This window comes from Nicotiana attenuata, chromosome 6 (genome assembly GCF_001879085.1).
Source record: "Nicotiana attenuata strain UT chromosome 6, NIATTr2, whole genome shotgun sequence".
Classification (NCBI taxonomy): Eukaryota; Viridiplantae; Streptophyta; class Magnoliopsida; order Solanales; family Solanaceae; genus Nicotiana; species Nicotiana attenuata.
Window position 1 is genome coordinate 40,453,445 of NC_031994.1, and position 70,842 is coordinate 40,524,286.

General features: G+C 36.9%; 3 protein-coding genes across 9 annotated transcripts; all 3 read right to left on the reverse strand.

Annotated features, from left to right (window-relative positions):
* Positions 8,842 to 13,072, reverse strand: LOC109226869 (2-oxoglutarate-Fe(II) type oxidoreductase-like). 4 transcript variants are annotated; one of them, XM_019391763.1, is made up of 11 exons: positions 12,913 to 13,072; positions 12,199 to 12,391; positions 11,724 to 11,804; positions 11,513 to 11,564; positions 11,116 to 11,237; positions 10,743 to 10,849; positions 10,586 to 10,644; positions 10,352 to 10,454; positions 9,790 to 9,869; positions 9,585 to 9,663; positions 8,842 to 9,106 (listed from the first exon to the last, which is right to left on the reverse strand). In XM_019391763.1, the coding sequence occupies exons 1-10, from the start codon at positions 12,988 to 12,990 to the stop codon at positions 9,618 to 9,620; spliced, it is 921 nt and encodes a 306-aa protein (XP_019247308.1). In that variant the 5' UTR covers positions 12,991 to 13,072; the 3' UTR covers positions 8,842 to 9,106; positions 9,585 to 9,617. The 4 variants fall into 4 exon arrangements, with proteins under 4 accessions (XP_019247308.1, XP_019247309.1, XP_019247306.1 ...); XM_019391764.1 differs by having other exon boundaries at positions 9,585 to 9,649; positions 12,250 to 12,391; positions 12,913 to 13,070; XM_019391761.1 differs by having other exon boundaries at positions 9,585 to 9,649; positions 10,743 to 10,843; positions 12,913 to 13,070.
* LOC109226870 (E3 ubiquitin-protein ligase HOS1) lies at positions 14,388 to 28,821 on the reverse strand. Its single transcript, XM_019391765.1, has 10 exons — positions 28,479 to 28,821; positions 25,127 to 25,517; positions 24,732 to 24,866; positions 24,477 to 24,652; positions 23,733 to 24,143; positions 23,450 to 23,608; positions 22,206 to 22,700; positions 16,838 to 16,975; positions 15,198 to 15,892; positions 14,388 to 15,083 (listed from the first exon to the last, which is right to left on the reverse strand). The coding sequence occupies exons 1-10, from the start codon at positions 28,593 to 28,595 to the stop codon at positions 14,909 to 14,911; spliced, it is 2,892 nt and encodes a 963-aa protein (XP_019247310.1). The 5' UTR covers positions 28,596 to 28,821; the 3' UTR covers positions 14,388 to 14,908.
* LOC109226871 lies at positions 58,948 to 63,198 on the reverse strand. 4 transcript variants are annotated; one of them, XR_002068174.1, is made up of 6 exons: positions 62,443 to 63,198; positions 62,278 to 62,343; positions 61,880 to 61,931; positions 61,704 to 61,779; positions 61,341 to 61,411; positions 58,948 to 59,511 (listed from the first exon to the last, which is right to left on the reverse strand). XR_002068174.1 is itself a non-coding variant. In XM_019391766.1 (4 exons), exons 1-3 carry the CDS (start codon positions 63,004 to 63,006, stop codon positions 61,926 to 61,928), a joined length of 636 nt encoding a protein of 211 aa, XP_019247311.1. In that variant the 5' UTR covers positions 63,007 to 63,198; the 3' UTR covers positions 61,519 to 61,779; positions 61,880 to 61,925. The 4 variants fall into 4 exon arrangements, 1 of the variants encoding a protein (XP_019247311.1); XR_002068172.1 differs by lacking the exon at positions 58,948 to 59,511 and having other exon boundaries at positions 61,081 to 61,411; XR_002068173.1 differs by lacking the exon at positions 58,948 to 59,511 and having other exon boundaries at positions 61,081 to 61,481.

Here is a 70,842-nt window from a genome sequence, read left to right on the forward strand (position 1 = left end):
CGGCATCTATCGGGTTTTCGAGCCCGGGCATTCCATTGTTTCCTGTCTGCTGTTCAAGTTCGTTGTTGATTGATTGTGCCATTCTATGAGTTGGTAATTTGAATGTAAGATGGACTCTTTTACAAAGAACCAGTGTACTGTGATGCGTCAAGAAAGAGTATCAAAGAGCTCACTAATATCCTTAGCCCCACGGTGGGCGCCAAACTGTTTACCCTGGAATCCGGATAACAATTGAATTTATATGGGGTTTTAAGGATCCGTGAACTAAAAGATACAAAAGGTTTGGATTGAGGAAAATAAAAGATAAAGACTCAACAATTGCTGTTAAAGTAAATAATCGCAGAATATAATATTGCTTAGAACAATTGTGCTTGATAGCGTACAAGAATAGAGAGAGATGGTACTCTAGTGTAATGGTTTCCGATCCCCTCTTTATGGGGTCTTCTCCCCTTTTATACATTCTGATTAAGGGTAAAAATAAGGTAGGTAAATTAATTACATCGTGGATCCCTGTAATTACGCCTTAATGGCCTGAAGTGGTTGAGAAAATCACGTTTGGGCGAGATATCCGGCGACGCTTGGTTATCCGTTACGAGTCCGGCTTCCGACCTTGTGTGTTTCTCCATCCGGTGGTGACTCATATCGAGCTCTGCAACGGTCTCGAAATGACTCGACCTCGGTTGTTGACGTGGCCGTCGTTCTACCTTGCATCCAGGACGGGTTCGATGGCCCCGACTTGCCCCGGACCGGACCCAACCCGGTCGGGCTCAAGCAAAAAGGGTATCACCCAATACAAATATACGCGAAGAAAATCATTTTTTGCGCTTTTAGTGGAAAAAATCTTTTTGATGTTTGGCTGCCATGCAGGAATGACTGGTTTTCTAGAAAATGTTCCTCTGTTCCTCATACCAAATCCCCTCTTATGTCATGTTCGGTACGAAGGAAAATACTTTCCGGAAAAAAAAATCTCGAAAAATTATCTGAAAAAAATTAAAATAAGCGAAGAAAGTCGTTTTCCCTTTCTAATGAAAAAAGATTTTCAAGAAATTTTTTTTAAAAAAATTTGTGATTGTCATGAAGAAAATGACTTGTTTTGTGGATAATATAATGGGTTTTTACATACCAAACACACCCACATTATATCTATAATTTTTGGCAGCAGCTTATGGATCTTCATATTTAGTGTCGGTACCACAGACTTCAATATATTATTAATTTTTCTTTTGTTCGTGATGAAAAAGTCAGACTGTGGTACATAACAAAAGTTCTAGCTTCTGATTGAATAACTTTGTTAAAGGGTAGATACACTATTCATTCAACGGAAAAATCTGGATTTAGGATCTAAAAAAAGAAAGCCATCTTAAATCGATATTGCAAATGCTATATATGTTAGCTTTTATTAATTATAGACTAGTTTCTCGGCACGTGCGTTGCACTTATATGCCTAGCTATATATATATAATTTTATAAAATACTATAAATATTATTATAATAATCAAATTTCTGTGAAAAATTCAATGTAAATCATCATATGAAAAATTTCCTTGTCGAGGTTAAGATGATTAGTTAGCGTCTGAAATATACATAGATATATATATGATAACTTTTACTTATTTTAATTTTATGAGGTCCAACCTAATTAACTGTATCACAACTAAGTGGTAATTTTATATAGTACATCAAAATATTTCATGTGTGTAATTTTAGTTTACCTTAATTAATGTACTCTCTTCTCCGGGTCCATCCTTCTCAAGGAGTATTTTTCGTGTTACAACATGCAAATTACATCTAAAAAGAATGAGATTAAGAAATTAGTGATAAGTATCAATTAATTAAGTATAAAAATAATTCATAAATTCATATAAATTATTAATTATCAAAGATTGTGTCATCACTAAATTATGTTGCCTCTTCCAAGGATACAAAATCATTTGAAATATTTTTGGTTGAGAATGTCATTATGATTCCTTTACTATGGTATTATTAGTAAAAACTATTTTAACTTCCTTGTGCACTGAAGTTTGTAGGGAATAAAATAATTTAATAGTCATTAATAATATATTAGCTCTTATTTGGCTCAAAGAAGTCCTTCAACTTTTTCACATGATTATTGATAGGAGATGTTCTTTCTCTCCTATTAAAGACTTAACCAGTAAATAATAGAACAAATTACTCTTATTATCAGTTGGCCCAACATTCTAACAGAATGGGGCCTATATTTTTCCTTCTTACCCGGTATGGCCCAGTTTCTATAATGTTGAAAAATTATTTTCACCGACTAGCCACATCACTGTCCCCACTCTTTTTCTTTATGCGGAGGAATTTTTTCCATTCCCAAATCAGTTTTCCCTTTCAGATTTTCTCCCCACCCTACTTTCTCTTTCATTTTCAATTTTCAATTTTCAATTTTCAGTTCTCTCTCTCTCTCTGGCAAAATAGTAGAGTTCTTCTTTAGATTTTCTTGCTCCGTTCATCTTTATCTTCCTCTTCCACAAAATAACACTGTTGAACAATCCACACCAGATCTATCTTTTGTAGTCTTTTTCTTTTCGATTCAGTGCTCGCCAAAGCCTATTTCGACTTTCACATTAGAGGATCCTTTTATTCCCATTCGAAGAAAAAGAAAATATTGAGTGATTATTTCTTTTAATTATTGTCTCTTATTCTAAGTTATGAAATCTCCTTTTTTTTGGTAATCTTTCCTCCTCCTTCTTCTTTTTCTTCTTCTCACTTTTAATGACTTCCGAAGGGAGGAAGTATGATGTATATGTTGTATATAACTATATATACTTTGTATAATCATGTATAACTATGTATATTTGTGTGTATTCTCATAGTTATACAGAATTATACATGATTATACACAAGTATACATAATTATACAACATAGAAAATTATAAAAAATTGCTTTCAGATAGTGTTTAATAATGGAAATTTTTATTTTTTCCAGTGAAATAAGAATTTCCCTTACAAAACTTTGAATTTTGCAAAAAAAAAATAAAAAAAAAATTATAGACTTTAAGGATGAATATATTTTTTACTTCAATTTCCTGATATTGTGAATTTTAGGAAATACTATACAGAGGAAGTAAAAAATAAATAAGAATGAAAATGAACAAAGGGAAAAGATAAAAATGAAAGAAAAAGGCGAAATCTGATTTAGGAGTGATTATGGGTGTAGTTGACTAAGTTCGACGAAATTTGTGAGTTTGACTTGTTTTCNTAAAATTGATTAATGTTTGTGGGCTACCGGATGAAAACCGTATTTGTGGGTTAGGCGGGTGAAAAGTGTTTTCTCCAAGTGTATTTTCATGTAAATTTTCCATTTTAAAACAAAAAACTTAACGAAAAAAGATATAACAAAAATTGAGAAACACTACCAATTTGATTCCTTATAGCATATCACTTTTTCTTACGTGATAAATACTATCTTCTCCAAAATCGATTCTTATTTCAATTATTGCTCTACTTCTTCATGATTAAATCTCTATCCTATTACAATTCTTAATCGCAATGGACAGTATTTCCAATTGTATCATTTTCTTATGACTTCTCGTGAAAATTAATATAAATAATTAAGGGTATAAAATTCAATCAATATTTCAAGGATATTTTGGTCTACCAACATTTAGCATGAAACATTCATGCTTTTATAATAATATAGATAGATAGATATAGATATTGATAAACAAACTAAGAATTGCAAATCAAAACCTGTAGAACTTGGCAGGCCATACATCCTGCAAACCCTGCAAGGCCCCATGCACGTACATAACAAGTATCAAACTGACGATTTCTAATTATTTGGCCATGAAAGTGTCATGAATTTCCAAAAGAGGGTCGTCATAATTGTGAAGCAAGATAATTAACCAGTAGTATTTTTAGCAAACGTAGCGTCTTTTCGTTTGGGCTGCTGGAAAGAGTTGTTTTATGAAGCGTAAGGTTTTTTTTTTAAACTAATATTTATTAGGTAATTAGGTTTTTAGAGGGGTAATTTTGGTAATTTTGACTTTTAATTAAGGAGCTTCCTGTTTTTAATATATTATTTGTTACGAAACATAGCTCAAAGTAATAATATAAAACAAGAAGATAGACAACAATGCAGAGAGAAAGAGAGGAGAGAATCTATTTCTTCCATGTATTCAAGTGTATTACAAAATGAGTTCTCATCCTCTATTTATAGTACAACATAGAGGTATACCAAAAGAATTCCATAAGTATGCCATTAAGCATTTGAGATCATGGAGGAAGATCATGGGTAAGTTATGAAGGTGAGGGAGTTACAACAATAATGGTGAGAAGTAGTGGGGGTTATCTACATAATGGAGAAGAGTAGTGGGAATTATATTTGATTAGTGGACATCCATATAAATATGTATTTCATAACACTCCCCCTTGGATGTCCATAGATAATGTGTCTCGTTAAAACCTTACTAAGAAAAAACCATGGAGGAAAAAATCTTAGTGAAGGAAAAAGAGTACACATATCTTGTAATACGCATTACTTGCTGCCTCATTAAAAACCTTGTCAAGAAAACCCAGTGGGATAAAACCTTAGCTAAGGGAAAAAGAGTACAGCGCGTATTTTCCTTCCCCTGATGAAAATATCACTTATTTCTCGGAGACGCCGAATTCCAAGCTTGTATAACAACTTCTCTAATATTGAGATCGGCAATGCCTTCGTGAATTATTCCGCCAAATTATCACTTGAAGGAATTTCTTGAACATCTATTTCATCATTTTATTGAAGATCGTCTCTGCAAAGAAACTTTGGCTAAATGTGCTTTATTTTGTCTTCTTCAATATATCGTTCTTTTAATTGAGTTGTGCAAGCATCATCGTCTTCAATATTATTGGAATCGTCTCTTCAAAGAAAAGTCACACGTCCTCACATGGAAATAGATTGTTTGAACAACGAACTATGTCCTGCATTTGTATAACCAACAAAACCTTGACAATATTTGTTAGAATAAACAAATCTATATCAAGGATTCCTTTTGCAATATAATATTAATCATATTTCAATATCTCCATATAGCCTTTATACTTTCAGTTGTTGGGACTATTCGTCCAACTTCATATTTTTTAGATGAAGTCAATTTTCATTGCATATTTTTCATTTGGCCAGTCATTTATCTGTCCAAATTCCGTGACAGATTTGAGCTCAAGATCCTCGTCAATATTAATAATATTGAGCGCTACATTATATTAACAACATCGTCGACGATCATTTTACATCGGTTCTATCATTACCCACTAAAGACATAACTTATTGAGATCTCTTTATCTCATTATTTTCAGGTACCTGAGCCTCCCCATGAGGTCTTATAAAGTGTTATGTCATGGTGCTCTTATAAAGCACTTGCCTCCTTATATGTGACCATCTTGAACATTTGCTCCTCTCCTTCTTAAGGAGTTTATCTTTGGAACCGATTAGTCTATTTACACTTCATGCGTGTCATAAACTCTGTCCATCATGGACTTTATTCTATTTTGGTGCATTAACAGCTGAAAATGACATTTAGCCTTGGGTCAGCAAATGTCCTGGCAATATTTTAGAAATGAATTATCACTTGAACTTCAAGTTCACATTTGTTCACATTTCTTGTACGAGGATCTAGATGTATTCATAATAATTCATTCCACGTATCATTGTTTCAGCTGCCCATTTTCTCCCGTAATGTTAGGATCACCAACACATTTCTCAACCTTTATTGGGAACACTCTTTGTGCATGTGGGTGGTCACAATTAAATCATATAAGCACATCTATATTCAATATGGAAATTATTTGGTTCCTGACCCTGAACCAATTCTGACGGGGAGAATTTATCATAACTGGCTAGATGCGTACAAGTGCTGCCTCTATATTAAATAATACATCTCATACCAAATTTCCTTTGGTAATTTTGTTCTCCATACCAATGGTTTAAGCTCTAATTGGAGGCATACAATCTCTACTAAACCAACTTGGATTTAAACCAGCCATTATCAAAGAAAATTTATATTCTGTGACTCCTCTAATATTTGAGCATCAATCTGCAAAAATCCAAACTGCACAGTTTGGACAACAAACGCAAATATGACCATATAAATAATAGCATCTATTAAAATCAATATAATAGTAAACGGTTCCACTGATGGTAGTCGTATTGGGCCATATATATATATTAGTATATATATAATATATATATATTATACTATATATATACTAGTATATATATATATAATATATATAGTATATATATATTATACTATATATCACCCTTTTATTCGATCTAGATCTTAAAGGATTCATATCCCAACCTTAACGGTATATCATGAGAATAAGCAAGCACAAGAGAATTCTTGAAAGAATCTTCTATATTTCTTCAATATTGCGCAATGTGAATTCTCAATTAATGTCTTTGCATCATAATTGGAACCGGGGCGATGCCAACCCGTTCATGCAACTATAAATTTGTTTGAGTAAACCTCTAGTTTACTTTGTTGGCATGTGATTTCCATCATCATTAGCTTATATTGTGTAGTACAAATTAAAAGAAAAACGGGTAACCTTTTATCCTCTTACCCCCAGTCATGACCGTCTAATAGCTAATATGAAATATTCAATCTTCCTATTCATTTATAGATCTCAATATGCCCAAACCATTTTAGGCTAATATAATTTGAAACTCAATAATTCCGTTTGAGACTTACTACAATATCAATGTCATGAACAATTTCATTCATCTGGGTAGTGACAAATTAGCTCTTCCGGAGCTCTTAATTGATTTTTGTACTATAATATCTTTTGTCACACCATCCATATGGTGAATGTCTCATTCACGGAGAAAATCATATCATAATAATTGTCATGGTCAAAATCATCATAAGCAAAATCATTTCTTGCTTTACTTTTGCCTTTAATAACTTTTTATAAGGCATGTCAAATTATTTTTAGCGTACCACATGTACGCGACCAATGACATATTCATGTAACCACATTGTAATATTCATTATCTTTATTTCTCTCAAACCTCCCTTAGAGGTGAGTTGTTGTATTTATCCAACCATGCATAAGCACATTCTTATGCGTAATTCTTATCACATATGTATTTCAACATTTACTTTCAGGAATGAACCTGCATTTACAATGCTTATCACAAGTCACATTTTCAACGAATGGACTATAATCATGTGAACGTGTCTCGTATTAATAGACCACATTGATACATATTCCTTCACCTTTGAAGGATCATTTTGAGAACCCTTGTCGTTCTCCTTTTTACAATTATCATAATGATGACTGTTATTATTTGATCTTTGACATGCCCACGTTCATTGGTCAACCACTTGTTTTTATTTAGACTTATTATGCACCATTATCACATTCACTTCAAGAATGGAGCAAATCAAGTGGGACAAACTTTATGCTTTTTCATGAAAAATACATTATTTTTCTTTAGTCATCATATATCATCAATATGGTGCATTGGGACTCAAACCGAATGCCTTATCCATATAAAGGCATGTTAGGCCATAATGAGTTGGGACTCGAACCCAACTTTTACAATCATGGATCATCAGGACTCAAAACCCGATGTCTTACCCTCATGGTGCGTTGGGACTTGAACCCACCGTCTTATCCTTAATTAATGGCATAATATGCCAAAGTAGACTCACCCTTGAGACTTTCATGGTATACTACTTTTAATAGTAATAAAAGTAAACTCATATATGTGTTACACAATAAGTATCTATTTACTGGTAACAAAGGAATCAAAGTTCTTCAAATCACTTTGCAAAAGCTGGCGTAGCTCCTTAATTTATGTACATCTTTGGTCTCTGGTTTAGTATGTAACATTTACTTGCATCATTATATGCTTCTGATTCTCATATAACATCTAACCTGAACATTAGGTGAAAGAGATTAGACTAAACTTACAATAAATATTAGAAAGAAAAACGTAGAGTAGAAATTAATTTACATCTAAGTATTTTTAACTTTACAAAGTAATACTTAGTATTGGAAACTTTTCGAACAAATAAAGAACCTTTGAGAAAAACTAACAAGAAAATGAATTAATTAAAAAAAAAATTAGAAAACGTATCTTAGCATTATATGCCTTTTCACGATGTACTAGTCTCCTCAACCTTGTTATTCCTTTTATTATATTTCATACCATTATTTGAAATTGCTAAATGAAAAAGAAAAACTCATCTCTTCCAGAGGAATATCAGGCACAGCAGACATATGCTTTTTCTGATGTAAGACAATTTTGTAGATGTAGTAACTCAATTGGATAGAGACTCGTGCTGATAACGTGTTACGAAACATAGCTCAAAGTAATAATATAAAACAAGAAGATAGACAACAATGTAGAGAGAAAGAGAGGAGAGAATCTATTTCTTCCATGTATTCAAGTGTATTACAAAATGAGCTCTCATCCTCTATTTATAGTACAACATAGAGGTATACCAAAAGAATTCCATAAGTATGTCATTAAGCATTTGAGATCATGAAGGAAGATCATGGGTAGGTTATGAAGGTGAGGGAGTTACAACAATAATGGTGAGAAGTAGTGGGGGTTATCTACATAATGGAGAAGAGTAGTGGGAGTTATATTTGATTAGTGGACATCCATATAAATATGTATTTCATAACATTATTATTATTATTATTATTATTATTATTATTATTATTATTATTATTATTATTATAGATATAGATTATAGATTATAAATATAGATATAGATTAGTTCTAATTAACAACATCTAACAAATTCCTAATGACAATATATGAAAATAGAAGGGGCGAGGCGTGATTTCCTGGCTTTTGAAAATATCAGATAATAATAATAATAATAAACATGTCGTAAGTAGTTCATATAGTGAATGTATATATTTAATTTAGACTGAACTTGTAAAGTTTCAGAATAGATGGAAAGATACTTTTACAATCACGCTCTCAATTCTTGATGTCTCATTATTTTCACAATATTACAGAACAATACAACTAGTACATTTTTTACACATAAAGCTCCTGAATATTGAGAAAACTGATGAATAAATCAGTCCTTATCTCTTCCCCTAGTGCCACTTTTGTTGCCAATTCAACATATTTCTGCAGCAAAACAAATAAATGTTAATCATGGCCGATCATCTATGTGTTCCAACATTTATACTAAGAAAACATTAAGTAATTTATATTAAGTTGAATGACAAAATGATCAACTGGATCACATCTAATATATTCATATAAAACTTCTGCTGTCAGTCAAGAAGCTTTTTTCTTGTTACTAATCTTTTTGAAATATAGAAGCTTTTTCACTTAAGCATATATTGCTACATAGTGATCCTCCAAGGTAACCAAACAATAAGGTAAATTGAATGTTTATCACTATTGAGTGGTGTAGCGGGATGATTGAATCCTTTCACCCGTTATAACTAGGGATCTCGGGTTCGAGTCCTGGAATGGAGAACCTTTCGGTAAAGAGCATTTTTTACCACTTTTAGCGAACCCTAGCGGATGCGAATCCGGACTAGTCGGACCAATGAAAAATTGATTATTTATCTCATCAACTAGAGCAGCATAAACTTACATTGGTCGCCATAAGTAACTTTGTAGGTCTCCTTCAGGTAGTCTGCAGCACGAACTGGAGGAAACCTGCTGGCACATCACTATAATAATACTTCCAAAATAAAGGAAACTGAAGAAAAGATGCTAAAGGAATTTAGAATTTCAAAAGAGGAACACTTAACTATTAGTGAGAAACCTACACATTAGTACAAAAATGTGGTAAATACCTAGGAGGAGAAGACTCAGTACAGCAACTCTTCAAGCATTCCACAACACAATCTGGACTTGGATCAAAAAACATAGCCACCTGATTTTTTGTAAGAAGAATTTTTAAGTTTATGCAGATCACTCATTCTTAAGAAACCAACATATATATTAATAAGAAAACCTCAACAAAATCTGCAAAAATAACTCCTGGAATGTTTCATTTAGTATGTAGCTATGAATAGTCATGCAAAACCACATACAATATCCTGCGGCGAAACCAGGTGGTGACCTAAATTGTTTTATAATCCTTTTTCCCCATTATACTAGAATCTTCTTGTATCAAGATGAAAGTTTTTGTTATTGCCCTATTTGCATGGTATAATTTTCCGACGGAGGGAATTTAAATGATCAATTGAGCCCTCTTCCCTTCACCTAGCTTTGTCCTTGACTATATATCAAGAAACTACTAATTTCAGTTCTTCTTTGGCATTTCACAGTCTTCAAAGAACATTATGACATGAGTAGGATGAAGAACATTTCAGTGAGATAAAGAAATTAACATGTTAAGAAGATGTAGAATACCGAGTATCGTTCATGTGTTGGTTGTGTCACTCTGTGCAATGTTGACTTAAACAAGCAATTCGTCCACCTTTCCATCATATCTCCAATATTAACAATGAGAGCCCTGCAAATTGACAATTTTCATGTTAAAGTTATGTACTAGTTACACTGCTAAGGTTCAGAAACACTGATCATGCAAGTTATGATGTTTCACACCACACCACAATTCTAGTAAAGTGTAACTAATTTAAGTACCCTTTCAGATGATGCACGTCCTCCCAAATCTGTGGTTTCTTTAACTTATCCCTACAAACCTGATAAACAGAGAAGCCAATCCAAAACGAAACTATCAATTCTGTACAAAATTGCCGCTTTGTCGATTCATGATCCTTTCTATCTAACATACATATACCTGAAGTCCAGGAACACCATCAGTCACTAGGATAGTAATAATTCCATAATCTGTATGAGCCCCAGCGCCATGCATATGTTTATCAGAAGAGTCTATCTCACCTGCAACTGATAAGAGGGAAATAATTTGCCTGAATCATATGTTCATGTAAATATTATGTGGTCATGGTTTATGCATAATAATCTCTTACATTAGAGGCAAATCTCTTACAATTTGCCTGAACGGGGAGCATTAATTATGTTATTACTGTGGCTCCATAGATCCACACAACACACATATAATTTTCTCTTCTATTAACCTATCTCAAAGACATTATACAGGAAGTGAAGAAAATAAGTACACACTCCAACCTTGTAACTTAACAAAAAAATACCCGGATAACGCAGGGGGCGAAGAAGAGCGGCTGGTGGATCGAATGCACCAACTTTCTCAAAGAAATCTTCATCCACATTCAGCGCTACAGCCATGAGTGAAACTACTCTTTTACCAACACACCTGAGCATCAAATCCGAAATAGGCTAGTCAATTAAAAAAAAAACTTAGCTAGCTAGGCAACTTAATAAAGTATGTGACAAGTCTATGTTGAGCTTTAATCTATTTCTGTTCGAATTTAACTTTTATATACTGATAGTACTGCAGTATCAAGTCATTTAAAAGATAATTTAATGCAGCTATCCATAAAAGTGAGATTAGTAGCTCGCAAAATAAGGCAAAAATTCTTTACAACAGCTTACAATATGCAAGTAACTCACAGAGAGTAGAAAACTTACAGAATTTTTCTGTAGTATTCTTCCATTGTAGATCTCCAACATGGCAGAACATCTAGAAGCCCCAAACATAAATGTGACATATTAAGTGAATCAATACATATGCTTCTTAAATCAATAAACTGGGATTTTTTCAAAATTCAGAAAATCTAGAAAAAAAGCTACATTAAAATTTTGTCATTAAACAAGGGAGCAGGAAAATTTATGGATATACCTTGGGGAGGCCACTGATTTAGATTACCATATGGTGATATGTCTTCAGGTGCTCCAAAATAGATGCTTTCTTTTGGCTCACCTGCATTCCAATAAAATAATATTGCGTGTATTACCACGAAAATAAAAAATAAAAATTTATAGAACAAGTTATATCAGGATTATAAATAATGATGGGATTATTTATTGAATATACTTTTATTGGTAAATATTTAATTCATTGAATTAAAAATGGGATATATAAGGTATAATATAAAACATATGTTTGGTTTTACGCTAGCTTAATTGGGATAAACTTTTATTTCCATTTTTAGCCTTGACTTTTTTTTAAATGACTCTTTGAGAAGAGCTTCGATTAAGAAATGATTTGATTGTGTAAATATTTTTTTAAACCATTAGTGCATAGAACTTAAACTCAATGATTAGTATAAAGATTATCAAGTAAAAAGTGAAGGATGAAAGTAGAAATAATTTACCTTTGGGATTATCAGTAGAATTAAGCATCTCAGAGTAAAGGGGGGAGTAACCTCTATGATTCTTACGAAGTAGCTTCATCTTTTCTTCAAGTGAGAGACCAAAAAACCTTCTGCTCCCTTCGAAAACTTGTTGAATCAATTCTTCTTCTATCCCATGATTTATCAAGCAAAAGAATCCATCCTCAACGCATGCCTGCAAAACACATGCTCAAAAAGTTCCCAACTTCCCATTATTTAGCGTTCAAACTTTTACTACACTTATACCAGAGTTGTAGCCTAGTGGTCAATGAAGTGCGTTGAAAATCACGAGGTCTTGGGTTCAAACATAGTGGAGGCATAAACACTAAGTGATTTCTTCCGATTTGTCCCAGCTTTGATGGACAAAGTTACCTGGTATCCGATATCTATGCTGGTGCTAGCATGCAGGTCCGAAGCTAGGTGGGCAGAAGAGTTCAGCCGACCCCCTTTGTCGAAAATTATATTGTATACACCTATACATAAGGTTATTTTTCGTTTTATATATATATATATATATATATATATATATATATATATATATATATATTAAATGTTGAATTCTTTTGGTAAAGATGCTACTTCAAGTACTCTAAATTAAAATTAGTGGAGGTGTGCGCAAAACTGACACCATGATTGTTAAGAAAAAGGTTTTACTACTTATGTGAAACTATTTGTATTATAGAAAGTGAAGTGTACCTTGCGGAGCGAATCAGCGAGTAAAGTTCCATCTGTAGAGCTAAGATCAATTATCGGAAGTTGCAGAGCTCCCTCCATTTTCTTATTTTGGAAAAATCACTAAAACAAATTCGTACAAAGCTGAAGCAGTGCCCTTAAGACTAGTACTATCAAATTTATAGTGACTACTTAACCAACTGGTGATTTTGTATTACCTAATAAATTGTATTTCGTGCAAGGAAAAAGAGTGAGCATACTTCACGTGGGTGCTCGGCAGGGGCGGATGCAGCATACTGAACCCAGTACTTTCGATGTGGAGCATAAATTTATATATTAAAATTATTAAATTTATAATAAATAATAGATATAAATGCATAACTTTAAAATTAAATGTGTTTAATATTAAAAACTTTAAATATTAAACCCATAGAATTAAAATCTTAGATCCGCTCTGGTGTTTAGGAATTATGACTTTGAATCAATAAACAGCACTCCTTTAAATTAAAAAGAATACAGAAGTTGACACTTCAACAACTACAAGTATTATATGATTCACTTATGCTACTAAGGGGTCGTTTGGTAGGGATGCATTAGATAAAATAATGCATGAATTATCTTTGTATATTAATAATGCCTTGTTTGATACACATTTGAATTTATGCATTAGTTATGCAAGCATTAGTTATACACTCTATTTGGTATTATCATATGCATAACTAATGCATAGACAAGATTGGTATTAATAATGCAATAGGTTTTAATGTATGCATTAGCTTAATTATAGACAAAATTGTCCTTCACAATTTATGCTTAATTAAAATATGCTATTATATTAATGCAATATTGAAATAATCCAAATAGTGAGAATAAAATTATATCCCTAGTAAATAGATAAATACTTAGTATATTTTCTTTTTTATAAATTCAGTTCTATACAACAATATAGGTAGACAAATCAAATAATTTTTTTAAAAACTTTTTTCATATGAAAATATTCCTCAACATATGTTTCTTTTAAAAAGATAGAGTGGTGGAATGGTTTTGGGGGCATTTTGTAAACAAACAATTCTTTTAGAAATTGTGCAATGCTTTAATACATCAAACCTAACAATAGATAAGAAATATGTCAACATAACTAATGCAAGCATAACTAATACCAGCATTACTAATACACCATATTCAGCATTATTCCTATGTACCCTACCAAACAACCCCTAAGCTCCATGGATGTGCGCTTTTGCATATCAGGTTCTTATACCAAATTAAAAGAAAGGTTTATTAGATCGAAAGCTAGCATAATTAATAAGTTATGATGGAATTTTGCTCAATTGATAACTAATTTAGAATGGAAATAAGCTGATCTATTGACAGATACATTTTAATCTCTGATGTAGAAACGTTTTTCAGTTCCGAGTCCACTAACCCACTTTACTCCTGTAAACAAAAGTGGAAAAAAAAATGGTTTCGCCTGATCTGGACTTCAATTCTCGAGATTTAAAATGGACTTAAGAGTTCAATTAGTGCTCTAAAGTCAGATATCAATTGCATATGGGTGGCAAAAGACCTAACTGCTCGACAACAAAATGGAAACAAAAAGCCGAAGGTAAGCCTATTACAGAATATCAAGGTCAGTTTACGCATCTATCTACATGCTTTTCAAAGAATTTCCGTAATATGGGCACGACTTCAGAAGGAAACAATAAATATGTTACAACCAAGCCTCAAATCGCTAATCTCACATACAAAAATTGTTAACCCAGACATTGGCTGCTCTTTGAAAGTATGCGGTGCATCCAAGTGAAAACCATGCAAGGGTCGAAAGAGGAAACGTCGAGGGGCCGAGCTTCAAAAATCAGTTCCGACCCAAGTTTACCATTGCCAAGAGGAGAAATTCAAGCAGCAACCTGTTAACAAAAACTTCAATGCCTCTCAACTCTGGTCTCCAACGAAAAGCCACATCCAGCAAAAGGGATACATATGTTAGTCACATTCTCAGATTCTACAACACCAAGGTCCATCATCTCCTCGCAATCCTGCTTCTTCTGACTCCCCTTGAGATGCGTGCAGGAGAGGCAACTCCAGCGAGTCCATCCGGTGATAAATAATCCTCGTCTTCACTGGTGGCATCGGACCTCCACCTTGGTCCACCATTAGTTTCTAGACGCACTGTGGGAGAACCTTCTTCTTCATGACTTTTAAGTTGACAATCAGCGAAATAACAAAATTAGATTAAAGCTTGGTGATCAAACCTAAGACAACAAAATGTGCTGATAGATATAGAAGGATTTACAAAAATTAAGGTTTACCTCCAGGTTATATCCATCGAATCATTTAATGGTAACATCCGAGGTCTATCAGCAGCATCTGACAGTAGACGTTTACCAGGATAATTCATGTATGAATCTTCAACTGAATCTTTTAATATGCCTCTGTTGCTGGTAAGAGAATTTACATGGTTACCAGAAAACTGGTGAAAAATATAAGATTCCTTCGGAAACCCATTTTGAGACTTCTCTGGTGAAACTCTATATGTTTGAGAATTGCGAAGGCGGCTAATAGAAGAGTCCCTTAATGAATTCCTGGAGATCTTCATCTCAGGAGGGGGAGGATCAATACGACGACTTGCAGGGGTCGCAATCTCATCAAATCTCAATTTTTTGCCAAGGATACTTTCAGGTTTTAATACTCTTTGAGCATCATTAAAGAAATTAGATGGGGAACTGGGAGAACCATAATGCCCAACTTTAAAGCTAGATAGATTTAATGATCCCCCAAGTGCAGGTGGAGCATCAAGAACAGAATGTTTAACAATATCAACTCGCTGAACGAGGGTAGAATCAGTGGGAGGATTAGCCAATAAACTGGTCAAGATAGGTTCATGAGCTTCAGCATTGGGCTTCAAAGAAATGTCAACTGTGTCCTTACAAGTAACAACTTCAGGCAACTTCCCTGTCCTCACTTGTTGTTGTAAGATATTTGGTAACAACTCTACTCCCTTGTCCTAAAACATAGGAAAAAAATTCAAAATATTACAACCCATACATTTCTACACATTAAAATAAGTAAGACTATGACAATTGTTTAAGTCACTGTCATCATAAAAGCTGAAAAGTGATCAAAGAGAACAACAGGAAAGGAAGATGAGAAGTCAGCTCATTATTACATCGAAGCAATACAATGACCTTAAGTAGTAAAGGACTCAATGATCACTGACCTACACTGCTATGCGTCACAATTTAACTAGTTAATCCCTATCTTTTTTGCAGTTTCCCTTTCTTACCATAACTTCAAATTTTTTTTTTTTTTTTTGATTTGCACCGGGCGTCCGAGTCTCTAAGAGCCCCGACTAATCCCGGGGGTGCACAGGCCCTCGGCAAGGAGTTTCCTGCAAGTGCACCACGGTTAATTCAAGTTTTATCCAGTCCGATGGCCCTCAGAAATTGTTTGCACCCAGTGGGTTTCATAGATTACCTCTTAATAGTTTGTCGAGAAAGCCAGGTAGGGAAGACGGGAAGTACCATATCAAAACAACCATTGCAACCTTGATATGATCTCATGCTCAGTCAACTAGGTAACATAAAATAAAAAGGGGATACTGCTTGTATCTTATGGTAACCATACATACTGGTCCTGGCTGCTAGCGAGATACAATCAGTAAAGGAACAATTAAGATTTAGGACATGGAAACAAATGATTTTTTGTATAACAATCCAGATAATCTGTTTGAATGACAACAAGATCAGTGTGTTTAGGCAGACGTGTGTTCCTAACCAGAGTAGGATCTGGGTAAAAAAAATTAAAAAAAAGGTTCATGTTTCACAGAGCAAACAAGTACTATTCACTCTTAACAATTTCCAATTCAAACACCAAAACTTGACACTAGTAAATATTCAAATCCTATATATGCATAGAGAACAACAAATCCAAAAAGATCAAGTTCACTTACAACCAAACAAGTTCTCCAATGATTTGTTGATTTTATCCTGTCTAAGACTTCTTCTGTGGCGGAATTTTGAGAAATGTAGTTTTCCTCCATGCTCTGAAGCTTCTGATCAACTTGGTATGCTTCAACATATCTTTGACGCTGTACGAAAAGACAGTACTACAATCGTTAGGAACCATATGAAATCCCCATCCAGATGGACAGATTACAGACAAAAGAGTACCAAAACTAATCCTGAAATCAACTCCTGCCAGTGATTATATACATATAACACAAACATTCCTAGTTTTTTTTGTTTTTTTTTAATAAAGATGGTGTCCAATCAGCTAGTTTGCAGGTTGACTATTCCACTTGGCACCAGCTACCTCCCAACATCAGAGATACCGGTTAATACATATACGCATAGATATGATCCACAGGCTCAAGTAGAAGTATCTTCGGTATGGTAAACTATATGATTCTCATCATTAATGGTTTCACATGCTTTATCATCAGTAATATAATTCAATAACTCAATTTTGCTTACCAACAAGATAATCCCATTCCACATTTTTCTTAATTGTTCATGTCTTCATAATAATCCTATTCTATTTGTGATGATACTAACTCAAAACTCCAAAGAGAAATGTCTGACCAAAGTGACCGGGATAATAGGTGGAGCTTCATTCCATAAATTTAACACTTGAAGTGAGAGACAAATTTTTTTTTTTTTTTGACAAGGGATGTGAGTCACAAATTAGACACGAAAAACTTAGGAATCCATCCAACATCAAGCTCGTTATTCCTTCATTGCTTGAAATACACACACAGGGAGAAAGAGAATGCAGCTGTACACAACGAAGTAGTAGCATTTTTAGCAAATATGTTATATTAAGAGCATGTTTGGCCAAGCTGCCTTACTTTTTTGAGAAGTGTTTTTCAAAAAGTACATTTGGAAAAAAGTAGTTTGTGTTAGACCAATTCATTTGAGAAGTGTTTTTTGCAATATTAGATAAGAATATTGTGTTTGGCCATCATCAACATACTCAATGTGATCCCACAAGTGGGATCTAGGGAGGGTGGGATGTACGCAAAATAATCTTTCCAAAAAGTACTTTTGAGCGTCAAATTATAAATAAATAAAAAAAAAAGGTAAAGGTACAATTTACAACTATTATTATTTAAAAGAGAATTGAATTTATAAACCATAAAGTAAAAATATATACATCAAAGATTTTAATACATAAAATATAGTTATCCAAGAAATAATATTGGATATATGATATTACTTATTGTTTACATGATTGATTCAAATATATCAATATACATCATTCAGTATAAACTAAAAATGGAAAAATTTCACATAAGAACAATTGTGCTCCCTACTTTTCAATTTCATAGCCCATATTTCAATTTACAACCAACTAGCCCAAAAATAATAGGCTAAGATTCAACACCCAACTCCAATAAGTTCTCGAAATTACTATTTAATTTTTGAAACAGATTGCTCAAGCTTTTAAGTTAATTTTTGAATAAGTAACTGTGACTCATATATTAGTTCAACGGACCAAATCCATTTAGGTGGTGAAAATTAGATTTTTAACAAGCCTAAATATGTGGGTTTAAATTCCAAATTTGATTTTGTGAGAAATTTGGAGTGGGTGTTATTTAGACTTGTTAGAAATAGTATAAGGAGGTTGTATACAAAATTTGAAGTTATTTAACGGAGATTTAGACTGGTTTTGAACAAGAATTGCAACTGAAAATCGTGGAATAAGTTCGTCCACAGACGCTTGTATAAAGGTGTATAAAAGTGTATATAATAGTGTATAAGATGTGTTTATACATTCATATACACTATTATACAAGATTATACATAATTATACAAAGAACTGACTTCGTCTTCTTCCTTGCGTCTTTTCTGAAATTTAACTCAAATCTTGCTCAAATCTACTCAAAACCACTTCAAATTTAAATTTTGAACTCCTTTTGATATTTTCAATCAATTGGAACAACACTCAATCCGAACAACTAACAAACTCAAAAAATCCTATTTTCGAAAGCAAAGCTTTGAAAGGCCTTCAATGGTGGACTTCTACTTTTTAATTTTCTTACATTACAACCAAGTGACACATGAGGGGAAGCAGAAAATACAAGGCCCCTTGAAGCATATGTAGAAGATGTGAGAAGAAGAGAGCGTGAAAACAATGGTTGTGAGAATATAGATTTAACTCCATGGCTTTTAGAATGGTAGTAAGAATACAGATTTTGAATTTGTTAGTACTTTCAAAATATGTACAATATGGGCTAAATCAAGTAAAACCTAAACATGGCAATTTTTTGTTATGGTGTGAAGTCACGTGTATTTTCTTGTAATTCTTTCATTAAAAATCTACTCCATAAATCTTATTATAAAAGAAGAGATCTTTTTACAGTAAAGAGACTATTCCAAAGAATCGGAGAAGGAGAATAAAAAGCAATGAAGAAAGCGATGGCAAAAACAAAAATTAAAAAGGTTAAATTAATGAGGGTTAGTTTGGGGAATGGAAATTTATGGTAGGGATATTTCTGTCTTGAAAAGTTGATTTTCTACTTGCCTTTGCTTCTTGGAAGAAGCTAGAACTTGTAGCTTTTTCCTTAAAAAACAGCTTCTGCTACTGCTCAAATGCACTTATGTGTCTTGGCCAAACACTTCAAATTTCAAAAAAAAAAAATATGCACATAAAAAAAGTGCTTTCGGCCTCCTAGAAGCTTTGACCAAACAGCCTCTAAGTTGCATGTTTGAGGTACTAGATGATGAAAAATAATCAGGGTGAATAGAGCAAAATAGTACAATCATAACGCTTAAGGTCAAAGACTTATCTGTATAATAGTATAATAAACATGTTTACTGCAAATGGCTATCATAACTTGTACCAAAGAGTTTGTTGTAGTTGTCGGGATGTCCCCTTGACATACACTTATTCTTTTCTTCGATATAACAACAACAAAAAAAAAAAAATCGGTATAATCCCACAAGTAGAGCCCCTACCTTGTGAAGGTAGAGAGGTTGTTTCCGATAGACCCTCGGCTCAACGAACAATGACAAGCAACCAACCATAACAACAACAAGAAAAAGAAAAGAAAAAAATCAAAAACTCATGTATACTAACAAATATCTAGAGATAAGAAACACAAGAATAGTACTAATACTATCCGTAAGAAAGACACAACATATAATAAAAGGTCTAGGAACAGGAAATAAGAATATTACTAATACTATTGGTAATACTAGGAGACATCCTCGACTACCTATCAACCTTCGACCCTAATCCTCGACTTCCACACCTCCTATCTAGGGCCATGTCCTCGGTAAGCTGAAGCAATGTCATGTCCTTCCTAATCACCTCTTCCCAGTACTTCTTAGGCGTACCTCTACCCTTCCTCAGAAGTCATACCCGTCATGGTCAACCTCTCACGCTTCCTAACCGGCACGTCTATGTCTCTCTTCATCACATGTCTGAACCATCTCAGCCTCGATTCCCGCAGTTTGTCTTTCAAAGGGGTCACTCCCACCTTGTCCCTAATAACTTCATTCCTAATCTTATGTTTCCTGGTACGCCCACACATCCATCTCAACATCCTCATTTTTGCTACTTTTATCTTCTGACATGGGATTTCTTGACTGGTCAGCACTCGGCACCATACAACATACTTGGTCTAACTACCACTCTGTAGAACTTGCCCTTAAATATTGGTGGCACCTTCTTATCACACAAAACACCTGATGCGAGCCTCCATTTCATCCACCCCGCTCCAATACGATGTGTAACATCCTCGTCAATCTCCCCGTTGCCTTGGATAACAGACCCAAAATATTTGAAACTATCACTCTTGGGATGACTTATGTATCAAGCTTCACGTCCAGTTCTGCTTCATGTGTCCCATCGCTGAACTTGCACTCCAAATACTCAGTTTTCGTTCAACTCAACTTAAAACCTTTAGACTCTAGGGTCAGTCTCCAAAGTTCCGGCCTAGCGTTGACCCCGCTACACGTCTCGTCCATCGGCACTATGTCATCTGCAAATAATATACACCATGGCACCTCCCCTTGGATGTGTCGCGTCAGCACATCCATTGCCAGAGTAAATAAAAATGGGCTAAGAGCCGAACTTTGATGTAACCCCATCATCACCGAAAAATGTTCTGAGTCTCCTCCCACAGTCCTCATCCGAATTTTAGCACCATCGTACATATCGCTAATCACCCTGATGTATGCTACTGGAATACCACTAACCTCCAAACATCTCCACAGAACCTCCCTCGAGACTTTGTTGTAGGATTTTTCTAGATCAATGAACACCATATGCAAGTCCTTCCTCTCCCTATATTGCTCCACCAATCTCCTCACAAGATGGATGGCTTCTGTAGTCGACCGCCCCGACATGAATCGGAACTGGTTCTCAGAAATAGACACAGTTCTCATGACCCTCCCTCTCCACCACCCTCTCCCAAACTTTCATAGTGTGATTCAGCAGCTTGATACCCCTATAGTTGTTGCAATTCTTGATATCACCTTTATTCTTGTACAACGACACCATCAAACTCCACCTCCATACGTCGGGCATCTTCTTCGTCCTAAAAATGACATTAAGGTTGAGGAGGTTGAGGGGGCGATGCGGAAGATGAGCAGAGGTAAAGCAACCGGACCAGACGAGATCTAATACTCTATATACCATCCAGAGGTCCATCACTGATAGTGTTGAATCAGTATAATTAGATAAGTGCAAGTAGGGAAGGAAAACGATCCAATACTTGTCTGGTATGGCATCCAAAATAGTTTAAAGAATCACAACTAGGGTTAATGTCCCCCTCCTTTATGTTTTCTTATTTTGGTTATTGATCTACCTGGTAGGGGTCGATGCCAAACCCCCCGCCACTACAAGGTGGCTTTAATAAATAAATAAAAAAGTTAAGTGCAAGTAGATTTGGGTGAAAAGTCAACCAATCCAAAATGATCTACATTTCGCAATGTTTCTAACTGACACTCAGTTTCTAACTGACACTCATCTGGATGAAATAGTTAAGACTGCCTACTTCAATGGATCTTACGCAGCTTTAAAAAAACTTTCAGAAGGAACAACATTCAAAGTCAATCCTCCAGTTACTGCCAGTACGTTGCCATGAAAAATCAAGTGCAATCTGACAAAAGTCTAGTCACCAGTGGCCAACACCAAAAGGATAATTGCATAATACTTGTTTAATTTTCTTACAGGTAGTAACTAGTAAATGAATTCAAGTGAAAGAGAAAAACACGTATGTGTGTAAATGGCTGCCAAAATAAAAGAAATGAGTGCAACAGCAAGCTGAGAAAACTGCAGAATAGAACATGCCTGGATATAAAAAGAAGTACCTGTAAATAGAAAACTACAAGAAGACTTCCTGTGGCCGTGGAAGGATCCTCCGCAGCAAAATCCAGCAGGCATTTATGAAGATGTTTCTCCTCATCAGCATTCCATGACAGTTCTATCATACGGTCAACCAAGCTTCTCCGAATGCAAAGACAACAAATTTCAGTGACAAGAGTCTCCACCCAGAGACCCCACGACCAGCATTGATCATCTACTTCAACAGAAGCACTCTGAAATTGTTCACCCCTCAACTTCTTTTCCTTGATCTTAGCACAGACCAGCCTCTGATACGTGAATGCTTCAGTCAAAAGTCCACACTCCACCCGCACACGAACAGCAGTCACAGCCTCCCGAAGTGAAACTAGCTGTGTCCCGTCTTGTCCAGACCACCTCAGAACCATGAGAGCTGCATCAGGGTTTTCCCGCTCCAAGAGAACCTGAGCAACCTTCGGGTGTACTGTGGGACTTGATATTTCTGGGAGAAGTTGACAGGCTTCCTGGGATACAAGTAACTGATATTCAGCATCCGCACCAGTCCAAAGACCACATGCTTAAGAAGGCTCACAGTGATGATTTCTTTATTTTAAAAAGGAAAAATTGAAGAGACAATAATCAAGTCTACTCAGGTTGTGGAAATGACAAAAGGTAAAACAGTTCATAAGATGCCCAAGATAGAAACATAAAGCGGAATTGCGTTCATCACATAAACTCTGGCCGCAGAGGAATAAAATGTGTCAAAACCCTACAAGTCTGTAAACACTCTAGCTGCTAGCCAAGTCTGATAATGGAACGTTGCAATGTGCACCTGAAGCACAACGTGAATATCTCTCAACTTTAGAAAGGCAATCGTAGGGCAGTACTGTCTGTAAGAAGAGCATCATCTCTGATGGTCTTCCCCCAAATAGATGCCCCGCTCCCGCCGACAAAACCCCGGAAAGAATAAAAGTAAATCCAAATATTTAGTCTACTCTCCTGGAAGGAAAAGATACATTTTAACATTGAGTATCCTCGTCCTTTTCCAATCACTAATTTCATTTCCGTTCAATAGCATTTGATTACATCATAAAATCAGGCAGAGAAAGACAATGCAAATGCACAAGTTACAACTCATTAGGAGCACAGTTGACAATAAAAAAATTGATTTTTGATGACGACATTAAGAAAAATTGATATGAGATTATTACAAGATAACGAAGCCTACAAAATACTCTCAGCAGCTATTATTGAATAGAACTTCCATCCTTACCTTCAGAGCCAGAGCACCTTCATCATCTAAAAGGAAAAATGTAAAGGATTCCAATAGCGAGTGTCTGGTCACATCAAAAGTGGCAGCAAAATCATCAATGATATGTCTCCACTCCTCATCAGGTACTGTCCATTGCCGGTCAAACATATAATACAAGAACTTTGAAGGATCAAGGAAAAGAGAAAGGGAACAGTTCTCATAAAAAAACACTACAAATGAACTACTTATCCAAAAAAGAAAACAAAAACACAAAAAATATTAAATATTAATTACAAAAGGATACAGTTGCTTGTTTTGCGACGACCAAGTCTGAACTTCCTCGTAAAAAGAGAATGTCAACAGCAGCTCGCAAATTCTCAAATGGATAGCATCCAGCCATTCCCTCTATTTTTGACCGCGAATATAAAGAACCCCCATCCTTCTGCAAATAGGCAAGTGCTAACTCTTCTTCATGATCATCTACGTCTCCCCGCTCTGCTGCTTCAATATTCGAAAGAGCATCTTCAATAAAGAGAGTGGAACGATATTGTCCATTGGATTCCTCAGAATGATTTATTGAATCGGGCCATGCACGTTTAATTGCAGCTGATTTCCTTCCACTGACCAGAGCTCGCCACGATGCAAAATCTCTATGCCTAGACCTCACATTCTCCAAGAACTCATGCCTTATACACCAAATCATAATATCCATGTGCTGCAGATTTGCACAGCAGTAATAATCTCATTGAGTGTTATCAAGAAGTTGTCAGACCGGCAAGATACAAAATTCAAATTGTGTAACATAATAGATACAGAAAGCACCAGTGCAGACAAAAGCTGAATAGTGATAATCACTAGCTCATCACACCATCCAGAATCTCTAGTTAATGCAAGTAGCGTAAAAAAATAGTGAACCTGTGCAATTTCTTTTTGTGCTCATACATGTGTTTCTAAAAAAAAAAAAGCAACCAATAAATGAAACAGGCAAAACTACGAAATGAGGAATAGGTGGCTTGGGTCCACTTGCAAGAATCTCTGGAAAGCTTACCTGTTTTGTCTTTAAGATGCTCTCTTGAAGGTGGTGTAGATCATGAAGCTTTGCAGAAAGAGAACCTTTGAATGATGATTCCAAGACATCAATGACGTTAGAGATACCACCTAACTTGACAGAGAACTTGAGAAATAAACTCAAGCTCTCTTTCAGTGCATTCATGGATAGCTTATCTATAACAAAATCAAGGAATGCTATTTCCCCTTTGATAAGGAATTAGAAGTACACTACAAGCTTTAATTATTAGGATACATATCACTTGAATCTCGGTCAAAATATTGTTGAACGTCCTCTTGCACCAATCTTTGACCACCACCTCATCAAGCAAGAAAGCAATGATGGGATCACTGGAAACAGCACTTTCATCCATACAAACATCCGTCACATCTGTTTGCAGCCGTTAAGACAACATAATAAAATATATAACCAACTACTAAGAAGTTAAGAGGTTCTACTCTCCTAAGTAAGAAAAGAACCATACAATCAACCACCAATTTATTCCTTTTATGGTTCTCTCCTTTCACAAAGAATTAACAGAACAATAAAGAAAAAGATTAACAGCTTTTTAACTAATTTCCTTGCAAGAAAACTATTTGAAACTCAAAAGATGCTAGTCGACCACTGGTACTAATAGTATGAAAGGATACAGTGGCATATTAGAGAAACCAGATTGTTTTCCAGTGCCACATCAAACAAAGTGTAAAGCCGCTGGATATCAGCAACCAGTTGTTTATCACTGTCCTCTTTCTCTTGTAATCTATCATCACACCTCTTGGAGATGAGACCTGCTTCTATGCACTCGTAATATAGGCGCAGTCGAAGTCTATCGGCATCTTTTGGTAAAGGGATCCTACATATAGGGCAAACATCACATCTCTGGCTGCATTCCTCACATAAAGAGGCATGACCACATGAATTCAACACACTCTGTACATGTCGTCCACAACTTCTTAGATCTCTAGTTGCCCGGCAGTGCTCTACTTTGGCTTCATCACATAATTCCAATGGATCAATTGATGCCAAGTGCTTCAATGCTCCCTGCAGTGAGATCCAGTTATGAAATAATTCTATAAAACTGGAAGGCCATCCACCCTTGCTCCTACCAACACTTGGACATTATTAGCATTAGCAATCCATAATTTACCGACATCATTATCAATATTTAATAAATAGTTTTCAGAAATAATTTTCCACTAACTAACTAAACACGGAAAAGAAGTGTGAAACCTACTTATTTTTCAAGAAAACATTTTTCCTCATGCACAACACACGAAGGGAAAGTCAGAAAGAATAACAGCAAAACCTTAGCTTGCTTAGTTGCTCCTGGGTCTCCGTCTAAGAAAAGTCACCAACTCGGAGACTAAATTAAATAACCAACTAACCAAGTAAGATCCTTCGGGGTGCCTAGTTATTTTCCTAGTTTTAACCCTTGATTCAAAATACGATGGTGATTCAATGATTCAATTTTGCATGCAGATTGATGCAATATACATTTGCAGATGACATAGTATCGACTGACGAGACATGCGGCAGGGTTAACGCTAGATTGGAGGTTTGGAGACAGACCCTAGAGTCTAAAGATGTCAAATTGAGCGAGACAAAAACTTGGAGTGCAAATTCAGTGACGCGACACATGAGGCGGATATGAAAGTGAAGATTGATACACAAGCCATCCCAAGAGAGAAAGCTCCAAGTATCTTGGATCAATAATCTAAGGAAATGGGGAGATTGATGATGATGTCACACATCGTATTAGAGTGGGGTGGATGAAATCGAGGCTCGTATCCGGTGTCCTATGTGATAAGAAGGTGCCACTAAGATTAAAAGGTAAGCTCTATAGAGTGATTATTAGACCAACTATGTTGTATGGGGCAGAGTATTGGCCACTCAAGAAATCACACGTTCAGAAGATAAAAGTAGAGGAAATGAGGATGCTTAAATGGATGTGTGAGCATACTAGGAGAGATAACATTGGGATCGGAGATATATGGGGCAAGGTGGGAGTGGCATCCGTGGTGAACAAGATGAGGGAAGCGAGGTTGAGGTGCTTCGGGTATGTGAAGAGGTTCATAGATGCCCCAGTGAGGAGGTGCAAGAGGTTAACATTGATAGGTCTAAGGAGAAGAAGAGGTAGACCGAAGAATAATTGGGGAGAGGTTGATTAGATAGGACATGGCACATCTCAGCTTACTGAGGACATGACCCTAGATAGGTGAGCATGGAGGTCAAGGATTAGGATAAAAGATTAATAGGTAGTCAAGCGATTTCTCTCTTTTCTATGGGAGGACATGATTCTAGTTTAGAGCACCTTATTTTTTCCCTCTTCTCCTTATTAGTATTATTATTGTTATATTATTTTTCAATTTTATTACTACAGTTGTTGCCTTTGCTTTGGTTATCTTACTATTTTTGCTACCAATACTTTACTTTTCTTGGTATTTTCATCATAGCGTCTTTACTCTTGTATTTTTTTAAACGTATTTTGAAAACGTTTTTCTTGAGCCGAGGGCCTATCAGAAATAGTCTCTCTACTTCACCCAAGGTAAGGGTAAGGTCTGCGTACACTCTGCCCTCCCTATACCCCACCCATGGGATCACACTGGATACGTTGTGGTTGTGATGATGCAATTCACGAAAGAAAATTGAAATAAGATAGAGTAGCTATTTGTAACAAATAATAAGTTCTAAGTACCAATATATCTTCTCGAAAAAGAGTCGTCATATTCTTTTTAGTACAACCAGGCGCTGCCCACAACTGACATATAAATAGATCCAAAATTACCCAAACTATGAAAAGCTACCATCATTCTCAAAGATAACAAATTTAGACTTTTGGAATTGCTACAGGTTTCCCCACATCAACCCAAATAGCTTTACATGCAGAAAACCACAAAGATGCTTAACCAAGGACGTTTCTTCATCAAACGGTCAGCCATAAAAAGACTTGCCTGCACGGCTATAGAGAGGCCAATATGTAAAGAGAGAAAAGAACTCCATGACTATAAGATACTGTCAGTATCGTAATTGGCTCTTTACCACATAAACCCCATGTCAATATGAAATCTTAATGGAAAAAAGCGTATTCCTAATAAATCTCCAATTTTATTTCGTAAAGCCGTATCCCTGCGGTGTCCTCTTTCAGCATACACACTATCCATCGTTAAGGTTCTGACGAGAGCGCTCTTAATGAGAAACCCTCCCAATCCCACTAGAACACCCAACTGCATCACAACAGACCTAACTCACCACAGAGTTTGACCTTGACAAAGATCGTATGTGAAAAACAGAGATTCTATTCCCTTGGAGTTGGTTTATAAGCAAAGCATATGCAAACAGCAATGCCACTAAAAATACATGCTCACACTAAGGAGTAACATCACAAAATAACGAATATTATGAATACTATTCCAAATTGGACATACAACAACAAAAACAATAACTACACTTTCGGATCCGGAATCATCTATGTTCATTCAACTCTAACATTTTCTAAAGACCGAGATGCCTGTCTGGGCCAACTTAGGATCAACAGCAGCCTACAAAACTCGGGGGTAATGGGCCGCTCTAACCCTTCTCAACTTAAATACCAGGCTTAGTTCAGATGGCGCAAGGCTCGAACATGTGACCTATTCACAAGTCCTCAACCTTTGCCACTTGAACTAAACCATGAGGCTATATCCATTCAACTATAATTGGAGCCATGTCATTCCAATACTCAATAATTAGCCATAAACAAATATAGTTATAGTCCTCTAAAACTAGGGATTCTTTATATCAAACAATATCCCTACACTGACATACAAATCTCTTACATTTATTACTACAGCACCTTTTTAGCACAAAAAGGATTAAAAATAATGCAAATTAAGCTGTTATTAGCAAAATAGATAAACTAGGAAAACAACGAGGTGAGCAAAACATAGATTTAAACTTAACTATTGAAATTAATTGGAAGTGTAAGAAAGTGTTTGTAAGTGAAAATGAGGTGTTTAACATTACCTGAACTCGGCAACAAGTGTAATTGGGAGGACGAGGTGGAGGAGAAGACCGGAGACCGGAACCGACGGTAACAGAGTGAGGAAGTACAGAGGATTCGTCGAATCTTCTTCCCTCCATTGGTTGAAAATTTGAGCAAAGGGTGAGAGAAAAAGAAACCTTTACGGTTGTAGTATGAATGTGAGATGAGATTTTGAAGCTTAACTTTCAGAGTTTCAGCTGTCGTTGCCGGTGACGGAGGAGAAGAAGAGAGGTAGGGAGGGAGGGTTTTTGAAACACTTTTCGAGTGTGCGCTTTCGTTTCCCCTTTTTACTGCTGCTTATTTTTCTTTTTGTTATTGTTTTGTTTGATTAGTACAGACGCAAAATCAAATGCGACTTATATATTGCACTGATACAATAACACAATGTGACTTATAAATCGCTATATTAAATGCGACTTATAACTTGCAATATTATATAAATCACTTTTCTTATACGTGAATTATAAATCGTAACTAGGCACGCAAACTTTATAATCGCATTCTGCAAATATTATAAATTCAATTGCTATATTTTCCCGACGTCCATTTATTCTTTTCATTATGGTTTTATCCTCGAATCACATTCAACAAACACATTTGTATATTTTCTATATTTTTTTAAAAATAACTCCCGCTAATATTTTTCAGCCAAAAAAATTGCACATTTTGCAAAAAAAAAAAAAAAAAATCACAACAGTAGCATGTTAAAACATACAAGATTTGATTTTCTTCTAATTAAATGTATTTTTAGTGATGCCAGTTGTTTGCAATAAATTTTCAGCACACGAAAAATAACTGCAATCACAAAAGAATAAAGTGATTTTATTGATAAACATTGCGGTTTACAACTCTGTTTATCCCTTGATTCTTCCTCCGAATTGTTCTCCGTGATTCGAGGACTAGATCAGCGTATTCTCGAACGTAGGACGATACGAACCTCTCTAGATTATTTGATCTCTATTAGGGGTGGGCATTCCGTACTTCGGTTCGGTATTTAATAATTTCGGTTCGGTATTTCGGTATTCGGTTTATCAATTGTGTATACCAAATACCATACCAAAATATTTCGGTACGGTTCGGTTTTTCTTATTTTGGTTCGGTACGGTTTCGGTTTAATAATCGCTAAATAATCAATGCTAACGCCTAACAGTGCAGTGCACATTCACAAAGTTTCACTTGTAAAGTAATAAACGTTGAACAGTGGGGCAGTGCACATTCACAAATTAACAATTACAAAGTACATTCACTGTTAAAGTAATAAACTAATAGCAGTGGGGCAGTGCACATTCAATCTTTCAAGCTCTAATAACGCCTAACAAATTAACAATTTCAAACAGTCTTTCAAGCTCTAATAACGCCTAACAAATTAACAATTACAAAGTACAAACACTGTTCAACGTTTGAAATTGAAACAATACATATTTCTAATTGAAACAACGTTTGGTAAAAAACTTAACAGATGCAACAGCAACACTGTTGCAGCAACAGTCAACAGTCAGCAAAAACACCAGTGCACTGTACAGTGAACAAAAACGCCAGTGCACTGTACACAACTCCAAAGTTTGCCAAATTCTGCCCAACTCCAAATTGCATCTGTACACAACTACACATTATAGACTTGACCACAATGCTTGAACCTAAAAAAAATATAAATCATAAGTTAGAATATAATATTTTGATGATAACAAAACAAAACTACAAAAGTATTAAGTATATCACCAAACAAATAGAGTATTAAACTTACCACTCAAGATGCAAGTTGCAACTATACATCAAACAATGCTAGTAGTGCTTCCATTATTTTCCATATTTATAGATAATTCGACCAAATATGTCATACAAATGAAAAAGCATGATATATTATTTTGAACTAAAATACACGCAAAATATTAAAGCTTACCAAGCTCGAGTTCCTCAAGATACTTCAAGTCTTCTTCAACACTAATAGGATTGTTCTCTTCTCTAAGCCAATCTTGAACACAAATAAGAGCTTGCACACATTTAGGAGTCAATGAACTCCTAAATGAATCAAGAATACGGCCACCGGTGCTAAATGCGCATTCCGACGCCACACTAGAAATTGGAATGGCCAACACATCACGAGCCAACTCCGAAAGAATAGGAAATCTAGGAGCATGTGTTTTCCACCAACTCAAGATATCAAAGTCTTCACTAAAAGGTTCTTGTTCTTCACTAATGTATTTATCCAACTCCGATTTAGCACCCCCACCCCCATTGTCTTCCTTTTGTTTCTTCAAGCTAAGCTTAGTCCTTATTTTTGATGCACTTATACACTACCCACTAGATGTATTTAGATGTGTTGCTAGATGAAGTAGATCTAGATGGAGATTGAGGAACAGATCCAGTTGAATATTTTTTAGATACTCTCCAAACAAAGAATTCATATAAGCATACACCTCAAGCATTTATTTCTTCCTTTTTCCTCCCAAAAAGTTCTTCAAGTGCTCCCTCAACATATTCAAATTTGTTACGTGGATTCCAACACAGAAGCAATAAAAATCAATTTTATATTCATCTTTTCAAGGCTCACCCAATACTTCTTGAACTTTTCTTGCATTCGCTAGCCATTTTTCTCAAATGGCTCATCCTCACTAGCTAAAACACATTTTCAAATGACAATAAAGTTCAGATACATCCTCAAAATGAGAATTACAAGTGACATAACGTGACCTGAAACTTTTTTAGTTAGCTCGTGAAATCTTGCAAGAAACTCTATCACATTCCTCACATTCACCCAATCATCAAGAATCAAGAGGACCTGCACTACTACAATCTTCACAAACATGAGAACATTGATAAGCAGAAAATCCATCATCAAAAAGATGAAAACTTGTCAAAGGCCATTGCAAAGGTTTGGGCCGTGTCCAACATCAAATAGGTGGAAGTCCACCTAGTAGGAACATCCAAACACAATGTTTGGTACATTCTACCTTTACATGTGCACAACACTGTTTAAACTTTAAGGTCCTTGCAGGCAAAAGATCTCAACATACCTCACAATATTTTAACACGTGTCACAGAAGCATCAAGTTCTTTCAAACCATCTTGCACAATAGATTTAGTATATGAAGCCATGCATCTCACATGAATGAATGCCTTACCACTCATCATATTAGTTTTCCAATATCTAACTGTTAAGACAATTCTTTAACTGTGACGTCATTTGAAGAAAGCATTGTCCACGGTAATAGTGAAAACCTTGTCTAATTTCCATTCAAGCAAACAAATCCCTAATAACTTTAGCCATCCTCTTCACACCTTATGACTAGTAAATAGGGCAAAAATCTAGTATTCTTTTAATGCAACTTCCAATCCTTATCAATGAAGTGGGCTGCAAACACATATAATTTATTCTTTGTAGTGAAGTTCATGTGTCCTGTTGTGAGGCCAAATTTTTGGTTGTGCTTCTCTAAAAGACTTTCCTTAGATTTTGCTTCATTTCACTGTAAACTTCATAACAATCCCTTGTTATTGTTCTAACGAGAAGGAAGACGAATAATGGTTGAGTTTTTCTCATTAAACTTCATAAAGCCTTCATTTTCCTACAAAGCTAAATGGGTTCATCAATAACTATCATCTCAATTAAGGCCCTCCTAACAACTTCTTGTTCAAATTTTCCAAAAATTGATCCTTCGTCATTTTGGCAAGATTGAAAATTTAATCTTTGTTTAACTATTATCTTTATCAATGTTAAGTGGGTATTCTTTGCATCTAAAGCAAATGATTCTTCAATCCTGTTGTTCCATTCCTAGATGAATTAGCCGCATAGGCTTGTTTACAATATCGACATCGTGCTTTCCCCAACCCCATTAACCTCAAATTTATCAAAAATGGTTCCAAAGGTCAGACCTAGTTGCATGCTTTCCTTTTTGTTTGGAATCTTGGGTATCCAATGGTGTTGGTGTTTACTATCTACCGTAATAGGTAAACTTTCACTTGAACCAGCATCACTTACTCTACTTGTATCTGCCATCTATACAAAATTAAACAAATATAAACACAATAACAATCATGGGTACAATCATAGGCATTTAGCTATTTACAAAAGTTGATCAAGGTTACAAATATAATCAAAGGGAGCAGAAAAGTGGGAGCAGAAACACCTTAATTGAAATATCGTGTTTAAATACTGATTTTTAATTCAAATAACTATCTCATAATCCCTAATTTGTGTAATCATGCCCATTCACTAGTGTTTCATATGTCAACTTAACAAAAAGCCAAACAGATTTTAGCATGCTAGTTACCTAAGCAGACATAAGGATGAATGAAAAGAAACTGTTATAAAGTAATTTGTAAACACCTAACATAACTTATGTTTCTAGATCTAATAACCTGACAAGGAAATAATGAAGCTAGAACTAATACATTTCACAGTTTCAATACATAAACCAATCGTGGAGAAGAACATATTCATGACATGAAATAGCTCAAATCATCTCATCCTCATTCGTTATCGTGTCAAGAATTACTGTATTGAACTATTGATTGAGGGAGTTATCTGGATAGCAGAAAAATGAACAAATACAGATTACAGAACAGCACATCGCAAATTAGAACAGAACAGATACAGAACAGAACAAATCCAAAAATGGATTTTGGGGCGATTTCCGACTTCGCACTTCGCAAAGTCGAGAAGTGGACAGCAGAACAGCACAGGCAGCAAAACAGCAAAAACAACAACTATAGTAGATTTCGAACCCAAGAAAATGACCAGAAACACCCAATAGTACAACACTTCAAACTAGAAATCTTCATCAAATTCATTTCCATCGCTAGAAAATAGAAATCGCTAGAAAGTAGAAACATACCTTTGAAAATTGAAGACTGGGGAGTGAGGAGTCGGAGCTGCGAAGTGCGAAGTCGGAAATCCCCCCAAAATCCAAATCGCCGACGCCAAATCGTAGCAGCGCTGCAGCAGTCTGCTGAGCTTGAGCAGATGAAACTTGTCAATTGAAATTATCGTCTTTACTCATGCCCTAACTCTAACTATTAACCAGCTAACAAAAGATGGGTGGGCTTGGGCAGTTGGGCTGGGCTGGAAATAAAATTAAGAAGGGTGGGTGGGCTTGGGCGTTGGGCTGGGGATGGGCAGTGGCCTTTTAAAAATCGGTATTTCGGTTATACCGAAATACCGAAATTTTAGATTTCTAAAATCGAGTCCCGAACCGAAATACCGAAATACCGAAAATTTAGTACCGAACTAGACCGAAATACCGAAAAAAACCGAAACCAAAATACCGAAATAATTCGGTCCGGTTCGGAATTCGATTTTTCGGATTTTATGCCCACCCCTAATCTCTATGAAAGTCGATCATTGTATGGATATTCTTCTTGAAGTATTTGATTATCAAGAAGGACATCTATTGATCACGACATTATTTTATGCATTGATCCCTTTGTGAATATTCCGATAGTTATGGGATTTTGAGACGCCTCTTCAAGGGAATATGTATCCCTTTATATAGGTGTACATTGGGGTTTAAGATAGAGTAACCTCCAAGAAACCCTGATAGACTCGTAGGATTTCAAGAGTCTTGTACTATCTTGAATTTAGGATTTAGCTTGATCCTTTAAAATTTTGATGTCTACAAATGTCCCCTACTTCAAGGTTTGTGAGGGTGTAGGCTTGCCGAAACTTGAAGATGAGACTTGAAGTACTCGACAATCGCAACGATTTTAAAACTTGGAGTTTTTGATTTAGATGACGAAGAGATGAAGGGCAAAACTATTCCCACTGGGCGTGACATTTTGTTTGCAATAAATTTTCAACACACGAAAAATAACTGCAATCACAAAAGAATAAAGTGATTTTATTGATAAACATTGCGGGTCACAACTCTGTTTATCCCTTGATTCTTCTTCCGAATTGTTCTCCATGATTCAAGAGTTGGATCAGCGTATTCTCGAACGTAGGATGATACGAACCTCTCTGGATTATTTGATCTTGTAACGACCCGACTGGTTGTTTTGAGTATCTGCACTTCGCTCGGTGATTTAGGACCAAACTCTGTGTTTCGAAGCCTTTAGAGCCTCATTCTAGCCTTCCTTGATTTGCGTGCGTAGTCCGGGTATTGACCTGGGAGGCTTAAATGCTTAAAAAACTGATAAAAACAAGAACTTTTGCCTAGAAAGTTAATTTTAGTTGATTTCGGTCAACGTTTTGAGTAAATGGACCCGGACTCGTATTTTGACGGTCCCAGTGGGTCCGTATTGAAATATGGGATCTGGGCGTATGCCCGTAATCGAATTCCGAAGTCCCTAGCTTGAGTTATGAATTTTTATTGAAAATTAAAATTCTGAAAAATCTAATATTTTTAAGAATTGATTGAATGTTTGGCATTGTTGATAACATGTCCGTATTTTGGTTTCGGAGCCCGGTACAGGTCCAATATAATATTTTTGACTTATCTGTGAAATTTGGTGGGAAACGGAGTCGGTTTGACGTGATTCGGACGTCCGGTGGTAAAAATAGAGATTTCAAAGCATTCTTGAAAATTTCATTTGATTTGACGTCCAATTCGTAGTTCTAGGTGTTATTTTGGCAATTTGATCGCGCGAGCTAGTTCGTATGATATTTTTAGACTGGTGTGCACTTTTGGTTTGGAGTCCCGAGGGGCTTGGGTGTATGTTTGGATCATTGGTTGAGAGACTAGTAAAGTTAAGAAATTTGGGAGTTTGACCATGGTCAATATCGGGCTAAGACAACCTCTTTTCAGTGTTTTGAGTGCGCAAGCAGGTTCGTAGTGTGTTTTATGATTGAAATTCATATATGGTTTGTGTCCGGGAGGTTCTGAATGAGTTTCGGGGTGGTTTCGGATCATTTCGGAGAAGTTTAGGTTTTGCTGGTTTCTGGTATGACACTGTTCATTCGCAATTGCGAACAATTTATGGCAATTGCGATAATACTGTTCATACGCAATTGCGAACCTTTTGTGGCAATTGCGAAAACATTGTTCATCCGCAATTGCCAACCATTTATGGCAATTGCGAAAACACTGTTCATTCGCAAATGCGAAGTTCTGTTCGCAAATGCGACATCTGTAGCCTGTTAAGTGCTGAGAATTCCGAGTTTTGCTTCATTTTCATATTTTTGAACCCTAGCTTCGAGGTGAGACGATTTTGAGAGGGGATTTTCATACCAAGACATTGGGTAAGTATCTTTAATCAATTTCCAACTATATTTCATGATTTTATACAAGATTTAGCATCAAATTCATGAGAAAACTATGAAAAATTTGGGGATTTTGTCAAAGTTTTGAAAAATAAAAATTTAGGATTTGAGAGTCGAATAGGACTCGGATTTGAAAACAAAACACATATTTGGACTCGTGAGGCTATGGGTAGTCAAGACCTACCCTTGGACCCCGGTTTTGACCGGGAGGGCCCGGGGTTTGACTTTTGTTGACTTTTTAGAAATTGAATAAAAATCACAGCTTTATTAATTGAAGTTATTTTCTCTTGCATTGTGTGATGTATTCAAGTCGTCATTGGCTAGATTGAGTCGAGCGGAGGCGAATTTATAGAGGAAAAGGCTAAGTTGAGTTTGAGTTAGCCGAATCGAGGTAAGTGTTTTGCCTAACTTTGTTGAGGGAATTTTTCCTCCTGTTTGTCATTGGTTGCTACATGCGGGGGTGATACATATATGAGGTGACGAGCGTATATGTATGTGTCGGGGTTAATCATGCTCGGGGGTAGGTTGTGCTATAATTGTGTGTTGTAGAATACATAACTTCCTTGCTTCGCCTCACTAGATTTACCGATACTAAGAACGTAGTATAATATGTTAGTAATCAAGACTTAGACTAATATAACTTGATCAAATTTGATAGAATTCTGAGAATACATGGATGTGTCTAGTTCGGTCATCCCTATGCAAAAATCACTTCTACATTGCTAGGGCCGATAGTTTGAGATGCTAGATTCCATACTTGTGTTGTTGATAAATGGTGTGATTTGAGGAAGTACTTGAATTATATGGCCCTTGAGGGTTCATTGAATCATTGTTGACTTGTAAAGCAGTGATTGAGAATTTGTTTGGAATATTCGTTGAACGCTCTCCTCAATGTTATTTATACTTCCCGCCTTACCATTTTATTGATATTCATATGCTTGGTAAGGAAGAGTGTAAAGCACGAAGGGTGATGTCATGCCATTTTATATTTATTATCATGTGAGGAAGAGTGTAAAGCACGAAGGGTGATGTTGTGCCATGTTATTGAGAGTAAAAGCACGAGGGGTGATGCCGTGCCATATCATTTTAGAGTAAAAGCACGAAAGGTGATGCCGTGCCGTTTCATTTATATTGTTATGATTGTGTGTTATCGCAAGGTCATGGCATGATGGGTGTTTCCGTGTAGGCGAGGATGAGGGACATGCATTATGTTTGATATCAGTCTTCTGTGTATACGTTCATGTCTTTATCTTGAACTGTTATTGTCATAATTATAGATCTAATGTGACTTGTTGCTATTGTTATGTCATTGATCTCTATTTCAATTGTTGTTGTGTTGCTCAAACCTTCTACTTGCTTAACTTGCAAATACCATGCCTATTTCCTACTTTTATAATTATACTCATGTTGTGTCTATTCTGTTGTACTTTAGTATAAGCCTTCCACCATGTTAGCCATTCATGCCCTTACCTGTCAACTTGTGAAATCATGTATTCCCGTCTTATTTATTATATTTGTACCTAGGCCTCCAATATGCTAGTTAATTAAAGTTGATATTCGTTGTTTTCCAATTGTTATTATTACTCATGTGCTTTTCGCTTAGCCTTTTACTGTTGCCCACATGTGTATCCTTGTCCATTGTTGTACTTGCATACTTCCTACCTTGTAATTCCTGTTATCGATATTTCTATCATCTGGTTGGTTCTGTTACTCGTACATTTGGGAGGATGAGTTGAACGCACGAAGGGTGTTGCCGTGCTAATTGATTTGTCACAAATAAATTATATATATATATATATATGTATATATATATATAATATGGTGAGGCAGAGATAGAAGCACGAAGGATTTTACCGTGTCGTTTGACATGATATCTTGGATATACTTCTTATACTGGGAAAGATTGTAAATCTAGTACTGTGATTCCTTTAAGTAATTATTGACTGTCTCGCCAAGTTGTATATGATACCTTTATCTATTATGCTTTGAACTGCTTTATTGCTAATCTAATGTACAAGTTATAACAATAAGCATCTTTTAACTAAAAGCTTCGTCACTACTTCAACGAGGTTAGACAAAATACTTACCAGTACATGGGGTCGGTTGTACTGATACTGCACTTCTGCATATTGCGTGCAGATTTTGGATCGGAGCTGCTAGTGACGTCGGGTGCTGGTTCGGAAGATGTTCGTGCGTTTGGATATAGCCACCACTTGTCCTTGGTGTCTTATGTTATTGCTAATCTGTTTATGTAACCTTCAAAAAGAACGTGTATTTATTTGTATCAGTTTTGAAATTCCAAATCTTAGAAGCTCGTGATTCGTACTACCAGGTCTTGGGTAAATTTGTAAATGTTCAGTTATCTATTTTCTATTCTCTTATAATCAGTTGAGTTGTATTTTCTGTTAGTTGGCTTACCTAGCGGGTTGAGTTAGGTGCCATCACGACTTGTGGTTTTTGGGTCGTGACAGATCTCCATGAAAGTCGATCATTATATGGATATTTTTCTTGATAATATTTCATTATCAAGAAGGACATCTATTGACCACGACATTATTTTATGCCTTGATCCCTTTGTGAATATCCGAGATATATGGGATTTTTGAGACGTCTCTTCAAAGGAATATGTATCACTTTATATAGGTGTGCGTTAGAGTTTAGGGTAGAGTAATCTCCAAGAAACCTTGATAGACTCCTAGGATTTCAAGAGTCTTGTAGTATCTTGAATTTAGAATTTAGCTAGATCCTTTAAAATTTCGATGTCTACAAATGCCCCCTACTTTAAAGTTTGTCGAGGTGTAGGCTTGCCGAAACTTGAAGACGAGACTTGAAGTACTCGCCCATCGCAACAAATGATTTTGAAAACTTGGAGTTTTCGATTTACAAGAGGAAGCAATGAAGAGCAGAACTGGTCCCACTGGGCGTGCCAATTTGTTTGCAGTAACTTTTCAACACACGAAAAATAACTGCAATCACAAAAGAATAAGGTGATTTTATTGATAAACATTGCGGGTTACAACTCTGTTTATCCCTTTATTCTTCATCCGAATTGTTCTCCGTGATTCGAAGGCTAGATGAGCGTATTCTCGAACGTAGGATGATATGAACCTCTCTGGATTATTTGATCTCCACGAAAGTCAATCATTGTATGGATATTCTTCTTGAAGTATTTGATTATCTAGGAACATTTATTGATCACGACATTATTTTATGCCTTGATCCCTTTATGAATATCCCGAGATTTATGGGATTTTTTTGAGACGCCTCTTCAAAGGTATATGTATCCATTTATATAGGTGTCCGTTAGGGTTTATGGTAGAGTGAGCTCCAAGAAACCCTGATAGACTCCTAGGATTTCAGGAGTCTCGTAGTATCTTTAATTTAGGATTTAGCTTGATCCTTTAAAATTTTGATGTCTGCAAATACCCCCTAAAGAATCAAGGGATAAACAAAGTTGTAACCCGCAATGTTTATCAATAAAATCATTTTGTTCTTTTGTGATTGCAATTATTTTGATGTTACTCTATGATCTCGCCCAAACTCACACCGCAATTAGGTAGTGAGGCGGTCGATACAATAATAAAATCCCAACACAGGTCGGGGCTGATTCCTCAGGGAGTTAGATATCAGATTAGGTATATAACTAGAGTAAATGTAAGATATGCCTTAGATTTACTTCCGCATATTCATTGGTTGTTTCTATTTCTACTTTTATCTAATGATTGCAAGTATTAAACTAGAAAATAGTGTTTTTGGTTTTGATTGTTTTTCAAATGATAAAGGAATCTAGGGTCGTGACTTCCACCTAGGTGGCTACCTAACGGGTTGTAAACTATAGGGCAAGTTTGATTTATTGGGATCGTGGTATAGCATCACACACAATTGCTTACTCTATATCTCTCGGTAGTTTGAGTGATTTTGCCCAATTTGGCTTTCTCAAACCCAAATGGGTATCGCAAAATCAAGTGATATAAGCTCAAGTCGGGTCTTACTATCTCTAGATTTGACCCTTTAATCGGGGCTATCACTTTCTTGAGTTCACCCCAATTCCTTGTTACCCAAGTTTTCCTAAACCTAATCTCTCTTTCTCAAGCAAAGACTAGGTCAATTAGGCATGAATCAATGTTTGCAACCATTAATTCTAGAATTTAAGCATAAACAAGGCTAAATATCACTAACCCAATCACAAACAAGCCCTAAAATTGAATACCCATTAAGTACTCACACTAGGTTTGAGTCACAACCCTACCGGAAGATTTAGCTACTCATGAAAAATAAAAAAATGCAAGAAGAAATTAAGAGAGAATGCATAATAATTGATTTAACAAAGAAAATCTAATGTTAAAAAGTCAATCTAGTACAAAATTACTCAAAGAAGTAAAGAAAACCGCTCAGGTGCACCTCTGCAAAACTAAAACTTAACCTAAAAATGATAAAAAGTTCTATTTATACTAAGTTGAAAATATCTGACAAAAATGCCCCTGCAAAGGTTGTGCGGCCGCATAATTCTGTTGCGGTCCGCACAATGGGCTTTTGCGGCCGCACAAAAGTGCTGCGGTCGGCAGTCTTAGGAATTTGAGCTTGGCACTTCAGGCTTCTGCGGTCCGCATAAAAGTGGGTGCGGCCGCACTTACGATTATGCGGCCGCACAAAAATGCTGCAGTCCGCACTCCTTTACTTTCCAGCTCTCTGAATCTTCAATCCTGCGGACCGCATAATAATGGATGCGGCCCTACAATTCAGTGCGGTCCGCACTCCCTGAGTTGGCCAAAAACCACTCTCTGAATCTTCATTCTGCGGGCGCACTAGAATCGTGCGGTCCGCACTGCTGGCTCTGTTGCCCTGTTTTGGTTCTTGTTCACGTTAGACTCCTTTATGAGTTGATTTTGACTTCTTTGGCTCGATTTCCAATATTCCCGCAAGTAAGCACATTTCGTTAGTTTCCGTGAATACCTTTAAGCATTTTTTAGCTAAAACGCAAGTAAAAGAGAACAAATAAGCGGTCAAAAAGCTTTTGCTTGTCCTCAAGCAAATAAGGCAATTCCCACCTTCACTAGAAAAGGGGATATTTCAGCTAGCCTAAGATGAATCAATTACACATCAATTGGGACCAACAATTACCCATAACACATATGAATTATCAACGACACCATGATATGACTTTTTGAGTACCATAGTTCTAGTGTGACTCTAGAGCATCAAGAGTTGACTCTATTCATCAAGGAAGCCCGCTCTTTCATTTAGGTCATTGTGGATCCCAAACTCCTCCTTCTCTACTCTCCATTAGCAAATCTCACTTTAGAATGTAACACTCGAAACAAGGATTGTGAAAAGTTCGCTCATCTTTCTCAAAAGAACGTCACAAGCCCGGCTTTAAGTACCATAAGCTTGCCCCTCGTGTAAATCACCACTAATGTAAGCTCACTCAACCTGAAATCATGTAGGGCTTTTGCGGGATGTAATGAAGGCTTTTGGATCAAGGTAGGACTCGTTGGAATAGAATATTTTCATCTTTCCTTAAGCACTCCATTTTCTTTTTTCGGCTCATACTTTTTCGACTCATTGAGTTATTTTCTTCTTCCTCGGGGGAACTAGAGAGACGTAACGTCACTCTTTCTTGATCATGATATTCGTTTTTCTCCTTTTCTATTTACTTCAACCTTTCCTCCTTATTTTCTTTTGGATTCCCTTCAACTCTTCACTTTATTCACTTTCTTTTTGGCATTTTTCTTTGTTGTTCTTTCTTTCTTTCTTTCTTTTCTTTGACTTCCCTTTTCTTCATTTCTTTATCTTCTTTGTACCATTCATCACTTTCAAACTCCTCTTTTCTCCCCCAAACTTATGTTTTTGCCAAATATTTCTCAAGAATGCTAAGGAAAGATTGGGTGCCAAGAGAGGGTCATTATAAAACGGATGAAGGCTTGTAACGTGGTTATTGAAAGAAAAAGGGCTTCAGCTCAAAGGGGTTGACTAGGGATATCACATTGGTAGGCTATGGAACATTTCAAATTGGATCAAGGAGAGCCTACGATCATTTCTCAAGCCAAGCTACACTTAGAATTTCGCCTAGACAAATATTCGGGGCAAGTTCTAGACCATTAGCACGGGTACTTGGACTTACAACTAAACATCTCACCCCTCACACTTCTGGATTGCTAAAAGAAAATAGAGTCGAGGACCGACAACAACCCTAGCTAAGATTGAGAATCACAAATGGCTCGATTTGGACTACTCGATGGCTACTTAAGTCAACACAAGAGTCAAAAGAGTCACAACTAGAGCTATTTTCTGCCAACAACTTATTTGTAACCATACAATCATAGTTAAATGTGTTGGTACCAAGTGAAGCATGCTTGAGACCCATTTTATTCATTACTACTATATTTACCAAAACATAAAGAAAATGGACTCAATCCCTTAAGAAGGTTGTCACGACATCCATCCTTGGGAAGAGCCACCCCGTTCACACCTAATCCACCTTTGGAAAGAATTATGGCATTAAGAAAACCAAAGGCTTATTGTTCACTAAAAACGTAAAAAGAAGCTAGCATATTAAAAAGAAGCTACTAAAGTAAACAAAAAGTTATACTACTAAAGAAAAGCAAACTAATGAAGCTATGAAATAAACTACAAAAAGCGAGACAAAAGAATATACAAACTGAAGTCAAATGAATATATACATAAGGGAGAAGAATATATACATAAGGGAAATGAATATTTACATCAAATGGAGAAAATATATATATACCAAAGGAAAATAAAGATGAAAGAAAAATAGTATCAGAGTTACTACAACCCAAATGTCAAATAATCAAAATAGACCACCCCCCAAACGAAAATAAGCATTGTCTCCAATGCTTAACAAAAATAAAAACAGGGAAAGGGTAGAGAGTTAAGAGGACTCCCTATGTGGTCTCAATCTGCATAGGATCATCAACAACCTCAACCTCAAGTTGTATCTCATCATCACCCGGCTGAGGATCAACTGGGTTGCTGAGCATCTGGATCATCTCCCCAGCAGTGTGGGAAGTGGAAACCGGCTCCTCAGACTGGCCGGCTGCTGCCTCTAGTGCTGCCTGTACTGTTGGGACTGATGGCTCGAAAAGCAGGTCCAATGGCAGGTCCCCGGCAGATGCAATCTTGGTGACCTCCTTTCTCAACTTGTCCACGGACCTCTTCGATGATTGAGACTTCTTCATCTTTTTGACTTGCTTGCTCAAGTCCTCAATGACCTTCCCATGCGCCACCAGAGTATCCGTAATGGTCTTCTGGTTTTCCAAGATCTTCTATATTGTTTCCTCCACAGATGGAGGTACTTGTGACTCTGCTGAGGCCGAGGACTGTCCTGCAACAGCACTGGATATAGCAGTTAGCTTTGAAGTAGCTGCCTGCATCCAGTTGTTGAGATTCGCCAATGTCTGGGAGACTCGCAGCGCAGTCTGAGGATATTTAGATGAAGCTAGCAATGGTAGTGTCACTGATAATCTAGCAGAAGCAGATGGTTTGGCAGATGAATATGGTGGCATGGATGATGTCCCGGTGGAAGTACCGACTGCTGTGGAAGGCTCGGCAGCTGAGTCAGTAACCACTACCGCCGATTCTTCAGACTGGCCAGTGGAGGCAGTAGTTTTTCCCTTGAATTTAGGGTTGTCAGCTCCCTCAAGGTGGTACTAGGAGAAAGGCTTCTTGGCCTTCACATCTGTATCATAATGCTTCGACTTCACCCCTTGATCCTTGAAGTACTCAGTGAAAAAGTTTGGGTATGGATAGGATCTTTCACCCTTCTGGACAGCTAGAGTGATGTTGGTGGATATGATGGCACCAACATTTATCGGATACCTTTCCATAATCGAGGCTACCTAAACTGCACGAAGGCTTGTAACGTGGTTATTGAAAGAAAAAGGGCTTCATCTCAAAGGGGTTGACTAGGGATATCACATTGGTAGGCTGGATCAAGGAGAGCCTACGATCATTTCTCAAGCCAAGCTACACTTAGAATTTTGCCTAGACAAATATTCGGGGCAAGTTCTAGACCATTAGCACGGGTACTTGGACTTATAACTAAACATCTCACCCCTCACACTTCTGGATTGCTAATAGAAAATAGAGTCGAGGACCGACAACAACCCTAGCTAAGATTGAGAATCACAAATGGCTCGATTTGGACTACTCGATGGCTACTTAAGTCAACACAAGAGTCAAAAGAGTCACAACTAGAGCTATTTTCTGCCAACAACTTATTTGTAACCATACAATCATAGGTAAATGTGTTGGTACCAAGTGAAGCATGCTTGAGACCCATTTTATTCATTACTACTATATTTACCAAAACATAAAGAAAATGGACTCAATCCCTTAAGAAGGTTGTCACGACATCCATCCTTGGGAAGAGCCACCACGTTCACACCTAATCCACCTTTGGAAAGAATTATGGCATTAAGAAAACCAAAGGCTTATTGTTCACTAAAAACGTAAAAGAAGCTAGCAAATTAAAAAGAAGCTACTAAAGTAAACAAAAAGTTATACTACTAAAGAAAAGCAAACTAATGAAGCTATGAAATAAACTACAAAAAGCGAGACAAAAGAATATACAAACTGAAGTCAAATGAATATATACATAAGGGAGAAGAATATATACATAAGGGAAATGAATATTTACATCAAATGGAGAAAATATATATATATACCAAAGGAAAATAAAGATGAAAGAAAAATAGTATCAGAGTTACTACAACCCAAATGTCAAATAATCAAAATAGACCACCCCCAAACGAAAATAAGCATTGTCTCCAATGCTTAACAAAATAAAAACAGGGAAAGGGTAGAGAGTTAAGAGAACTCCCTATGTGGTCTCAATCTGCATAGGATCATCAACAACCTCAACCTCAAGTTGTATCTCATCATCACCCGGCTGAGGAACAACTGGGTTGTTGAGCATCTGGATCATCTCCCCAGCAGTGTGGGAAGTGGAAACCGGCTCCTCAGACTGGCCGGCTGCTGCCTCTGGTGCTGCCTGTACTGCTGGGACTGATGGCTCGAAAAGCAGGTCCAATGGCAGGTCCCCGGCAGATGCAATCTTGGTGACCTCCTTTCTCAACTTGTCCACGGACCTCTTCGATGATTGAGACTTCTTCATCTTTTTGACTTGCTTGCTCAAGTCCTCAATGACCTTCCCATGCGCCACCAGAGTATCCGTAATGGTCTTCTGGTTTTCCAAGATCTTCTATATTGTTTCCTCCACTGACGGAGGTACTTGTGACTCTGCTGAGGCTGAGGACTGTCCTGCAACAGCACTGGATATAGCAGTTAGCTTTGAAGTAGCTTCCTGCATCCAGTTGTTGAGATTCACCAATGTCTGGGAGACTCGCAGCGCAGTCTGAGGATATGTAGATGAAGCTAGAAATGGTAGTGTCACTGATAATCTAGCAGAAGCAGATGGTTTGGCAGATGAGGTGGCATGGATGATGTCCCGGTGGAAGTATCGACTGCTGTGGAAGGCTCGGCAGCTGAGTCAGTAACCACTACCGCCGACTCTTCAGACTGGCCAGTGGAGGCAGTAGTTTTTCCCTTGAATTTAGGGTTGTCAGCTCCCTCAAGGTGGTACTAGGAGAAAGGCTTCTTGGCGTTCACATCTGTATCATAATGCTTCGACTTCACCCCTTGATCCTTGAAGTACTCAGTGAAAAAGTTTGGGTATGGATATGATCTTTCACCCTTCTGGACAACTAGAGTGATGTTGGTGGATATGATGGCACCAACATTTATCGGATACCCATCCATAATCGAGGCTACCTAAACTGCACGAGGAAGTGGGAGCATGTTTTCGTTGAGGCACGGGTCAATGCGGCTACACACAAACGTTTTCCACCCTTTTGCTTTAAAGTTTAGGGTGGCCCGGACAATTGGAACCCCTGCTGTGAGCTACAGAGGTATTGACCCTGGGATTGCCAGAATCTCAGCTAGCCACAGGCGAGCTGCATCACCCATAGCTAGCTTCTCCAAATACTGCACTGTTTCTACTTCTTCAAACCCCACATATGTGTTCAGTGCACAGGAGTCAAAGAGGATCTTCAGATTCCGCACTTTTGTCACCTTCGTTTCTCTGTTTGATGTGAGCAACATTTGTGTAGAACTCCTTGACCAGGTACTCATTTGCATCTAGGACTTTGTTGGTGAACCAGCTCTAACCTTTCTGCTCTTGAAATTGCCTGAGGACATTAGGGTTGTGCTTGTCCAAGTCTTTCATTAAGAACTGTCACTCAAGAGTGAGCGACCTCTGTGGCCACCATTCCCTAAACTTGGCGAAGGCATTGGCACTAATAAATCTGTCCTCCCATATCTCCGGCCTCCTTGATCTTTCTAACCCTGGCATTGCAGTATTGCCCCCTCTCCTATCATCATCATCATCATCATCATCATCATCATCATCTAAGTTTGTTGGAGCAGGGGGAGCATGTGAGGAAGAGGGCTCAGAGTCTTGGCTACCCTCTTACGAACCTTCCGAAGAACTGGCAATTGATGAGGACTCATCCACCAAGTGGAATCTCCCAGGGAATTGTTGTCTTTGTTGTGATTGAGCATTCGGCTGTGCTTGCACGGAATTACCCTCAGAAGCTTCCCCGGATGGGACGTAGTCAGTGGTCTCCAAGGTATTAGAGGCTCTATGTGTTGTTGTTTTCTTGCTTATAACCTTTTGGATTGCTAGAGGGAGATTGCTTGTGCCTCAACCCCGGAGAGGGTTCTGCCATCCCTTTTGACATATCTCCTTTGCCTCGTGAGCGAACCATTGTCTGGACACATAAGAACTAGAAATCAGTTACAATTGAAGCTTATAATGCATGCGTAAACATAATTGGAAGTTGCACGAAAACCTTCTCAGAAGGGGCAGTGCGGGCCGCACAAAAGTGAGTGCGGCCGCAGACTGCCCCTTGCAGACCGCACAAAATTGAGTGTGGCCGCAGAGTGCCCATTGCGGACCGCACAAAATTGAGTGCACCCGTAGAGCCCTAGGTTCAGACTACTGGGGTCTCTGAAGTTTCATCACTGCGGACCGCACAAAAATGAGTACAGCCGCACAAGTCCATTGCGGACTGCACAATTTTGAGTGCAGCCGCACAAATCAAGCTCACCATTTTCCTAACTCAGAGGGCTACGGATCGCACAAAATTTGAGTGCGGCCGCACAGCCTCTACTTCGGACCGCACAAAAATGTGTGCGACCGCACAATTTAACTTCACTGGCACTGACCTAGGGTTCATGCAATTTTGTTCTCAAATGGTCATGGTTTTAGCAATCAAACTTCTTTAGCTACTTACCCAGACCCCAATTATCATTCAAGATGCTACCCACATGATTCTAAGCAAAAACAACTAAGCATTGACATTTTTAGGCATGTGATTAACCCTAAATTAAAGAACAAAAGCAAACAAAAGATGAAGAATCTAATGAAGAAATTAACATAGCAATAATAAAGATGCATGTGATGAAATGAGGGAACAATTTGAGATCAAATAGGAATTTTACTGTGCAAGCTTGGCTTTAGGGCTCAGAGGATCGAAAACTGTAAAAAGAAGAGAGAAGTTCTATTTATACTTTTACCCGTGGGACCCATTTTTTTACTTGAGTGCGGCCGCATAATTTTGATGTGGTCCGCACTCCTTACTTGCCCTTGAGAAGTCACGCTGCGGATCGCACAAAATGGAGTGCGGTCACAGCATCAGTGCGAACCGCACAAAAATGTGTGTGGCCGCATTTCCTTAAGCGTTTTTGACAAACCAACTTCAGAGACCATGCATTTTGACACTTAGCCATATTTTCATGCACAGTCCCTGCAATGCACACCCATTCCTGTATACACTTCAAAATTGGTTAGCACAAAACAAAGCCTGTCTAATCTAAAGAAGAAAACCAAGAAAAAGAAAAAGATACATGGGTTGCCTCCCAAGAAGCGCCTAATTTAACATCGCGGCACGACGCAGATTACCAACACTTGAAATGAAGAACCGCCACAATGTGGCCATCATCAACCTTGCCCAGATAATATTTAACGCGGTGTCCATTTACTCTAAAAACCTCATCATTCTTATTTTTCAAATCTAGAGCACCTAAGGGGGTTACATTCACTACTTTAAAGGGCCCTCATTTTGATTTTAACTTGCCTGGAAAACATCCTCAACCGAGAATTGAAAAATAGCACCAAATCACCTTCTTTGAACTCCTTATTGTGGATATACTTGTCATGGAGGTACTTCATCTTCTCCTTGTAAAGGGACAAACTTGTGTAGGCATGATACCGGAATTCATCAAGCTCATTCAAATGTGCCACTCTTAGGTTTGCAGCGACATCCCATTCAAGGTTCAACTTTCTCAACGCCCATATGGCCTTATGCTCAAGTTCTACCGGAAGATGACACGCCTTACCAAACACTAATCGATATGGAGACATCCCAATCGGCGTCTTGTAGGTCGTCCTATAAGCCCAAAGAGCATCATCAAGTTTTCTTGACCAATCCGTTCGGTTGGCATTCACAGTCTTTGACAAAATACTCTTGATCTCTCGGTTGGAGACTTCAACCTGTCCGCTTGCTTGAGGATGGTAGGGGGTTGAGACTTTATGAGTGACACCATACTTTGTGAGCAAGGTATCAAAAGCTCGGTTGCAAAAATGCAAACCCCCATCACTAATAATGGCCCTCGAGTACCAATTCTTGTGAAGATGTTCTTTTTCAAGAAAGACACCACACTTTGAGCTTCATTATTGGGTAAAGCCATGGCTTCAACCCATTTTGACACATAGTCCATAGCTACCAAAATGTAAGTGTTCCCACAAAAGCTCACGAACGGTCCAATGAAATCAATACCCCAAACATCAAAGATATCAATCTCTAGAATGGTGGTAAGGGGCATCTCATTCTTCTAAGAAATCCCACCGGCCATTTGGCATTCATCACAACACTTGACAAGTTCACTAGCGTTCTTGTAGAGGGTAGGCCAATAGAATCCACAAGTCAAAACCTTTGTAGCCGTTCTAGCTCTACCATGATGACCATCATACGCTGAAGAGTGGCAAGCTTCAAGAATTCCCATTTGTTCTTCTTTCGGCACACATCACCGGATCACACCATCGGTACATATCCGGAAAAGATAAGGCTCATCCCAATAATAATCCAAGCCATCCCGTTTGAGCTTTTTCCTTTGATTTGAAGAGAAGTCATTCGAGACAATGCCGCTCACAAGATAATTGGCTTGATCGGCGAACCATGGCATCTTGGTCATTGAAATGGCTAACAATTGCTCATCGGGAAAGAAATCATTTATCTCAAGGCCATCATTTGGCCTCCCCTCCTCCTCCAATCGGGACAAGTGGTCCGCCACTTGATTTTCACTACCCTTGCAGCCTTGAATCTCTAGACCAAACTCTAGCAAAAGAAACACCCACCGCATCAACCTTATCTTAGAATATTTCTTGCTCATCAAATACCGAAGCGCCGCATGGTCGTTGTGAACAATCACCTTAGTACCCATCAAATACGGCCGGAACTTCTCCATGGCAAAAACAATAGCAAGTAACTCCTTTTCGGTCACTGTGTAGTTGACTTGGGCATCATTCATGGTCTTGCTAGCATAGTAGACCGGATGGAAGATTTTGTTGATTTTTTGCCCCAACACCGCTCCAACCGCAACATCACTAGCATCACACATGAGCTCAAAAGGCAAGCTCCAATCCGGTGCGGTAATAATAGGAGTAGTAGTCAACTTGAACTTAAGCAAATCGAATGCCTTCATACAATCTTCATTGAAATGGAACTTGGCTTCCTTCTCCAAAAGTTTGCACAATGGGTTTATCACCTTGGAAAAGTCCTTGATGGAACGGCAATAAAAACTTGCATGACTCAAGAAGCTCCTTACTCCCTTCACGGATGTAGGGGGGAGTTTGGAGATCACCTCAATCTTGGCTTGGTCAACCTCAATGCCATGTTTTGAAATTTTATGGCCGAGGACAATGCCTTCCTTGACCATGAAGTGACACTTCTCCCAATTCAACACCAAATTTGTCTCCTCACATCTAGCCAATACCCTATGCAAATTTTTCAAACAATCTTCAATTGAATTCCTAACCACAAAAAAAGCATCCATAAAGACCTCAAGAATGTCCTCCACCATGTCGGTGAAAATAGCCATCATACACCATTGGAAAGTTACCGGTGCATTACACAACCCAAAAGGCATCCTTGAAAATGAGAAAGTACCATAAGGACATGTGAAAGTGGTCTTCTCTTGGTCCTCGGGAGCAATACGAATTAGGTTATAGCCGGAGTATCCATCAAGGAAGCAATAAAAAGCATGTCAGGCCAACCTATCAAGCATTTGGTCAAGAAATGGAAGCGGGAAATGATATTTCCGAGTAACTTTGTTGAGCTTCCTATAGCCCATACACACTCTCCATCCAGTGACGGTTCTTGTTGGGATCAATTCATTCTTGTCATTTGTCACCACAGTCATGCCCCCTTTCTGTGAGATACATTGCATCGGAGAGGTCCGCAAGCTATCGGAAATGGGGTAGACAATCCCAGCATCTAACCACTTGATTATCTTATTCTTCACCACCTCTTGCATTGCTTCATTTAATCTTCTTTGTCAACGGAGGGTTTGGCACCCTCCTCCAAGATAATCTTGTGCATGCAAAAGGCGGGACTTATGCTCCGGATATCCGCCAAAGTCCAACCGATTGCTCTTGTCCTCCGTTGTAGCACCTCCAATGTGGACTCTACCTGCATGTTAGTTAAGCACGAAGAAAGAATAACCAGTAAAGTAGAAGAAGGGCCAAGGAATTCATACCTGAGGTGCGTGGGCAATGGCTTTAACTCCAAGGTAGGAGGCTCCTCGATTGAGGGCTTTGTTGGAGGAGTCTTCCGGTTTTCAAGATCTAAAGATAGCTTTCAGGGCTCATAAGTGTACGACCCCATGACTTGTAATGAATTTACACACTCCACATATCCATCATTCTCCTCCTCATCATCAAGATTGAGCAAAATTGCTTTCAATTTGTCCTCAACATTCATTGTTTCACTAGCATCATCAACTATCACGTCGGTCACCAAATCCACAAATGAACAATCTTTATTACTATTCGATTGTGCACACATGGAAGACCACCTTTTCGTCATCCACCCAGAAAGTGAGCTCACCGGCTTCCACATCGACAAGAGCCTTCCCCGTAGCAAGGAAAGGTCTACCCAAAATGATTGGCACCTCATAGTCCACTTCACAATCTAAGATCACAAAATCCGCTGGGAGGATGAACTTGTCAACTCTAACCAATACGTTATCAATAATACCCATAGGCCTCTTCATTGTTCGATCCGCCATTTGCAACCTCAAGGACGTGGGTCTTGGTTGCCCAATTCCCAAGTTTTGAACACTGAATAGGGCATCAAGTTGATAATTGCCCCGAGATCACATAATGCTTTGGCAAAATCGGCGCTCCCAATAGTGCAAGGGATTGTGAAGGCGCGCGGATCTTCCAACTTTGGAGCCATTGAGTGCACAATAGCACTCACTTGACGAGTCATCTGGATGGTTTCACAATTCATTGATCTTTTCTTGGTTACCAAATCTTTCATAAATTTTGCATATCCCGACATTTGTTCCAATGCCTTAACCAATGGCACATTTATGGACAAACTCTTCATAATATCAATAAACTTTTTGAATTGGTTCTCACTGTTTTGCTTTGCAAGCCTTTGAGGGTATGGAGGAGGGGGCCTTGGAATTGGTGCCTTAGCCTTTGGCACCACCAGTTCCGGCATGTCAATCACGAGTTCCCTAGACGGCTTCACCTCTTCTTGCGTCTCCTCCACACTTTCATCTATATCAATTCTCACTTCTTCATTAGTTTGAACCACATTGCTTGGGATTTCATCCTCTTGAACCACTCATCCACAATCCTTCTTTGATTTGAGATGGTTGCATCTCCACCCTTTCCACTTCTAGTGGTCACAGCCATAGCATGTCCCGTATTATTCTCACCATTCAGGTTCACCACCGTATCACTAGGTAGTGCCCCCTTAGGACGAGTGTTCAAAGCTTGTGAGATTTGGCCTAACTGAACCTCCAAATTCTGAATAGAAGTGTTGTGCGAGGCTATTTGTGCATCGGAATCGGCGTTCTTCTCCATTATCTATTTAAACATGTTTTCAATTCTACCCATCTCATTGGAAGAAGAGCTCGGGCCTTGAGAAGGATAGGGAGGTAGATTGCTTGGTTGTTGGAACATCGGGGGCCTTTGAAAACCCGACCCCCGATTGTTGTTGCTGTTCCACCCTCCTTGGTTATTTCCACCCCAATTGCTTTGATTATACCAATTGCCTTGATTTCCTTGATTATTCCAATTGCTTTGATTAGAATTGCCACCACTCCAATTGCCTTGGTGGTTTTGGTTGTTCTAGTTACCTTGGTTCCCTTGTGACCTCCATTGTTGTTGGTTTTGTCCTTGAGCATTGTTTCTTTGACCTTGATAATTGTTGACATATTAAACTTCTTCGGCTTGCTCATTGAATGAATCACCTTGATCATAACCACTATCATCTTGCATAAATTGTTCCGAACGGCTTTGCATTTGTTGACCTTGTTGCGGTCTTTTGTTCACCATCATATTCACACCTGTCATTGCATGCACTTGTTTCGGCCCTTGAACTTGTTAAAGCTGAACCTTGGCCAATCGGTTCATGGTAGTTATCAACTCGGAAATAGCTTTCCCATGTTCATGTAGCTCTTTGTGTAGGTGAATAACATTAGAGTCACCTTGCGGTACATTGACTCTACTTTGCCACGCCGAAGAAGTATCCGCTATCTCATCAAGAATTTCACAAGCTTTGGCATATGGCGTGTTCATGAAGTTCCCCCCGTCGAGTTGATTAACCACACATTGATTGGTTGTGTTGATCCCCCTGTAGAAGGTCTGTTGGATCATGGCCTCAGTCATATCATTTCGGGCACTCTTTAACCATGGTACGATATCTTTCCCAAATCTCGTGCAATGGCTCATTAGGTTCTTGCTTGAAAGCAAGAATCTCATCCCGAAGTGTCGCCATATGTCCCGGGAGAAGAATTGGGAAATGAAATTTTCTGCAACTCATCCCAAGTGCGGATGGAATGGTTGGGCAACCTCTCTAACCAGTCCAATGCTTTTCCCCGTAGGGAAAAGGGAAATAACCTCAACCTCAGCGCGTCCTCGGAAATATTTGTTTGCTTGCTCCCCCAACAAGTATCGACGAACCCCTTGAGATGCTTGTAGGCATTTTGACTCAGAGCCCCGGTGAAGAATCCTCGTTGCTCAAGTAGTGTAAGCATCATGTTGGTGATTTTGAAGTTGCCCGCCCTAATGTGGAGCGGAACTATAGCACTTGCATAACCCTCGTTTGGTATTTGTCGATGGGTTGCCGATCTTGGTGGAGGTGAGGTAGGGACGGGCACATTATCGTGAGGCGGGCGGCCTCGTCTATTAGCTTGAGGGTCAAGAGGAACCTCATCCATTGCGTCATCGTCCACTTCTTCCCCCAATGGCACATTTCCGACGAGCTTGTTGTTGAGAGCCATTTTCGTATCTAAAATCAATTCAAACACAAAATTAGTAACTCGGGAGGAGAGAAAGACAAAACACACAAAAACTTAGACATATAGCTAAATCCGTTTAACTCTCCAGCAACGGCGCCAAAAATTGTTCTCGCCCAAACTCACACCACAATTAGGTAGTGAGGCGGTCGATGTAATAATAAAATCCCAAGACAGGTCTGGGTCAATTCCTCAGGGAGTTAGATATGAGATTAGGTATATAACTAGAGTAAATGTATGATATGCCTTAGGCTGTACTTCCACATATTCATTGATTGTTTCTATTTCTACTTTTAACTAATGATTGAAAGTATTAAACTAGAAATGTTTTTGGTTTTGGTTATTTTTCAAATGATAAAGGAATCTAGGGCTGTGACTTCCACCTAGGTGGCTACCTAACAGGTTGTAAACTATAGGGCAAGTTTGATATATCGGGATCGTGGTATAGCAATCACACGCAATTGCTCACTCTATACCTCTCGGTAGTTTGAGTGATTTTGCTCAATTTGGCTTTCTCAAGCCCAAATGGGTATCGCACAAATCAAGTGATATAAGCTGAAGTCGGGTCTTACTATCTCTAGATTTAACTCTTTAATTGGGGCTATCAATTTTTTGAGTTCACCCAAATTTCTTGTTAGCCAAGTTTTCCTAAACCCGGTCTCTCTTTCTCAAGCAAAGACTAGGTCAATTAAGCATGAATCAATATTTGCAACCATCAAATCTAGAATTTAAGCATAAACAAGGCTAAATATCACTAACTCACACAAACAAGCCCTAAAATTAAATATCCATTAAGTACCCACGCTAGGGTTGAGCCACAACCCTAGCTAAATATTTAGCTACTCATGAAAAATAAAGAAATGCAAGAAGAAATTAAGAGAGAAAGCATAATAATTGATTTAACAAAGAAAATCTAATGTTAAAAAGTCAATTTAGTACAAAATTACTCAAAGAATTAAAGAAAGCCGCTCAGGTGCACCTCTGCAAAACTAAAACTTAAACTAAAAATGACAAAAATTCTATTTATACTAAGCTAAAAATATCTGACAAAATACCCCTGCGAAGGTTGTGCAGCTGTATAATTCTGGTGCGGTCCGCACAATGGGCTCCTGCGGCCGCACAAAAGTGTTGCGGTCCGCAGTCTTGGAAATTGGGCTTGGCACTTCAGGCTTCTGCGATCCGCATAAAAGTGGGTGCGGCCGCACTTAGGATTATGCGACCGCACAAAAGTGATGCGGTCCACACTCCTTTACTTTTCAGCTCTTTGAATCTTCAATCCAGGGGACCGCATAATAATGGATGCGACTGCACTTGATCTCCTGCAGCCGCACAATTTCAGTACAGTTCGCACTCCCCGAGTTGGCTAAAAACCACTCTCTAAATCTTCATTCTGCGGCCGCACTAGAATTGTGCGGTCCGCACTGCTAGCTCTGTATCCCTATTTTGGTTCTTGTTCACTTTAGACTCCTTTATGAGTTGATTTTGACTTTTGGCTCGTTTCCCAATATTCCTGCAAGTAAGCACATTTCGTTAATTTTCGGAAATACCTTTAAGCATTTTTGAGCTAAAACGCAAGTAAAAGAGAGCAAATAAGGGGTCAAAATCCGTACTTATCACTCTACCCTAAACCCTAACGCACACCTATATAAAAGGATACATATTCCCTTGAAGAGGCATCTCAAAAATCCCATAACTCTCGGAATATTCACAAAGGGATCAAGGCATAAAATAATGTCGTGATCAATAGATGTTCTTCTTGATAATCAAATACTTCAAGAAGAATATCCATACAATGATCGACTTTCATGGAGATCAAATAATCCAGAGAGGTTCATATCATCCTACGTTCGAGAATACGCTCATCCAGCCCTCGAATCACGGAGAATAATTCGGAGGAAGAATCAAGGAATAAACAGAGTTGTAACCCGCAATGTATATCAATAAATTTACTTCATTCTTTTGTGATTGCAGTTATTTTTCGTGTGCTAAAAATTTATTGCAAACGCCATTATTATTAACATACCGAGAACAAAAAAATTATTTTAAAAATCAAATAATTAGCCCATATTATCGTAAATAATTAGGTAGAGGGGGTAGACAAAAGCTGCCGTTGTAATTTCTTTTCTTTTTCGCAAGAAGGAAAGCACTTTTGGGGGGCTGATGTTCAGGGGCGGAAGGGGTTCACCCGAACCCCCTTCGTCAAAAAATTATAAGGTAAAATATAGTATTTTTTTTTACCTCTATATATTATGTTTTGAATCCCCTTGACACCACCCAAAAGCGTAGCCTATTTGTTAAGGGAGTTCAAAATATTTGTAAGGTTATTGGTTCAATTCCCACTAGCTACAATCTTTCTTAATTTTTTTCTTTTTTGAACTCCCTTAACGAAAATCCTGTCTCCGCCACTGCTGATGTTATTCCTTCAGAAAATGACATTGTATAGCTGTTGTAAAAATAATACCCGAAAAAATATATAAAATATATATGCTTTGTATATTGTATGTTAGATACAAAAATTATATAAATTTTATACACTTTTTCTTTTTTTTTAACCCCATTAGCGGATATTCTGTCTCCGCCACTGTTGATGTTATTCCTTGAAAAAATGACACTGTATAGCCGCTATAAAATAATAGCCGAATAAATGTATAAAATTTATATTTTTTATATATTGTATGTTAGATACAAAAATTATACTAATTTTATACATTTTTCGATTATTAGATGTAAATAGTTTCTGGCGCGAGCTAAAAGTGATAATACCCTTATTGCTTTGGTAGGTTTAACGCGACTAGTATAAATCAAAGACGCACTCATAAACTATTCTCCAGTTGTAGTCCGCCTTTTTAGTAAGGGAATATGTATGGGAGAATTACATCCCTTGTCACTTGGCCCAACAACCCATCGAAAAATGGCCCATGTTTGAAGCCCTTTCCCAGTATAGCCCAGGTTGTACATAATATGAAAATTAATTTTCACCAGTTAGCCCACCCCTTATTTTTTCGTTCCCCTTTTTTCTTCGTTCTTCTTCTCCTTCCCATGCCAGCCTTTGCACCACAAAATTTCTCTACTATTGGTATTCTCCTTCAATTCTTTTTCGGATTTTAATGGTTAACTAAGGATTTGAAAAATAGAAGTCACCATTACATGTGGTTCGAAGATTCGATTTCAGAAATTGAGTTCTCCGATTTGTTAGTTGTTTGGAATGGGTGTTGTCACAATTGATTGGAATCATCAAAATGAGTTCAAAACTTAATTTTCAAGTGATTTGGAGTAGATTTATGCTATATTTGAGTTAAATTTCACAAATTGAGTTTTCCGATTTGTTAGTTGTTTGGAATGGGTGTTGTCTCAATTGATTGGAATCATCAAGATGAGTTCAAAACTTAAATTTCAAGTGATTTGGAGTAGCTTTAGGCTATATTTCAGTTAAATTTCAGAGGATGCCCAAGTAAGAAAAAGAACACGTGAAGCTCCATTGATAGGATTCATTTGTATAATAATGTATAATATTGTATAAATAGTGTATAAATACAACTTATACACTATTATATCCAAGATTGATACATTATTTACAGGTATTTGGTGAATTTCTCGCATTTTCTTCTTCTTTTTCTTCTCATTCTTCTTATACACCTATATACATAGTGTATCAAGAATATTTTCACTCTGTGATTATACATCTTTATACACTTTTATACAACTATATACATACTGTACCACTTTGTATAAAAGTGTATAAGCATCGCTGACGAAATTTTTGTATAATTTTCACTTGCAATTCTTGTATAAAACTAGTCCAAATATCCAGCAAATAACTTCAAACTTTGTATACAACCTACTTAGACTATTTTTAAGAAGTTCAAACAATACCCACTCCAAATTTCTTAAAAAATCATAATCGAAATTTAACAAGATTAGCATTAAAGGAGATGAGATTTTAGGTTTCTCGCGTCTGTTTTTGCGTTTTGCAGTTGTGATAGGTATGTATACAAAATTTAAAAAAAAAACAGAGAAGTATTGGTTATGGAAGAAGGCACGAATGAGTGTTAGACTGAATGGGGAACTAATTTTTCTTTTCAGTTTTGTTTGCATATGATTCTTTTTCATTAATTAAATTAAATATTTATGGGTGACAAAATGAGGAGAGAGCTACAATAGGGGTAGGTAGGAATAAATGAGGTTGTTATAATTAGAGGGAATAAGAAAAGAAAAAATCTTATTGATATTTGGCTACACATTTGCAAACTTGTAACTGGGCTAAAATAGTGCAAGGTTAACTTATGGAATGCATTATTCTGTAATTTTGCCAATATAGGGATATTTACCTATCTCTGCTGTTGCTTACTTAACCCTCATCACCTATTGAGCAATTTGGTTAGTCCGACACAGTAATGTAATTGATGATAATCCTTGCATAATTGATGGTCAATTAACATTGACTAGACCACTTGTGATCAAGGGACAATGGCAAGGATACAGAAAACTTGTTACATAACACTTTTTTTTTTCTCTCGTACGTATCCATGTAATAGCTTGGAGGTACCTCATTTTTGATTAACTTAGAAGCGGATTCAGAATATAAATTTTGTGAGTTTAAACTTTTAAGACTCTTAGTATTGAACTCATTATATTCCTAAAGTCATGGATTCACACCTACTATTTGTTATAATTTTAATAAATTTTTATTCATAAATTTATGTTCCACGTCAAAAATTATGGGTTCAGATGAACCTAGCGCCGCTACTCTGTGTCATCAAGATTGACTTGTCATGCAATTATAGATCATTTGAATGAATCCTCTGAGCCGTTGGTTTTGTGTTCTCCTCCTAATATAAGTTGTTCGAGTCGGTTCTCGCCGGCCGCCGCCACCTCCTAATATAAGTTGTTCGAGTCAGTTCTCGCCGCCCGCCGCCAACAGACCAATATACTAGAATAGAATGGTTGAAATGGAATTTTTTTTCCCTCAGACAAGCGAAAGCCAACACCACTTCTAGCAAAATATGTTCAAAACGAATTATTGTAACTCAAATCAAAGCAACTATCCTCGAAGCAAAACAAAGATCATACCTTTTTCTTTTTAATCCAAATGCTAAATAACCAAAATTAATTGTACTACATAAACAGAGAAGTTAGATTATTGTAGTTCGCAATTCAGTTCATTGGATTCTTTTTTAAATTGTAATTGTACTCGACAGATTTGCTGGTTTAATTCCATGATGCTAGCTCAATCTCTCTACTTTTTTTCATTTTGTTTAGTTAAACATAACTTCTAAATCTTTTGAAGCAAACGGAGTACCAAACTTTGCATAAATAAAGTGGGCAAATAAGTTGATCATTGATGTATTATTTGGGTGCCAGTTTCATTTAAGAGATCGTTCTTGCATAATATTCAGAGACAGGAAAACAGAGACAGATCGCAAGAAAATCACTGATGTAAACGCCAGCTGTGTACAGATCAAGATTTTCCCCTTGCAATCTCATGACTTAGTCCAGCTACTAACATCATTTTCATGCATTCTTCTAAAGGCTGCATATAATGTCTTAAACTAGAGAAGAGTATGAGCTGTCTAATAGACATAAATACATGGAGCGGGAAGCATTTTAAGTATTTTTTTTTGCTATGATCAAGAAGTGACAGGTTCAAACCGAGAAACAATCTTTCTTGAAAAAATGCAAAATAAAATTGCATACAAGTGGACCCAATGTGGTTCTCGTCCTCTTTTCCAACCATGCACATAGCAAAGCTTAATGCACTGGATTGCCTCTTTCTACGAGAAAATCCAATCTATAATCTAGACGTCGTGCCATAAAACGTAAGCCTTCCATACATCAACCGACAAGAAAATAAATAGGTGCACTAACTAAAACTGGCATCCATCACTCGTTGGAAAAATGAACTTATTCCTTAACAACTCTTAGTTCACCAGAAATCAATAAAACACTCCCAAGCTATAGATGGAAAAATACCATAAGTAGTAAAAAGGAGTCGTCCTGATTAAAACAAAAACAGTAGTAGTAAAAAGGAATCCTACCTTAACATAAGCCAAGTATTGGAGCAACCTACCAAGTGCTACAAGAAGTAGGATCCGGTGGATGGATTCATAGACTAAGTTCCTCTCTGTAGGCAGGCAAACAACAGCCCTTGAAAGGCAAGAGGGATCACCCACCCAAGACCTATTCATCTTCACATTGTGTTTCCTTTCCTAGAAAAACCATTTCCCACTCATTATAAAGGGAATGGATGTCACAGGAGACACAAAAACAGCTTGACCCTCACACAAGGTGATCAGGACAACCATTTAAGAGTAAGCAATATGGCAAGTATGAAGAAGGAGAAGCGTTACATAGAGCAATAACATTATCTGTGGGATAACACACACACACACACACACACACACACATTCCAACATATCAGTCCAAGAGGTCAACTATGGGCTCCTGAAGGAACGTAGAAGATATCTTCAATGAAAAGGTCAAGAGAACACACCTCCGACCATGCTTAGGAGGAAAGAAGAGTCAAAAGCTCATAAAGCCAAAGGAGGAGGGAAGTGATCAAGAAATCAGCGAGTTCGTAGGAAAGTGAGAACACACCTCTTACCTATAATATAAATTTCGAATAATTATATTTATGAGTTATATCTATGTTTTTGTCTACATTTTGCATTCACAATCATATACTTGACCTCCATATTATATAATAGACTTTCATAAAAATGAGATGTAACTAAGTACTGATTATAAATGAAAAGTATAAAGAGCCTCAAAATTTCCAAGTTTCCAAAAAGGTTCAAAACTACAATTTCTGACCCTCTATAGCCAGCAGCCTAGTTAAAAATTATGTATTCTAACGGGAAGGCTGAGAGGAGGGCACAGAGATATGCAGACTTGGTTTGGTGAAGTACAATGATAGTAAAAGGATAATTTGTTGTTATGAGAAAGAATCTAAGTGCATGCACCATATTTAATAAGATCCTATAGAAGCTGTTAGTGATCCTTCATTGTTTGCTTCATCCTACTTTTCTTTACACCAAATTGGAAGATTTTTGCTTTCTAAATAAAAGTTAAATCTCTTACCTCCCTCTTATGCAGGAAAAGGTTGGGCGAATCTGCCGATTAGGAAATGCTCTTATGATTTCGAAGAGGAGAGATTACTTGCCAGAGCTAGTAACAGAATAAGTGGATGATCTTCTTCACATCTTCCTTTCCTGGTCTTGCCCAGTTCTAACAGACTCAAGTATGTCCTATAGCCAAAACTGGTATACTTGAACACATTCTAATATTCATGTTTGACTGACATATTTTACCCAATATAACAATATATACTAAGTTGGAAATAAGAAATCCAATCCTTCCCAAGTCACATAAACATGATGCACTTAATTTCAATAACCAAAAGGAGATGGGAGTTTACTAATCCTGCTAGATCATACAGAAATAATCTCCTCATTGAAACCAATACACACTGTAGCATTTTCGGCACTAATACGTAAGACTGTCTGAAAGTAGAGTTTAGTACACTGCACCAATATTGTCCAGATATCAAAATGCATTAAAACTTTGAAAATTATATGGCAGATTTCACTGCACACTGTAGAGAACACAGCTTGAGAGTTAAACGACATTCGACCAAATCTTGCACTTTGAAAATCTATAAACAAACTTTCTAATTTCATGATCCCTATGAATTCTGTACGTTTGTATCATATGATTGCCACAGAAATTCGTTACGAGAGCAAAACTAGTACGTACATCACTCTTTGGAGGACAAGAAACATCTCAAGGCAACATTAATTCGTTACGAGAGCAAAACTAGTATGTACATCACTCTTTGGAGGACAAGAAACATCTCAAGGCAACATTAATTTACATGCTATTTTCCGATAAAACTTAATACTCGGTTTTCTTTTGCAATATCCAAAGAAAACAACTCCCCTAGCATAATTCAGTTACTGAGTCGGAAGTTATCCTCAAGTCTTAACCATGACTCATGCAAAATCAAGAAGTATGTTTAGAAAGCACATAAATTGTTCACCCTTTGTCATGTGTAGCTCCAGACAAACTGGAGATCTCCTCCCCAATATAGGAAAGCAAGCAGCATCTCCACTGACATTCGAGAAACAGAATCAGTTTGCGAACTAATAATGACCCCTGCCCCCAAACAGAGTCTGGAAGCCTGTCAAGCCACATTATGAAGGAAAATCAAATAACAATAGAAAGTAACAAATTCTGTCCATCCATATCTCAAATTCTATTCTTTACATACATTAGGTTACACCATTGCAACCAAAATCTTTCAAAATATACCCATATAGTTTTAACTGAAATAAACTAGACGAACACTAGATACAATCCCAAGATGCTACCCTATTGCTTCTACAAATTCAATACATTATACCTCCAAAATTGAGGCATGAATGCAGCAATGCTCAAGCTCTAAGCTTTCCCCCTTGGTTCCTCAATCCTTGCAAAATCTGCAATCCATAATATTAAGCCCTAAAACACTATAAAACAAATCAAAACATAATAGAGAACCATCAAAAGCACAAAAACTCAACATGAGAAAGGCCAGACCTTTTGCCAGAGAAGGAAAAGTTTGGATACACCAGCTATGCCATATCTACTTCTGCAACAAATATGTAATTCTCAATTCTATCTTAACATCATATAAAGCATCACATTTGCCAAAGATAATACTCCCTCCGTCCCAATTTATGTGGCGGACGTTTGATTGGGCTCAGAGTTCGAAAAAGAGAGACTTTTGAAACTTGTGATCTAAAACAAGTCATATACATTTGTGGTTAAAACTCATCTCATTACGGATAAAATAGAAAGTTTCACATTAAACTACTTCTAAACAAGGAAGTATGACATTTTCAGCGACATACTAAAAAAGAAAGTATGGCACATAAATTCTGAGGAGGTAATTGCTTGAAAGAAACACACACATAGAAAGTGAACTGAGCCTATACCGTAGTATCATTAACTCTGAACGAATCAGCCGTGAGACCTACTAAATACATTCCAGGGAAAACATTCTGCAAAAAAAACACACACACCAAGCAGACCATAAGAACAAAAAAAGAAAGAAAAAGCATTTTAAAAAAACAACAAAAAGATGCTAGCTTTTTTCATACATCGAGTTGTTTTTGAATTGTCTTGGATCGTTTCTTGGGCCTCCTAGCGGGTCTTGACCCAGTCATAGAATACACATCTTCCTCTATCTCTTCCCTTGACAACGAGATCCATAACTTTTTCTTTTTCTCTTTCTTACCCGACCCGAATCCATGCCCATTATCCACGTTATTATCTCTCACCCTCTGCGACCTTATATGATTACTGCTTTCAACTTCCATTTCAACGTTCTTCTTTAACGGCGCCGTTTCAGCCTCTAACCCCACCTTCATTACACTCTTTCTTGGCCTTAAATTCCACAACACTTTTTCCTCTTTTAGCCCTTCTTCTTCTTCTTCTTCTACATGTTCGTCTTGTCTTTGTTCTTCCACTGGGAGCTTGTCGGAGTCAGAACCACCGTTCAAGTCGGTGGTTTGGGGTGGGTTGAGGTGGTTATCGGCTGTAGATGAAGGAGACTCGCGGCGGCGGAAGCGGTGATTGGTGTTAGTGTGGCTTTTTTGGCCCCATTTCAACTGGGGTAAAGAGAAATAATGCAGTGGCTGTGACTTGACCGGTGCCGTTGCCATTACAGAACAGAGGACTGAAAAAACAAACACTTCGGCCTGAGATGGTGCTATATGTGCAAGAATTATGGGTTCAAAGGAGAGAAATGAGGACGGCGCCGGTGGAAACAAAGAAAGGAACGAGAGGAGGTTTTTTTTTTTTTTTTTTTCTGTAGAAGAATGGTTTGGCTTGTGGGGGTGAGAAATATAGAATGAGGGATATTAATATTAATATGATGTACAGAAAAGGAATGGGATATAAATATATACGTATAAAATGTGCATAAAATGACACGTAGGGTGGGGGACTATTTAAGATCATGCTATTGACACTTCCTTTAGAGCTTCTCGCACTCTAAGTAATTTTTTTTTCCTAATGTTATTAAGTAAAAAAAAGTTTTAACTAGAAAATTAGAGAGATTTAATTGGTCATTTTATCATGTCCGATTTAATTTCAAGTCAAAAGCTAGCTCAAAGGGAAAGATTTTATGAAGCCGCTTATATAGGTTGGCACAACCTCCTCTTCATGGATGATGACAAAAATTTTATCTCAAAATCTACGTGATTATGTCACGTGAAAGATAGAGTTTCTAGCGAGTATAGACTACATTCAAGATTAATGAGATTCGACTACATTAAAATTTAATGAGATTCAATTTGTTGTTTCTACATAAGTATACAATAGTTTATAATGTTAACTACATTCCGATAAAGAATATAGCTTGACTTTAATTAGAAAATAGTAAAATATGTAAAAAAAGAAAGAAGAGGAGTGCTCATAGAATGTTTTCCGCTGAAATAACGACTTTTATTGAGATACAAACAAGGATGTACACTTTTTTGCAATATATCATGACTACCCTATGCTTGTAACAAGATTCCATTAAGGTCTTTAGTCGTTTCAGGAAAAAAAAAAAAACATATTTAGTAAGTATATTTTTACTGGCAGCAACTGGAGAGGTTAATGTATATGGACTTTACGCTTATCTTGTGAAAATATTATTTCTGATACACCATCAGCTAAAGAAAAATATTTCAAAACCGGTTTGAGAATGAAAACAATTATGAGAAGTTAAAAATAATAAAGACAAGAACAATAACAACAGATATACCTTTTTTTTTAAAAAAAATAATCGAGAAAGTGTTGTGAACAGATCACAGATGGTGCCCACAAGGCTTCCTGCATGGTGGTTGTTTGCTCTTCCTTCAATCAACGTGGAAGCTTACTAGGATACAAGTTCCACATGCATCATTTTTATTTTTACTTGAAATTCAACATTCGTACATTATTATTTGTCCGCATTGTTTAAACTCGAAACCTCTAATTATAGTAAATAAACCTTATACGGTTTACCATAATTCTTAATAATAGCGTTAATGCTTTTAATTTATGATACCTTATAATTTCTGGATCCATACACACGAACCATCATAACTTATGTATACATCTAACGATTTCCAATGAGATATCATATTTTAATTAGCTTTTGGTCTATATATTTGCTATATTTGATTAGGGGGGTGTATATACAGAGAGGACTGCTACCATTTATAAATTATATGTATTTGCTTTTGTTTTTCCTTATGCAAGCTAAGTTTTATATTTCCTTTTTCTTTTTCCATGTGCAGCATTTGTGAAATTTCATTTGACTCGAAAGAAAAGTCCTCTTAGATTCATAATTATTTGACTGGTTGATTTCTTGCATAGAAGTGTCTCCAGTCTCCTAAAAGGATTTTTGTTAAAAATTTAATTTGTGGACTTGTACTATAGTCCTCATTTCTCCTCATGTGTGTGTGTTTGTGCGATATATTATGAATGTCAAAGGCAAATGAATGTGTCACCAAAAAATTTGACAAATAAAAAAAAACAGATTCTCTTTTTATCCATTCAAATAATTCTTTCCTCCTATGGATTTTGTTAAAGTGGTAAGATTGAGATCTTGGATTTTATAAATCTTGGTTGGGAGTGTTTTCCTTTCTTGAACATTAGGCGGTACGGATCTAAATTAATCAGGCCCCAAAATAAATACTAAAAGAAAAGATCTCAAATATAAAAAGGTCTTAATAAGTCAACTATCGTTGGTGACATTTATATATATATATATATACTATTGCAATTGAATAATTTATCCATCGATGATTACGTGTAGTTGTTGACAAGTCTCTCTTTGTGTGTAGGTAATCGTACTGCTTCTCCAAAGACTCATTCTACCACAACCAGAAATCGTTTGGACACTTTTTGAAAAGGTATTTGAAAAAGAATATAAATTTTCTTTATAATCGTGTATAATTTTTTTTACTCAATCAGGTTATGTTATCCCATAACAACAAGTAACTTTTAACAGAAAACCTAATACAAATGGCGGAGCAGAAATTTCAGTCAATGAGTTCAAAATATATAGAAGAAATACTCGAAGAAATCAAAGGGGTTCAATATCTATTATATATACATAAAAAATCATTTTTCACGAATAAGTTCGGACGAACCTCCTTCCACCTTCTGGCTCCGCCCATGCCTAATAAGATAATTAAGAAAAGCAACCACTTGCTATAACTGATTAATTGCAATAATAATGTTAAAGGTCTATACACCATCAGATATATAACTCAAATGCTTAAAAAGATTGTGCAAGACAAAAATCTATTGTGTTCAAGGGTGTAACCTCGTGATTAATATTAAAGTGGAAGGAAAATCATGAGGTCTCACGTTTAAATCGTGGTATAAGTTATAATTTCTTCTTATTTGTATAAGTTTTGGTGATAAGTATTCGATTAAATTAATCGAGGTGAGCGTAGACTAATAGAACCGCCCTATTATAAAAAATAATAATCTATAATCTATATTTAGCGAATGATACGGAAGTTTCATACCGTTAGTTATATTTCCCCACACGCAGAAACAACGTAACTTATATCAATAACTTCCATGATGTCACGTCTGTGGCTTATGCTTCCCCTTATTATAAGTTTATAACCAATTCAAAATGCTCATTATTTCATTCGTTTTCTTTCTTTCTACTAGTCTTCCAACGCGCCAAAAGAAAGAAAATATGTTGAAGTTATAAACCATTCGATATACGTTATATTAACATAAATCAGTTTGGTCTCTTTATTGACGGTGAAAGTTTCTCCGAAACATTATTAAATCTTCAAATTGAACAAACTAATAGTACAAAATGATTTATATTATATACAAATTAAATTTTACACCATCAGTTCTCTCTGGCCATAACTATCTTTTAAGTGATATGATAGTGTTGAAGTTAAATTTTAATACAAAATAGAGGTTAAGAACAAAAATATACAACTAGATTTTATTATAATTTTAAAGAGAAAGAATAAGAAAAAACTCCCACAGATTTGTTAATTTAATAGTAGTAACTTTTTCTAGAACAGTTGGGTCACCATTCAGGCTTCACAGATCCATAAGGGTAGAGGCCTGGTTTCAGAGCTTCTCTGTAGAATAATTAACTTAAATAGTCGCTCATCTAACCATTTAAATTAAAAATAGCTAGCGGATATATAATTTATATATAATATATATATAATGTATAATATGTGTACACAGGTTTAAGAAAATAAATCGTGAATCCAACCGGCTATTTGTGTAAAGATCCCTTCTATATAACCTTTGGGCCTTCTGGGGTGGGACTAGGTCCGTTCCGAGTTAGTATGTCGTAAGCTATAAAAAAAAAAGAGATTTTTTCATTCCTATATACTATTGGAAACTTTATTACCCTAAATGTTCATGTTTAGTAAATTACCCTACCTACACAAGTTTTTTTTACAAATATATACGTTCCACCTTAAAAGGCTCACAAACCATTATTTGTGCCTTCAATTAAGGGATTTAGTTATACCCTTTACCTTTTTTTTGGGAGTTGTCCTCAAGCTATCTCAGTTTTTTGTGGATGTCCTGTTTCCAAGTTCAACACAATTCTCCCAACATGCTAAAAAGATACATTATGCATGTCTAAAAAATGTTTACTTTCTTTTTAATGTTATGTGATAATAAATTTCAACAGAAAAATTTATTCTCTTTCTTAAATTTTATAAAATTAAATACATAAGAATTTTCTTTTTGTATGTTTAATGTGTCTCTTAGTGATCTATTTTAATATATATATATATATATATGTAACGACCCGGCCGGTCGTTTTTAGAATTTACGCCCCGATCCCCTATTAACTGTTTCCCCTAAGTTCCTTTCTGCTATTTTGGTTTGCAGGGACATTCGGTGTTGGATTTCGGAGAATTTTCGGACACTTAGTCCCTAAATAAGAGCTCAAGTGTTGGAAAATGGTCCGTAGTTGGAACAGTGTGAAGATGGCCTCGGAATGGAAATCTGATGGTTCCGTTAGCTCCGTTAGGTGATTTCGGGGTTGGGAGCGTGTTCGGAATGTATTTTGGAAGTCCGTAGCTAATTTAGGCTTGAATTGGCGAAGTTAGTATTTTGGCGATTTCCGGTTGATATGTGAGATTTTGATACGGGAGTCAGAATGGAATTCCGAGAGTTGCTGTAGCTTCGTTAGGTGATTTGGGATATGTGTGCAAAATTTCAGGTCATTCGGACATGGTTTGATTGGGTTTTTGATCGAATGCGTGTTTGAAAGTTTTAGAAGAACTTAGGCTTGAATTCGATGTATTTGATGGTTTTGGTGTTGTTTGAGGTATTTTGAGGATTGGAACAAGTTTGAATAATGTATTAAGATGCCTTGGTGCTTTTGGTTGAGGTCTCGAGGGCCTCGAGTGTGTTTCGGGTTATATTGCGCTCTTATTTGATGTTTCAACGCCGTATCTTTGGACATAAAGGGGTACCACAATGATTAAATGAGCTCCAAATTAAGTTTTTATTGAACCATTAGATCCGTATCGTAATTTCGGAGCCATAGCAAAAAGAATTGTCGAATTTGGACATCGTATGAGGGAGTTATGCTCATTTCCGTGTCGAGAAAGTGCTGGTTGCTGTCATAACCGCAAAAGCGGAAATTGACCGCGGAGGCGGTACCGCAAAAGTGGAAATAGTGCCGCGGAAGCGAAAATTTCCGCGGAAGCGGAAAATTTTCCGCAGAAGCGGAAAATAGGCCTGGGCAGAGATCTTAAGTTCCGAAAATGGGACTTTGTTCCCATTTTCTTTCATTTTTGACTTCTAGAGCTCGGTTTTGGGAGAAATTTTGAGGGGTTTTCGCGAGCAATGATTGGATTTGAGCCATTTGGAGTCAAATACTCGTGGCAAGAACGTGATTTTGGATTGAATTTTGAGCCGGTTCGTGGTAAGTGGCTTGTCTAATCTTGTGTGGGGGACTTTGTCCCTTAGGATGTGATATTTGCTAATTGAATGCCTTGTGCGTGAGGTGACGAGCGCGTACTTGAGCTAATTGTTGAAAACCCGAATTTTTACTTAAGATACTTGAACTGAATTTCTTTCATATTTGCTTTATTCTACTTGCTATTATAGCCTGTGCTAGTATGGAAAAGCATGTTTAATTGATCCAAATTGCCTATTTGCTTAAATTGCCTTAATTTTAATTACGTGGAGCATGTTAGGCCAGAATTATTTGTTGCCTTGTATTGTTGTACTTCAATTTCTGAATATTTCTCTGATTTTGGTTGCGCATTTACATTGGGACTACGGATGTGGGATTTCGGTAGCTCCCCCCTTGTTTGTTTACTTTGGGACTACGGGTTCGATTCCCGGGAGATCCCCCTGTACATTTATATTTGGGACTACGGGTTAGATTCCCGGGAGATCCCCCTGCACATTTACTTTGGGACTACAGGTTAGATTCTCGGGAGATCCCCCTGCACATTTACTTTGGGACTACGGGTTAGATTCCCGGGAGATCCCCTTGCACATTGATAATTGGACTACGGGACGGTGTCCCGGGAGATCCTTCAGATATATTCATACGGTGGACTATGGGACGGTATCCCGGGAGCTCCTCGTTCAGATTGATAAAATTGACTACAGGACGGTATCCTGGGAGATCCTCATTATTGGCATTTAAATTGAGCTGTTTACTCTGTGTTATCTTATTTTCTGTGTGCTAATTGCTGTTGTGTAATCCGATTTATCTCGTAGTTAATTCGATTTATTTCATAGTTGTATATCATTATTTCTTCTTATTTCATACTATTGACAACCTTATTATTTTATTTAATCTCAGTAGGGCCCTGACCTTCCTTTGACCCAACCGAGTTTAGGCTTGGCACTTACTGAGTACCGCTGTGGTGTACTCATACCTCTTCTGCGCATGTTTTTCATGTGCAGCTCCAGGTACCTCCACCCAGGCGAACTATCCTCGCGGCGGAGAGATCTAGCAGAGACTTTGAGGTATATCTGCCACGTCCGCTGACCAGAAGTCTCTATCTTATTCCAGCTTTAGTATATGACTTCCTTTCTTTCGGTTGTGTAGACATTCTGGAGTTAGAGCAGTGTATTTCATTTCTAATAGCCTGTGTTTCCTGTGAGTTTCCGGGTTTTGGGAGTTTGTTTGGATTTTGTGATATGGGTTGTATTATGCCAAGTGGCACTTATACACAGTTTTCTTTTGACAGTAAAATTTTCAGTTGTTTGCTTCCGCAATTTAGTTTGTTTTTCCGCAAGTTGTATAAATTATGCATTGTTAGGCTTACCTAGTTGTAGGGACTAGGTGCCATCACGACATGTTCACGGAGGGCGAACTGGGGTCGTGACAATATAGTAGTAATGGATATATATCATCTTGATGAAAACTAAGACGTAATATCCTCTTAAAATAAAATATATTATTCAAACTAATAATTGTGTAAGATTTCCATTTTCATAATATAGAAGGTGTAAGTTTTTTATTTTAAAATATCACACATGTATAACCCTTTTGAATATCAGTTTGGACCTTTTCCATAAATCTAAACATTTTTTCTTGGCGGACATTGGGAAGAAGAGTCGCAAACTGCAGATCCTTTATACTACCTAACTCTGAAATGTGAGATAAATCTGAAATTTTGTCAGTGTCGAGTCTCAGCTCGCCGGATCTCTCATTGATCTTCAAGTCAATCAGTTGAGTATTGTTAAGAGTGTGATAAACAAGGAGAGAAGGGAGTAGAGCATGAGGTCGATGAATTTGGTGCCAGAGATCGAATTGAGGCATTTGTTTCATTTTTCGTCTCTCGCAACATGCTTAAACATATCTTGTATCTGATACAAATTTGTATAATAGAAGTTTTTCCTTAGGAAAAAATGTTTCTGTGCAAGTCTTTAAAGATATCCAGTTAAATACAACTACAATAACATACAACTTAATGCAAATTTTATATAAAATTTATACAATATGTCTTTTGTATATTTTGTGTCTAATTTATACATAGTAAAAACAAATTTCATACAACTAATTATATATTATACAATTTATCTACAACTTTCACACATTATTTCTACCAGTTAAATACAACTACAACAACATACAACTTAAATACAAATTTTATATAAATTTTATACAATATGTCTTTTGTATATTTTGTATCTGATTTATACATAGTAAAAACAAATTTCATACAACTAATTATATATTATACAACTTATCTACAATTTTCATACATTATTTCTACTCAATTATATACAACTACAATATCATACAACTTAAATATAATTTTTATACAATGTTGTTCAACTTTCATACAATAGCTAAATAAATAAAAGAAAAATATATAAACAACAGAATACAGTTTTTCTGCAATTTTACTATAATTTCTTAAATATAATGTATATCATGTCTTCTTCTTCTTTTTCTTCTTCTTTTTCTTCTTCTTCTTCTTCTTCTTCTTCTTCTTCTTCTTCTTCTTCTTCTTCTTCTTCTTCTTCTTCTTCTTCTTCTTCTT

Excerpts from the sequence above, each read along its gene's own strand:
- LOC109226871 (XM_019391766.1), bottom strand. The coding sequence starts at position 63,006 with ATGGCAACGGCACCGGTCAAGTCACAGCCACTGCATTATTTCTCTTTA. Across the intron at positions 62,344-62,442 it reads CAATTCAAAAACAACTCGAT|AATGTTTTCCCTGGAATGTA; the intron begins GTATGAAAAAAG and ends TTTTTTTTGCAG.
- LOC109226869 (XM_019391760.1), bottom strand. The coding sequence starts at position 12,990 with ATGGAGGGAGCTCTGCAACTTCCGATAATTGATCTTAGCTCTACAGAT. Across the intron at positions 10,850-11,115 it reads TCGCCCCCTGCGTTATCCGG|TTGCAGGTGAGATAGACTCT; the intron begins GTATTTTTTTGT and ends CCCTCTTATCAG. Across the intron at positions 9,870-10,351 it reads CAACACATGAACGATACTCG|GTGGCTATGTTTTTTGATCC; the intron begins GTATTCTACATC and ends ACAAAAAATCAG.
- LOC109226870 (XM_019391765.1), bottom strand. The coding sequence starts at position 28,595 with ATGGAGGGAAGAAGATTCGACGAATCCTCTGTACTTCCTCACTCTGTT. Across the intron at positions 24,144-24,476 it reads GCATCTTAAAGACAAAACAG|CACATGGATATTATGATTTG; the intron begins GTAAGCTTTCCA and ends GCAAATCTGCAG. Across the intron at positions 16,976-22,205 it reads TTGTAGTTTTCTATTTACAG|CGTCAAAGATATGTTGAAGC; the intron begins GTACTTCTTTTT and ends CTTTTCGTACAG.